Source organism: Aedes albopictus, chromosome 1 (assembly GCF_035046485.1).
Source record: "Aedes albopictus strain Foshan chromosome 1, AalbF5, whole genome shotgun sequence".
Lineage (NCBI taxonomy): Eukaryota > Metazoa > Arthropoda > Insecta > Diptera > Culicidae > Aedes > Aedes albopictus.
In genome coordinates this window covers 249558072-249619019 of record NC_085136.1, presented here as the reverse complement: position 1 = coordinate 249619019, position 60948 = coordinate 249558072, and the positions used below count along the sequence as shown (strand labels likewise).

At 42.5% G+C, this 60948-nt stretch overlaps 2 protein-coding genes and 2 long non-coding RNA genes across 4 annotated transcripts; 2 read left to right on the top strand and 2 right to left on the bottom strand.

The window, feature by feature from the left end:
* Positions 1 to 2961: 2961 nt before the first annotated feature.
* Positions 2962 to 32926, bottom strand: LOC115253495 (protein fem-1 homolog C). Its single transcript, XM_029860144.2, has 5 exons — positions 32281 to 32926; positions 14600 to 14922; positions 13652 to 14536; positions 4571 to 4965; positions 2962 to 4507 (listed from the first exon to the last, which is right to left on the bottom strand). The coding sequence occupies exons 1-5, from the start codon at positions 32415 to 32417 to the stop codon at positions 4283 to 4285; spliced, it is 1965 nt and encodes a 654-aa protein (XP_029716004.1). The 5' UTR covers positions 32418 to 32926; the 3' UTR covers positions 2962 to 4282.
* A 4336-nt stretch (positions 32927 to 37262) lies between these two features.
* On the top strand, positions 37263 to 38522 carry LOC134287226 (uncharacterized). The gene is made up of 3 exons (XR_009997132.1): positions 37263 to 37511; positions 37569 to 37637; positions 38438 to 38522. It is a non-coding gene; the product is annotated as an uncharacterized LOC134287226 (long non-coding RNA).
* A 4631-nt stretch (positions 38523 to 43153) lies between these two features.
* Positions 43154 to 43962, top strand: LOC134287225 (uncharacterized). The gene is made up of 3 exons (XR_009997131.1): positions 43154 to 43520; positions 43582 to 43790; positions 43855 to 43962. It is a non-coding gene; the product is annotated as an uncharacterized LOC134287225 (long non-coding RNA).
* Positions 43963 to 54632: 10670 nt separating this feature from the next.
* LOC134287219 (luciferin sulfotransferase-like) lies at positions 54633 to 55891 on the bottom strand. Its single transcript, XM_062848897.1, has 2 exons — positions 55488 to 55891; positions 54633 to 55424 (listed from the first exon to the last, which is right to left on the bottom strand). The coding sequence occupies exons 1-2, from the start codon at positions 55826 to 55828 to the stop codon at positions 54785 to 54787; spliced, it is 981 nt and encodes a 326-aa protein (XP_062704881.1). The 5' UTR covers positions 55829 to 55891; the 3' UTR covers positions 54633 to 54784.
* Positions 55892 to 60948: the final 5057 nt, after the last annotated feature.

The window sequence follows — 60948 nt, the reverse complement described above, 5'->3', positions numbered from 1 at the left end:
TCCGACGCTGACAGCTTCAGCTTTAGCTAAAGTAGTTGATTGAATGTTCCTCGCCGTTGATCTCCTGCGTTAGCACTGCTCAGTTTGCTGTGTCGCTAGCATCGCACGATATGGCGAAAGCTTTGCTGTAATCCAGCATCGCTAGCACTAGTACGCGACTAGATCTGCTTTCAGCATGCGTGAGGGACGCTTCTTCGGCGATTGGATTCCAACGGAACTTGGTCTTTTCTGATGTTAAATTCGTTAGTGGAGCTACTTGCCGTGAGAAACAGGCGATAAAGCGTCGGTTCTAGTTGCAAACACCGATAAATTGTGTGCGTCCTAGGCTTCCATCTACCGCTATCAGGAAATTTGTGGATCGCCTCCTCTAGGTGCCTCTGCTGTTCGGGACTGAGATGCTTCATCTCCTGGTTTTCGCTGACACCTTCCTGTTTCGCTTTGATTGCGCAATACACCGCTTGAACACCGCACTTGTCCTAGTTCCTAGGATTATGCAGTCCGGAATCGAAGACACTCTTAGTTAACGCCGTAGAAAGAACTATCGGTTGCTTCTCCACAGAATCCTCTCAGGATGCTTCACAGAATCCTCTCAGGATTCTTCACAGAATCCTCTCAGGATTCTTCACAGAATCCTCTCAGGATTCTTCACAGAATCCTCTCAGGATTCTTCACAGAATCCTCTCAGGATTCTTCACAGAATCCTCTCAGGATTCTTCACAGAATCCTCTCAGGATTCTTCACAGAATCCTCTCAGGATTCTTCACAGAATCCTCTCAGGATTCTTCACAGAATCCTCTCAGGATTCTTCACAAAATCCTCTCAGGATTCTTCACAGAATCCTCTCAGTATTCTTCACAGAATCCTCTCAGGATTCTTCACAGAATCCTCTCAGGATTCTTCACAGAATCCTCTCAGGATTCTTCACAGAATCCTCTCAGGATTCTTCACAGAATCCTCTCAGGATTCTTCACAGAATCCTCTCAGGATTCTTCACAGAATCCTCTCAGGATTCTTCACAGAATCCTCTCAGGATTCTTCACAGAATCCTCTCAGGATTCTTCACAGAATCCTCTCAGGATTCTTCACAGAATCCTCTCAGGATTCTTCACAGAATCCTCTCAGGATTCTTCACAGAATCCTCTCAGGATTCTTCACAGAATCCTCTCAGGATTCTTCACAGAATCCTCTCAGGATTCTTCACAGAATCCTCTCAGGATTCTTCACAGAATCCTCTCAGGATTCTTCACAGAATCCTCTCAGGATTCTTCACAGAATCCTCTCAGGATTCTTCACAGAATCCTCTCAGGATTCTTCACAGAATCCTCTCAGGATTCTTCACAGAATCCTCTCAGGATTCTTCACAGAATCCTCTCAGGATTCTTCACAGAATCCTCTCAGGATTCTTCACAGAATCCTCTCAGGATTCGTCACAGAATCCTCTCAGGATTCTTCACAGAATCCTCTCAGGATTCTTCACAGAATCCTCTCAGGATTCTTCACAGAATCCTCTCAGGATTCTTCACAGAATCCTCTCAGGATTCTTCACAGAATCCTCTCAGGATTCTTCACAGAATCCTCTCAGGATTCTTCACAGAATCCTCTCAGGATTCTTCACAGAATCCTCTCAGGATTCTTCACAGAATCCTCTCAGGATTCTTCACAGAATCCTCTCAGGATTCTCCACAGAATCCTCTCAGGATTCTCCACAGAATCCTCTCAGGATTCTCCACAGAATCCTCTCAGGATTCTCCACAGAATCCTCTCAGGATTCTCCACAGAATCCTCTCAGGATTCTCCACAGAATCCTCTCAGGATTCTCCACAGAATCCTCTCAGGATTCTCCACAGAATCCTCTCAGGATTCTCCACAGAATCTTCTCAGGATTCTCCACAGAATCCTCTCAGGATTATCCACAGAATCCTCTCAGGATTCTCCACAGAATCCTCTCAGGATTCTCCACAGAATCCTCTCAGGATTCTCCACAGAATCCTCTCAGGATTCTCCACAGAATCCTCTCAGGATTCTTCACAGAATCCTCTCAGGAATCTCCACAGAATCCTCTCAGGATTCTCCACAGAATCCTCTCAGGATTCTACACAGAATCCTCTCAAGATTCTACACAGAATCCTCTCAGGATTCTACACAGAATCCTCTCAGGATTCTCCACAGAATCCTCTCAGGATTCTCCACAGAATCCTCTCAGGATTCTCCACAGAATCCTCTCAGGATTCTCCACAGAATCCTCTCAGGATTCTCCACAGAATCCTCTCAGGATTCTCCACAGAATCCTCTCAGGATTCTCCACAGAATCCTCTCAGGATTCTCCACAGAATCCTCTCAGGATTCTCCACAGAATCCTCTCAGGATTCTCCACAGAATCCTCTCAGGATTCTCCACAGAATCCTCTCAGGATTCTCCACAGAATCCTCTCAGGATTCTCCACAGAATCCTCTCAGGATTCTCCACAGAATCCTCTCAGGATTCTCCAAAGAATCCTCTCAGGATTCTCCACAGAATCCTCTCAGGATTCTCCACAGAATCCTCTCAGGATTCTACACAGAATCCTCTCAGGATTCTACACAGAATCCTCTCAGGATTCTACATAGAATCCTCTCAGGATTTTCCACAGAATCCTCTCAGGAATCTCCACAGAATCCTCTCAGGATTCTCAACAGAATCCTCTCAGGATTCTCAACAGAATCCTCTCAGGATTCTCCACAGAATCCTCTCAGGATTCTCCACAGAATCCTCTCAGGATTCTCCTCAGAATCCTCTCAGAATTTTCCACAGAATCCTCTCAGGATTCTCCACAGAATCCTCTCAGGATTCTCCACAGAATCCTTTCAGGATTCTCAAAAGAATCTTCTCACGATTTTCCACAGAATACTCTCAAGATTCTCCACAGAATCCCAAGAGGATTCTCTACAGAATCCCAAGAGGATTCTCCACAGAATTTTCTCCAAAGAATCCTAAAGGGATTCTCCACAGAACTTACTTCAAAATTATCGAAAATGTAAACTGTGTCACCAAAACCCATCAAATGCGCAGTTCTGTCAGCAGCACTGTCTAACAAAGCGGTCAAATCTGCCTATTTTCAAAAGTTTTGCTACACAAACACACATCCATTCTAAGGTGGCTTATGACGACGGATATAGAATTACTCTTTAGTCTAAAAGATTGTGAGAGCGTTTAGCTAGGAACAGCTATTCAAATACTGCTGATTGATGCTTGTGTGTAAGTCTAAGTATGTATGGTACGCTGGTTGCGTATAATTGGATCCAATTGACAGAATGTTCCGAATCGATTTTTCCGCTGTTGGTTTCAATATCTTATTCATTTCCTACGATGCCTTAAATCATTGCATTCGAATCTCATTAAATTACTATAGCTATCATTAGGCTAGACGTTTTGTGAGTGTATCACACACAATTGGGTAATTTCCATGCCATATATCATTAAGCATTACATTAAGTATAATAAACTTTAAAGCCCGCTAGATGGCAAGGCGGACAAATCCGGCAAATTATTCGTAACAGCAGAAGGTGGAAAACCAATAAAGCTGAGTTTTAAATCGCCTAGGAGTACAATTTCGAGGAAGGTATTCTCATTTCTACTTGTATGAGTTCTTTTGGAAACTCTGTCCAAGAATAGTTGCGAGGCATAGAAAGAACCCAATTCTTAACAGAGCTCTCTGCTACTGTGGTGACACTGCTCAGAGTTAAATCCATATTAAACATAGCTATAGGAAGGATTGCGGTCAAAAATATATACAGAGACGAAAAGAGATGCACTATTATTGTTAGGCAGGTATGTGCGTGCTCTCGATTGTTTCTTAAAGCTAAAGCTTGGTTATGCGAAACACATAGATACGCTAAATTATAATGAACGGAGGGCTTCTGGCGAGACCATTTGTTGAGTAGTCGAAGGGAAAATAAGTAGGTAAGATAGAATCTGTAGCTACAAAAAAGGTTTTAGAGAGAAGATCTCATACCAGGAAAACTGGCAACACCAATTGACAAGGACGCAACGTTGCCAGATTTTCCTGAATGAAATCCACCCTCTTCAAAGTAGGTACATAAAAGTGGGAACGGAACATTTGGCATAAATCCGTTTGGCATAATGGCCATTTGGCATAATCAAATTGCACACTTTTCTACATGGCATACGTCCATTATGCCAAATGACCATAATGCCAACTGTCGTTTATGCCAAATGACACAGACCCCCATAAAAGCGTAACTCACAGAATTTGCTTAGGCGTAGGCGGCGATGGAGCCAATCATTACGGTTCGTGCCACCGGACGAAATCTTCCAGCGTCCGCGGGATCTGATTGCGGTACGGAATGCCAAACTTGGTGATGACCGTCGAGCAGAGACACTTGAGACTGATGTAGTTTACTAGCGGGATATCGTTGACCGGGTTCATCGCGATAAGCGACATCGGTCGATCGTCATTTCGATTCGGCTGATCCAGATGGGCACCGTACTCCAGCAGGGTGTGAACCAACTGCGAAACAATAGATTAAGAACATGAAATCTTGAGGGGATACAGCCGTTCCCCTCTACTCACCTCCCGTTCGTAATTGTACGGCATCGATGCCACCAGCAGCGGTGTCGATTTGCTCTCGTTCTTGGCGTTGACGTGGGCACCGCACTCCAGCAGCAACCGGGCCACGTTCAGATTCGGAAAGATCACCCTCAGACTGCTGTCGTCGGTAAAGTAGCCACTCTTGATCACGTTCAGTCGCGAAACGGACAGGTGCAGCAGCGTGTCGTTGGTGATGGCACTGCGGATGTTGTTACGAACCAGCTTTCGCACCGAGCCGTTCACCAGCTCCCGATCGTCTTCGCTTTTGGCCGTGGAAATCAGCAGATACATCAGGTGCGTCAGACATTTCAGAATCCGGTCGAAGTTTTCCTGCTGCTTCCGGTGCACCGGGCGGATGTTGAGCAGTTGACGGGCATCTGTGAAAAGTAAAACAATTAAAGAGCTAAAGGATAGCAGTCTTACAGGACATGATTGGCGCTCCCGGCTGTACTCTGTTGAAGATATGAGACAAGAAGAACTACCGAACGCTACCGAACTACCTTCTGCAAAGTCTTACCTCGTGAACACGGACTCCCAGAAAACTACGGTTAAAATTTGAGCGATCGATAAAGTTCAAAAGGGCGCTCAATGAGCTTGAAGTTAGTATAGGAAAGTCGTCGCAGGAATTCCAGGAGAAGTCTCGAAGCAATTGCAGGAGAAGACGCCGAAGGAATTTCTGGAGAAGTCACGAAGGAATGCAGGAGAAATCCCGAAGGAATTCCTGGAAGAATCCCTGAAGAATTTCCAGTAGGAATCCTTGTAAAAAAATCTAGTAGGAATCTCAGAAGGATTTTCAGGAGGTATCCCCGATGAATTTACAGGAGAAATTACTTGCTTGAATTCCAAGAGGAATTCAAGCAAGTAATCCTGAAGGATTCCCTGGAAGAAATGCTGTAGGAATTCTTGTTGAAACTCCATCTTTCTAGGAAATTCTGAAGATATGCCTGATTATGATCCTAAAGAAATTCTTGGAAGAACTTCTAGAGGAATCTCTCAAATAACTTGTAACGAATAATACATTGGAACATTGTAAATGCATAACGCCCCATGTTGGGCGCCAATGTAACGAAAACATCTGAACCTTACAATTGCAGCATTTTCTTTTGCGCATTGGCCCCACGTTGGGTGCCAATGTAACGAATAAAAACCCTACAAATGCGCATTTTATTTTCCATATCAGGCCCCACGTTGGGCGCCAATGTAACGAATAAAAGTTTTGTGGAACACTGCAAATGCATTGTGCTCCCGATGGATACCACAATGTAGACAACTGATAACAGAACCCTACAAATACGCATTTTATTTTCCACATCGAGCCCCACATTTTGAAACTAGTGCGATACGATCCATGGACTGCAGAAGAGTTCACTGGAATAATCACTAAAGGGCCTAGAGGAACCTTAGAAGGAATTCCTGATTTAATCCCTCCTGTGGGAATCCCTGAAGAAGCACAGATAACAGATGTTTATCCTAGAACAAAATTTTATTCAAAACCTGTGTAAAAACAGTAAAAACCAAATAGGGTAGAAGCTTCAGTTTTGGCCAGTCCGGAGTTTTGGCCATAGTGCGGTATTGAGCCTGTTGCGATCTAAATCGGCGTAAATTTAATTTTTACTAGTAGATCCTAATACAATATGATGATTGCAGCTGTGAAAACCACACATTTTGATTAAAAACTAGAAGAAAAAAATATATTTCCTTAAAAAATCTGCTCCCATATATCTATTTTGGCCAGGGTGCTTCTAATTTGGCCACTCGCATAAGAAATACACGTGATTGGCCAAAATAGAAACCAAACTTAAGAATATGGCCAAAACTGCGGCAGAGCTTCTATTTTGGCCAGTGCCACTTTTAATACAAAAATCAAGTATTGGCTTGATTTCTGCATTTTTCCTTCAAAATATAGATTGAAACCTTTCATTTGACGCATTGGTTGTTTTCATAGGATTATTGGTTATTTTAATAAAAATTATTTCCCTTAGACTGGCCAAAACCGGTGCCCGCACCCTACATTGCTCATTGCTTCCATCCATACAACAAGCTACTACAGTAACCCAACGTCTCCACTAGACTGAAATGCTGCCAGAAAGAGAAAACGTAACAGAAATGATCAACACCGCTGCTTTCCATGCAAACAACGAGAGAACATTTCTGTCATGACACATCTGTCCAGCAAAATGGCAAGACATTTCTGTCTAGTGGAGACGTCGGGTAATTGCTATCTGACAGCGATCATTTCCATTTATCATTTGTACTCAGGCTATATGGATGCGATCGTTGCGCCATCTCCAAATGATTGCCAGCTAGGTTCCCTTACTTATGGCGATTAAAAGTGTTTACACACATTTTTTTATGTCAGCATAAACGTCTGTTCTCTGTGCCTAAAGTCTCATGGAGGTATCCTTGAATCCTTTTGTAAAAAATTCTAAAGGAAACCCTGGATAAATCCCTGAAGAAACTTCTGGAGAGAACTCCGAAGGAACTTTTAGAGTAATCCCTGAAAGATTTCCAGTAGCAATCTCTGAAGAAACGTATGCATGAAGGATCTTTCCTGGAGGAACTCCTAGACTAATCTCCTGTAGAAATTCCTGATGGAACTTCTGGAGGAATTCCTGATGGATATCCTGGGGGCATCCCTGAATCCTATTGGAAAAATCTCTGGTGGAATACCTGAAGGAACTCTAGTTGGAATAGCTGAGAGAACTTATGACGGAATCTCTGATGAACCTGGTAACATCCCTGAACCCTCCTGGAACTTCTGCAGTGATCCCTGATCTGTTCTGGAACAATCCCTTAAACACTACTACACTGCATGAATCCTCGAAGGAACTCCTAGATTTATCCATTTAGGAGCTTTTGTATGAATACTTGAAGGAATTCCTAGAGAAATTCCCTGAAATGAAAGAATCTCTGAAAAATCGCCATGAGCCTTCCCAAAGGAATTCCAAGAGAAATCAGGAGGGATCCTTGAATATATTCCAGGAGAGATCCCAAAAGGAACTCCAGCAGAAATTACGCCTGGAGTAATCGCTGAAGGAATTTCAGGAGGAATCGTTATAGAAATTCCAGAAAGGATCACAGAAGGAACTTCTGTAGGAACTCCTGGAGAGATTCCTGAAGGAACTTCTAGAGAGATCCCTGAGGTAATGCCAGGAGAAATCTCTGAATGGAATTATAGAAGGATTCCTGAACTACTGAAGGAATCCAAGTCCAAGAACTCTTGGACTAATTCCTGAAGGAGCTTCTGAGAGAACTTCAAAAGCAACTCCTACACTAATATCTGAAGGACCTGCTATGGGAATCCCAAAGGATCTCCTGGATGGATCACTGATGGTTCTCCTGGAGGCATACCTGAATTCTCCTGAAAGAATCCTGAAGTTATCCCTGTCGGAATACCTTAGAGATCTTCTGAAAAAAAAAAAACATAATGAAACTACTAGGGGCATCCCTGAATCCTCATGGATGAATCTCTGAAAGAGCTGCTGGAAAAATTTCTTAAGGAACTTTCTGAATAGATCTTTAAAAAAAACTTCTGAAGAAATCGCTGATTGGAATTTCAAATGAATCTTTGGAGGATTCTGTGGGAATCTCCAAGCAAACTCCTGAACTAATCTCTGAAGAAACTCCTGTAGGAAACCCTGAAGAATTTTCTGCAGGATTCCCTGATGATCTCCTGTAGGAATCGCTAAATTCTTCTGGAAGAATCTCTGAAGAAACGGAGAGATTTGAATGATGAATGATGTCTAATGAAAAATGAAAATAAGTTCCAACAGACATACCGGAATTCCATCTGAATTTTTTCAGAAGTAGGGTATGTGTGCCATCAGTAGTCTCATGCTCCCATTTTCATCCTATTCGAAAACAAGCGATTACGGCACCGATTGACTCCGTTCTTTTTGTTTTCATGGATGCTCACTTCTAACAAAAAATACAAAAATAAGAAACAAAACAAGCAGCGCTTTAATCCTTTGTTTTTCGTGGGATGAAAATGGGAGCCACATGCTTAATAAGGGAACCAATACCCTACTTAATAAGAGTCTTCTGCATAGTTTGCCTAAAACAATGGAAAGGAAAATATAGACTGACCAAAGTTTCAATGATCAGACTTCAAATTGTAAGAACATTCTGTTTTCAATTTAAATTTCATAAGGGAATAGCTTAAGTGAATGCTTTTTTTTGATGATTTTCTCTTTATAATATAATTTTTGAAAATACGATTAGTTTTTGTTGGATAATCTCGAATATTTTTGATTAGCGTCTAGAGCTGCAAAAGTAATCGAATATGAATCATCGATTTTTTCTTTTGTTAATGATCATTTTATATTATCGTTTACAATCGTTCATTGCTACAACAAAAAGTATTGCATCAATTCACATGCAATTTTGTAGATGAAATAAACAAATCTTAAGATGTTCCCAGGCAAATTTGAATTATTTTAATGTATCCGTTGCAGAGTGACAGTCGTATTGAGGATCTTGAGTCGACACATAACATGACGAATGTTACAATATTTATTGAGAAAATACACGATTTTTTTCAACGTAAAATACTGTAGTTCTCAATAAGATGGAACGAACTCACCGACAAGTATCCATCGATTCAGTGGCTATTTTCTTTTAATCGGTGCGAACATAAAGCCATCTTGTCACTGACTTTGCCGTCAACCGTAGCAAAATGCGAATCTGAAAAAAATAAACCGAGGCACCGAAGGCAACGCGTGCGCGAATTCGGCCACCAGCTGTCGAGCCACCACTACACACACTATCAACCACCACGGAGGTGAATAGCAGCTTCAAAAGAAGACCACGTTGATATTGACAACCACGCAGCTTTCGTAGGATGTGGACACCAACGTCTGCACTGAAAGCATGGCGTGGGCTCGGGTTCAGTTTGGCTTTCTATTCCGTAGAATTATTACCTGTTCTGTGGCTTAGTTGGTTGAAGCGCCGGTCTAGCAAATACGGCGTCGTAGGTTCGAATCCCACCAGAACGCGATGTTTAAAAGAAAAAAAAAAGCCGGCAGCTGCATGGCAATACCAGAATTGCCGATTATTTGCTATCTTTTATATGATGTCTGGTACAAATTAGCGTAAACACACCATTGTTTGCTCACATAGAGCCTAACTTTGCACACTTTTCAAAAATTCGCCATAAAATATTGTTGATTTATTGGGTTTCTTGTTGATGTTTAGACTACTGTGATAATTTGAGAATCCACTGAATCATCATTTCCCAGCGACATTTCACACCAATCAAACTGATTTTGTTTACCTGTTGTGCATCCGACATCAATGTGATGAACTCAACGAAACTTGTGTATGCCAGCCCCTGCGAAGTCGTGTGTGAAATTCGACTGTGATGATAATGAATTTCGGCCGAGTCTAAATGGGTGCAAATATCGCAATATTTATGTAAACTTTTTTTCCATAGAAGACTAGCAAGTGTTTGGGATCTTATGTAAAAAATAAAAACTTAGAAAATATTGGCTTTAACGCGGAGTATTGCTCCAACGTATCTAAATAACAAGGTAAGATACTCCAACTATTATTTATATATTAGTGAGAAAAGGAAAAAAAACAAAAAATAGTTATGGAAATGGCGCAAATTTGTATGGGCACATCACTTTTTAGCCATTTTTTTTTGACAAATTAGGCTGATACAAATTTCGATTTTCTCTTATGTCACCGCCCCCCTGGAAAATTTTGGTCGAAATTCAACATTTTGAGGGGGGACACCAATAAATTATTCAAGAAATTTTAAAATTTTAAGGTGAAATTAGAGTTGCACAGAAAATTCCTTAACAAATCCGATGAGTTTATAGATTTTGCCGAATTGTTTGGGTATTTCTTCGTCAAATACATTTATTATTTATTGTCCTCCCCCTTAGCGAGCAAACGAGTATTGTGACAAAAGAAGAAAATGGGATTTGTTACGGCCTTAAGCTTTCGCATCATAGAAGCATTTATTAAAATGCATTTCACTAGATTAAAAGTGACTTCCTCCTCCTCTCCTCTTCTTGGCGTAACGTCCTCACTGGGGCAAAGCCTGCTTCTCAGCTTAGTCTTCTCTGAGCACTTCCACAGTTATTAACTGAGAGCTTCCTCTGCCAATGACCATTTTGCATGTGTATATCGTGTGGCAGGCACGAAGATACTCTATGCCCAAGGAAGTCAAGGAAATTTCCTTTACGAAAAGATCCTGGACCGACCGGGAATCGAACCCGTCACCCTCAGCATGGTCATGCTGAATACCCGTGCGTTTACCGCCTCGGCTATATGGGCCCTTTTATTTTAGTGACTTCCATTTCCATTCAATAAATCAGAAAATTATCGCCATTTGAAAATCAGTGACAAAATTTTTATGTTAGTTTAGCAACGTCCAAACTATTTAATAAAATTTAACAAATTTTGCAGAAACAATGACATTTTAGAGGAAAATTCAACAAATTTTCATAACTAACGCAGTTGTGTTGGTGGGTCTTGTTATTGACATATGCGGGAATATCTTACCTTGGTATTTAGATACGTTGAATTTTTTTTTTCTAAACCATAGGGGGATAATCTGCTCAACAGACACCTTAACAGAAGGTTAGGGTAGTGTAGGTCTGAGGCCGTCTTCTACAACAAAAGTAAAAGCCAGGACTACTCTCTCCTCGTACCCACTAAACACATTCCTATGATCGCCAAACCCTACGTCTCTCCGGAACCACCAAGAAGGTATTGCTTCAGAGAGGGGCTAGTGCATATCGCACCCTCAAGGTTAGCTGCCGTAGCCTAGCAGCAACGAACATCGATGACTCGCTCTGGAGAGTCCATCACGGTAACATGCTAGCGCTTAGCCAGTTTCCCGAGTGGTCCTCGCCACTCCCTTTGTCCTCGGAAGGCGAGCAGGGTCAACTCCGCCCGCGCCCAGCTGCTTTGCAAACATCAAGAACTGATGCCCACGTGCAACCCGATCTGACCTGCTGAAGGCAAGGGTATCACTACCCTTCAGGCCCTATCAGCTGCACCAGAAGGTTGCTGACAGCAGGGTCTCCACCTGCCCCAACCCTTGCCGGGGACCCCTTTCCAACCGCGGGCTAAGATCCAACCCAGTAGACCGACGCCACGACAGCACCGCTACCGGGACTTCCTCTCCGCGGCCACTTAATCGCTGTAAGGGTCGATCTCGACCGCAGGGCACCGGTATGACCTACGAAGCCGACTCCGAACCCTTGGACCACGTCTTGTACTGCATCTGGACTAGCTACTCTCCGAGTCCACGAGCCACCTCCTCTGTAGCTCCCAGACGATATGGGTGATAGCCGTTGAAACGGCGTTCCAGCCAAACTCATCCCTACACATCCTCTGGACCATGTGTGGCAAGCATGCGGTCACGCATTGTGCGAAAACGCGGGCACACGAACAAAACGTGTTCCGCCGTTTCCTCTAAACCATTGCACACTGGCGGGGTACGAAAAACGGATCACGCCGAAAAACAAACGCTTTGTCCTAAACGATGCATGTCGGTAACAAAGGCGCTCCGCAACAAACGCATGCCAAGCGATGAGAGCAATAAAACAAATATCGCTTGCCGTGCGTGTGCCGATATTTCGGCTTTTCTGCTGAAATTTTCGACCCACATCATCGATTTCATGAGCATTTGGACGAATTGAGACTCTTGCCATCCTCAGAGTCGAGTTTCAGTTGTAAAACAATGCGAAAATCACGATGTGAATAGAACGAGACAAATATTCCTACCGTTTTTGTTGTGAACAAATTCGGGAGCGATTTTGTCATTATCTGCTAACGAAAAAACAAAGCGTTGTTGCCGTGCCTTCTTTGTTGCCTATTTTTCGCTTGCGGAGCCATATTCTGCGTACACTGCACACTGGGCATTCGGGAGAATCCGCATGCCCGAAACGGTGTAGATACTGTCGGAAGCAACCATGACCTGTAAGGACCTGTGTCAGGTGAAATGTAACTTCCCCATGGCGCCTATTAATCCAACTATCTACCCTCGGTATCAACCTATGGGTCCACCTTCCTTTGGTGGGACTGTCCCACGCGCGCTGCCATTTAACCATAGAGGCCATCCTGGCAGTCCTGCGTATGCCTCTTTTGCCGCACTTTTCGAAGCACTCCATGTCCTCACTGATAAGAATGCTGATAGGCACCATACCAGTAATGTCGCAGAGAGCGTCGTGTGACACGGTACGGTATGCGCTCGCAACCCTCAGGCACATAAGCCTGTAAGTACTTTCCAGCTTCCGTCGGTAGCATTTAGTACTTAGCGCGGTGCCCCACGCCGGGCCGGACGTAGCAACACTAGCCAGAAGCTTGCGCTTACTGGCGTACACCGCAGAGCTATTGGACATCATCCGGGACAGTACCGCAATAGCTGTGGAGGCTCTTTTACAGGCATAATCGTTGTGGCTACCGAAGGTAAGCTTATCGTCGATCATCACGCCCAAGTGTTTGACGAAGCGCTTTGACAGGATAGTACACTCTCCTACACTGATCTCCGTCTGCTGCTCCGACTTCAGGTTGTTAACAACCGTCACCTCTGTCTTGTGGTGAGCCAGCTCCAGTGTCCTGGACCGCTTCCACGCCTCCACAACCTTGATCGAGTGGTTGGTAGTCAACTTTACCTCCTCGATCGTTTCACCGTAGACTTCGAGCGTAATGTCGTCGGCAAATCCGACAACACCACTCCCACTGGATACTCTAACCTCAACACTTCGTCGTACATGACATTCCATAACACCGGACCCAGGATGGAACCTTGCGGGACTCCTGAGGTTATGTGAAAGCACTTCCGACCCACCTCCGTGTCGTAGACTAGTACACAATTCTGAAAGTAACTTCCGAGAATCTTGTACAGGTACTCCGGTATCCCCAGACGCAAGAGCGCATCGGCAATAGCAGACCAGCTGGCGCTATTAAACGCATTCCTTACATCCAGAGTCACTACCGCGCAAAAGCGAATACGTTGATATTGCTCATCAAAATGTTCAATGTTTGGCACTGCGCAAAGTTTGGTACATACACGGTAATGTTAAATATTTGAAAATGTCCACTCACCATTGATGTTCGACGTCAGCACCTGGAACACGGCATAAACATCCTCAAACCGAGGCATGCCCTGCTCGACGAACTCGTTCGGCATCACATCGGCGTACTTATCCAACAAATCCAACATCAGTCGCACTATGGCCTGCGCCGTAAGACACGTGTCCGAGTACAGGATAGAATACTTTTGCACTCGAATCTGCAGCGCCAGCAGCCACAGATCGATACACCGCTGGAAGCGCAACGAGTCCGCATACGAAGCCCCTCGGAACATCAACCGGAACAGGGTGTCCTTGTGGTCGATGCCCAATATCCGCTCGTAGATGAGCAAGCTCTGAATTCGCATGGCGTCCACATCGGCGGCAATGTTGTCCAGTTCGGCTATCGTGGAGAACTCAACCGCATTTCCGTAAGCGTATCGCAGGGGAATCTCCGGCTTCTTTCGGATGTAGTTCGCATCCCGCAGTCGGATGTGGTGGGCCAGTCTCCAGTGCAGGATCGCTACCCGAGTCTCGTTGTGATCATCGATGAAGGTCGATCCGATCAGTTCATGTGCATCGGCTAGCCGTTCGGACGAATAGTTGATGCGATTTTTCAGATAGTCGAAAATCTGGTGAGCTCCTTTGAGGCACGCCGTTTGTAGGGCATCGTCCCCATAACGACTTTTGGCAAACGGATCGGCTCCGTGCTCCAGCAAAAGCTGAGCCGTTTCGAGCCGATGTTCCTGGATGGCGTAGTGGAGAGCGGTTTTGTCCTGTATGTCACGAGCATTGACGTCGGCTCCCTTGCTGATCAGATAGCTGCACAGTTGAACCGATTGAACCGAATTGATAAGGCATGTTCCGCCGTTGTAGTTAGGCTTCCGGATGTCAGCCCCGTTTTCCACAAGGTATTGAACTGAAACAGAAGGAAATTGAGTTACTTTTTCATCATTTCGGTGCGTATCGCATCGCTACTTACCAATATCGATGTGCGTCATGAAGCAGGCACTCCGCAGCGGTGTCGAGCCCGTATCGGAGAGAGCATTTATGTTGGCGCCCAACCGGACCAGACACTTCACCACCGGAAGTTTCCCGGAAACGCATGCACACCACAGCGGAGTGACACAGTGAACGGACCGGTCTTCTGGCACTTCGTAGAGACCCTTCTGTTCACTGTCGGCATCGCAGACCGTGATGAGATACTCGGTGATCTTGACGTTTCCGCGGCGGCTTGCAATGAACAGGGGCGAGCAGCCGTCTCGGGCCCGTTTGACCACCTCCTTGCGGATGTGACGCGGTAATCTATAGAACAGATATAATAATATTTCAATATTGTATTATAACTATACTAAGACGTAACCTCCAAGAGATTGAGGAGGAGGTTTGCCGGTTGAAAAATAACTAAGCCGCTGGAACAGATCAACTACCAAGCGAGCTTCCAAAATACAGTGGAAAAGCACTGGTGAGGGCACTACACTGCCGTCCTACGCATAATTGTCCCATGTTATATGAGAATCCCATTGGTGAACGCACTACAACGGACCAGAGGTTCGCCATCCGCCAGGTTTTGCAAAAATGTCGCGAATACAACGTGCCAACACATTACTTGTTAATTGATTTTAAATTGGCGTATGATACAATCGATCGAGACCAGCTATGACAGATTATGCACGAATACGGATTCCCGGATGAATTGATACGATCGTTTAAGGCGACGATGGATCGAGTGATGTTCTTCTTCTTTATAGCTCTACGTTCCCACGGAGACTTGGCCTACCTCGCTTCAACTTAGTGTTCTTTGAGCACTTCCACAGTTACTAATTGAAGGACTTTATTTACCTGCCATTGCATGAATTTGTACATTGTGTGACAAGTACAATGCTACTCTATGCCCAGGAAGTCGAGAATTTTTTTTTCAGGACATTTTCTATATATGTAGTTCTTTTGATCACGAAAATCTTGCCATTGACTAGATCTCTTGATATCTGAAGGCCCAAACAAAACTTAGCTTCTCCAAGATCTTTCTTTTTGAAACGGCTGTTTAGAAAAGACTTCAGCTTATCCTTTATCTTCGCATCATTCGTAAAAAATCAGAAAGTCATCAACATACATTCAACATGATCATTGCTACTATAGACTGAGAGCACCTGTGCATCCTCACAACCAGCACGGACTGGGATGTTTGTTAGACGGAAAGGATGGGAGATCTGGGAGTCACCGTTGGTTCGGTGATGCGATCCATGGATAGGGGATAATTACAGGGGATACCCAAAATAACTGAGACAGGTAAAATTTTCACTTTTCAAAATATGTTCAACTAGCTGTAACTTTTCGAAAAGGGCATCAAATATTCTCAAATTTTTACTGTGAGTTCATCGACTAGTTGTGTATTAGGGGCTGTCCATAAACCACGTGGTCATTTTTTTGGGACTTTTCAACCCCCCCGCGTGGTCATTAGTCCATACAAAACTTTTATTTGTCCATACAAAATGGTCTTTGGCCGAAACCCCCCCCCCCCTCATGACCACGTGGTTTATGGACAGCCCCTTAGTGGTACAATTTTGGAAAAGATCGGGCTTTTCTACTTGAAGTTAGAAAGATTCTAGAAAAAGGTATAATTATCCGATAGCGAACTTTAAGCTGTTATATCTCCGGAATCAATGAACCGAATGCAGTGAAATTTCGATCACTTATGAGGGTAACTCTCGCTGAGACCGTCCCACTATTTACACCATGTCTTCAAAAATGTTTAAGGTGGTGATTTTCTGGAAGTCCTCCCCAAAAAAGTAAGGAAAATGCATTTGGTTAATCAAATTGGTGGACCCCCCGTTAGTTAGAGCCACATGCATTTTGGCGGACCCCTCGATTTTTGTCAATTGTTGGTTCATTTAAACCAACATTTCACAGTGTTAACGAACATTTATTCTAAATCTGAATCCACTAATGAAAAGTTGAAAGTTTAAGCTTTTCAAAACACCAAAAAAGTTTAAAAAGCAATGCCCGCATCGTTGAGAAACAGTTAAAAATGAGAACGAACCTCCGATTTGCACTAATTTTGCTGCAGGTGCGTTTGTGCATACAAGCAGGCAGGCGCCAACTTTGATGCTGTTGCGTGTCATTGCCGGTGCGCATGGAAATGTATGGAGAAAACGTGTCATGATTTACAAAAGTGCAGATAACTTTTGATAGGAAAAAGATACATCTCTAAATTTTCGATATATTGTGTAAAAATGCCCCAGCTTTCGATTGACGCAAGAAATTTGAAAATCGGTGGTTGCCAACATGGTGAAAAAAATGTTTTGGTACATAAATTCAAGATGGCGGCCGAAATCAATATGGCTGACCAAAATTTTTATAACTGCAAAGAGTATTTCTATCTTTTCTCTTTCCAACAACCTATAGTTTTTGAGTTGTTTCTGGCGAAACTTTTGAGTTATAACGGTTCAAATGAGCCAACAATTGACCAAAATCGAGGGGTTCACCAAAATGCTTGTGGCTCTAACTAACGGGGGGTCCACCAATTTCATTAAACAAATGCATTTTCCGTACTTTTTTGGGGAGGACTTTCAGAAAATCGCCACCTTATACGTCTTTGAAGACATGGTGTAAATAGTGGGACAGTCTCAGCGAGAGTTACCCCTGTAGAGCCTTTTAACAACTGCGTCCATTCTTTAGGAATATTGTGGTATGACCCATATTTAATTTGGTGCTAGTCAAGTATCCTGTCACAATTGAGCTGTGATAGACAATGGTCGATGTAACACCTGATCCCAACTAGGCACAACTCGTTTCATAAAGTTTATTAGGGTAGGTAATCAAAATTTGAACCAAATTGCGGCTTTCTGAAGCAGTGCAAATTTTAAGTGATTTTTTCTCCCACATGGAAATAATTTACTACGGCAAAATCGTATATACATGAAAGCCACGGGTATAAGCTTTCTGTTAAATGGTAAAAAGTTTGTATTTACACCGAATTTCATTGAAATATTCGATTTTTCACCAACAATGATTTTAATCTTAATTTGAACCATCATAATCATAATTTGAACCAATTTTAATCTTAATTTGAACTACTGGCGGCAGCAGCTCGAGCAACTCACAAAACAGCCAATTCCATGCTAAACAATGAAAAATCACATGAATCTGCTAATTCTCATACCTATTTTTCATTAGGCAGTGGAATCTCAACTCAGAATGTTCGAAATTCTTTAGGAATTTGGAAATTAAATTTGGATTTTTCCATTCCCCAAGAGTAAACAAAGCAACCACTAGCGCAATCTACAGGCCAACACTAGAAGCTCACCCCCGTTTACTAGTTCAAATTTAGATTACAAATGGTTCAACTTAAGATAACATTCTCCAAGTAAGAATCACTTAAATTTGGTAATTTTATGAGAAATAATGCGGAATATTATTCGGTTGGTCGATTCTACGATAAATAAGCTTTCATTTGACGTGTTCACATATTGCGTGTGATACAATGCATGAGCTGTACGAGTGCACCGAAAATGTGCTTTCTCTTGGGGGGAATGGGTGAAATCACAGTGATTTTTCAATTGTCTGTTTTTCATGACAAAAACGCTTTTTTCAATGCTTTTAAAGTCCATCTTATCAGGTTATAATACGGAAAGCTGTTTAACATCTTTTTCGGGACAACATTTGCCTGAAAAGTACGTCGTTTTAATGAATTTTGAAATGGTTCAAATTAAGATTACAATTTGACTAGTTCAAAGTTTGATTTCTTACTCTACCCTGTTGGGATTACTTCTCCAAATTTCCAAGGGCTCTAGAAAACCTTTACCAAATATCGCCAATCTGTGATGGTACAGCACTCCGCAGTTGCAGAGTAAATGCTCGGCAGTTTCGTTTTCCGTTTGACAGAAACGACACTCGGAGGATTGGATTTTTCCAATCTTACTTAGATGATATTTACTCGGGAAGTGGCTAGTCATCAGACCAGTAATTACCCTGAGATCTTAATTGTTTAGATTCAGTATGGACCTGGCTTTTTCTGCACTGGGTTTTATGAACCTTTTTGCTTGCTTGAATGTATCCGTGGCATTCCAATTAGATTCTACCGTGGACATTTCCCAAGTTTTTAGTTTCATCCGAAGAGCACACTCAGGAACTCCACAGCAAGGTTCAGGGCCTACAAAGCTTGATGCCGCACCCATGTCTAGCTAAATTGTCGGCGTTTTCATTTCCCAGAATCCTACAATGACCGGGCACCCAGTATAAAGTTACCTCGTTCTTACTGGTCAATTGCTTAAGAGAAATAATGCATTCCCACACTAGCTTTGATTGACACGTGAAAGCTTTTAGCGCATTTAGAGCCGCCTGACTGTCCGAAAAAATACAGATCTTGGCAAACCTATAATTTCTTTTCAGACAAATGTTGGCACACTCTAGAATGGCTTGAACTTCCGCTTGAAATACAGTGGGACTGCATCCCATTGGTATAGCCTTACTGATACCGGGGCCAAAAACACCAGCTCCAGTATTTTCTCCCATCTTGGACCCATCAGTATAAAATACAATAGAACCTGGACGTAAACTTGGCCCACCAGCATCCCACACATAGCGAATTGGTTTCACCATTTTGAAGGGAACATCATAGTTGGTCTTCGTTATCATCCAATCTTCTACTGTTTTTATGTCCATGTTTAATTTGAAGTCTTTGATGATCCTCAAATGTCCAACAAGATCCCCGTCTAGGACTTTATTGTAATGTATAAACTGCAGGGCACTTTTTGCCGCTTGTAGTTTAACAAATTGATGCAATGGCAGTAAATTGAGAAGGGCATCCAAAGCAACTGATGGAGTGCTTTTCATTGCTCCTGTCATAGATATACAAGCAAGTCTTTGTAGCTTACTTAGCTTCTTTTGAGAGGTTACCTCATTTGTTTAGGCCCACCAAACAAGTGAAGCATAAGTAATTTTAGGCCGGACTATTGCAGCATAGATCCAGTGAATCATGTAAGGTCTAAGACCCCAGGTTTTTCCTAAGGCTTTGTTGCAGACCCAAAGGGCATTGGTACCCTTGGTTAAAACATTGTTTAAATGAGAATTCCAATTCAGTCTTTTGTCCAAAGTTATCCCAAGATGTTTAACTTCTTCTGAGAACTGAATTTGAACTCCATCTAAAGAAGGTTCAGTAAGATTTATTTTTAACCTTCTAGTAAAAGGTACAATTACAGTTTTTGAAGGGTTAACGTTTAAGCCCTCCTCTCGGCACCATTTGAGGGTAACTTTCAACGCAGATTGTAGCCTGCTGGATATCGTGTCGTCATATTTTCCACGTATCAGAATAGCTACATCATCTGCGTATCCAATAACCTCAAAGCCTTGATTGATAAGCTTCTTAAGGAGTTCGTCCACTACCAAAGACCATAATAAGGGCGATAGTACTCCTCCTTGAGGACAGCCCTTCACAGATCTTACTGATAGTTGCGCACCTCCAAGAACGGATGAGATCTCTCGATCTTTTAGCATTGATATTATCCGTTCGATAATGCATTTATCCAAGCCCCTTGCTTCCATTGCTGAACGCATTGAGCTGTATGATGTAGGAAAAAGGATTAGAAATGGATGGGTGAACATGGAAGGAAAATGAAGGGAGAATGGAATAAATGGAAAATGAATGGATTGACTAGATAGAATTTCGGGGAGTCGGCCATTGATCATTAGTAATTCGGCGTCCGTGCAAGACAGTTGAGCCAAGTGATTGAAGTGCCTATAGTGTCCAAAGTTCCGTGTGTGCCCCTAAAGTGAACCACAGTACGAGGCAAATAGTTCAGCAAGGACCTTTGTTTGGATTATATATTCCTTAGATTGCCCTAGCCAACTGTGCACGTTCGACCAAACCGACGATTTCGTTGGTATTGGTCTAACCGACAAGCATCACCTCTCAGGCTCCGTAACCACTGTAGTTAGAGATGTCTCGGACCGTGAAGTCCTAAGTGTTCAGGAGAACCCTTCTCGGCATGGTCAATACGGCACAAACCCATTAGTTTGTGAATACGGTCTCGTCCGTAGCCCGTCGATTGCGTCAACGCCGGGAACGCCGTAAGCCCCCAGGCTACCTCCGTAGCAATTCGCCATTGCCTTTGGCCCAATCAAGCGGCCCCGCCATTTAGGTGCGCGAGAACCAAGTTACTGAGTCGCCATCTTCCAATTCACCACCGCCAAACCAGACCTCACCTGCAGCAGCTAGCGCTCGCGAACGTCCAGCAACGCCCCGGTACAACGATCCTCACACCACAAACTAGCCCATCAGAGGCTCAGGGGGCAGCAGGGACGGATGTCCTGGGGCCTGACGCACCCCCCCGCTTGCGAGTCAGCCGCGTAGTTGCCGGCTAAGAATAGGACTACTAATCCCAATTCAAGGTGTCAAGCGACCCGTGCCGAGGAATGAGTGATCGAGGGGGCGAAAAAGATGCTCGATCTTTAACGGAGCCTGTGGGGCACCTGGGCACTAGCGTGGTTCAAAAAATCGTTTTTGCTCCACACCGCTTATTCGATTCGTAACCAGATTCTGAGCCTTCTCTTAAAAACTGAGCATATTTGGATGAAAATTGAGAGTGCACAAGCCCTTCAAAGTTTGTATGGGAATTACTATGGGAAAAGAACGTTTTTCATTCAATTGACCGCAGCATTTACCCAAGTGCCCTACATTATTTGTTGACCCTTGGTACTCCTAGGCTACTCTATCAGCTACAACTTTGCCAAAGACCGCATTCAAATCGGACGCCTCATTAATTTGTTATCGATTTTTATCCAGAATGCAAATCTTTGATCATGAAGATTACATTATTCGATGGGCATCACTGCAATTTGCCTTGAAACATAGTAGCCATGATTTATGTGTGCTATCTTTGGCGCCATGTGCAGCAATGTTGCCTGCTGGGAAGCCGAAAGATCACTGTTGAAGTTTCTGCAGTTGGATTAAAATCGATAACTAATTAATGAGGCGTCCGATTTGAATGTGGTCTTCGGCAAAGTTGTAGCTGATAGAGTAGCCTAGGAGAACCAATGGTCAACTAACACTCTAGGGCACTTGGGGAAATGCTACGGTCAATTGAATGAAAAACGTCCTTTTCCCATAGTAATTCCCATACAAACTTTGAAGGCCTTGTGCACTCTCAATTTCCAACCAAATTAGCTCATTTTTTGGGAGAAGGCTTAGAATCTGGTTACAAATGGAATAAGCGGTGTGGAGCAAAAACGATTTTTTGAACCACGCTACTGGGCACCCCCCACAGTATGCTGTCCCTTACCGCGTTAATGCAGAGCTCTGGCGTGGTGGACATTCTTTCTCGTGCGACTCGTGGGAATCAAATATGAGTAAAAATCTTAAAAATCAAAATACAGGTGGAAGTAGCGGTGCGATCAACCCCTTCGCAAGAAGCGGGTTGATGAGGTCTCCTACAAGGAGAAGCGAGGAGTCAGGTGCTGGAAGCTGCTTACGCAGCTCAAGCGTGAGAGCTCCTGTCCACTCCACGGCAAGCCAGCCGGCGGAGGTCATGGACGGAGCATGGTTGCTGAGGGCCATCAGCCAAGTTGCAGAAAAAGGACGGCCCGCATTTGAGGTAGCTGAGCAGCAGCTCGGCAAAATTATCGACTCTGCGACAACTAAGTCGAATATAAGCAAGGACCTGAAAACGGCCTTGATTCGGCTTAGGGCGTCTGTCGATAATGCCAAGCAGGAGCACGCGGTTGCGTTGCTGGCTGCAGCAGCGGCGGAACCCGCAAAGGAGAAAGCGTCTAAGTTTACACAAACGGAGGCCTTCTCCTTCGCGGGTAGTCCGAAGAGAGTGGAAGCGAATGCTCGCGACAAAAGCGACAAGCATTCGCAGAAGCGGGCGAGGCAGCCGTCAGGTGAGGAGCTGTCTGGCGGCGCCCGCAAGGCCAGGCGTATAATAACCCCGAAAGCCGGTGGTAACGCTGGAAAGTCGGACCCCAGCCAGGGTTCCCGGAAAGCTGGGAAGGGTGGGCCTGAAAAGGCCGGCCCGTCCCGGAATGATGGGAACAAGGGGTTGCGACCAATGGTGGGCCCTCAGCAGCCACAGAGCAGGGCGATCCAAGGAGAGGACCCTCCTTGGACAAAGGTAGAGCGGAAGAGGAAGAAGAAGGGGAATCCGCAGGCAGAAGTGCAGGTCGCCAAGCCAAGGCGTAGGAAGGCAGCGAGCTTAAGCGCGAGAAGGATCACAAGGGCGCCGCCTACAAGAGGCTGGCAGAAGAGGTCCTTGGAGATGGAGTGGAGGTGAGGGCTCTTACGCATGAGGCGACTCTGAAGGTCAAAGACCTAGACGAGATCACCGAAGCGGAAGAGCTCGTCACGGCACTGCGGCAACAGTGCGATGTTCAGGTGGCCGCCACAGCCGTCAGGCTGCGGAAGGGGCCAGCAGGGACACAGATAGCTCTGGTTCAGCTACCTGTGGCGGATGTTAAAAAGTCCGTTAAAGTAGGGAGTATTAAGGTGGGCTGGTGTGTTTGTCACCTGACATTCCACGAGCCACCTGAGGTTTGCTTCAGGTGTCTGGAACCAGGACACAAGTCGTGGGACTGCAAAGGCCCCGACAGGCGCAAACTGTGTAGGCGATGCGGCGCTGAAGGTCATAAGGCCCAAAGCTGCACGAGTCCGCCCATCTGCATGATCTGTACCGGGAAAACCTCGAAAAACAGACATGCGATGGGTGGTCCAGGGTGCTCGGCCTTTAAGAAAGCCGCAGTGAGCAACAAATCACAGTGCAGGTAACGCAGCTGAACCTGAACCACTGTGATGCGGCTCAGCAACTGCTTTGTCAGGCGGTTTCTGAGTGGGAGACGGATATCGCCATCATTTCGGACCCATACCGAGTACCCGCCGGCAACGGCAACTGGGCCTCGGATGGGACCAGGAAAATGGCGGCGATATGGACGACGGGTAAATACCCCGTGCAGGAGTTGGTGTCTACTACCTATGAGGGCTTCGTGGTCGCCAAAGTAAACGGGGTCTTCTTCTGTAGCTGTTATGCGCCTCCGCGGTGGCCGATCGAGCGGTTCACGCAAATGCTGGATCACTTAACGACCGTGCTAACAGGGCGAAGGCCGATGGTAATAGCGGGTGACTTTAATGCCTGGGCTGTGGAATGGGGAAGCCGTTTCACGAACCAGCGGGGTCAGATCCTGCTAGAAACACTGGCCATCTTAGATGTCGACTTGGCTAACGTCGGTACCAAGAGTACCTATAGTCGAAACGGAGCGGAGTCAATTATTGACGTGACCTTTTGTAGTCCTGGCCTAACAAGTAGTTCGAACTGGAGAGTAGATGATGGCTACACTCACAGCGACCACCTGGCGGTTCGCTACAGTATCGACTACAACAACAGCAGACAGCGGATAGAAGAAGAGGCGGCTAGGCCAAGGCCAAGCCCTCGTAGGTGGAAGACATCATACTTCGACGAAGAGGTATTTAGGGAAGCGCTCCGCCGTGAGCGAAACTTACTCGGTTTAGACGGCGACGAGCTGGTAGCGGTGCTCTCACGTGCGTGTGATGCGACCATGCCTAGGAGAGTCCACCCTAGAAATGGGAGGCCACCGGCTTACTGGTGGACCGACGCGATTGCGGACCTGCGCCGCGCCTGCCTACGGGCTAGGCGGCGGATGCAGCGAGCACGATCAGAGGAAGAGCGAAACGAACGGCGGGTGGTGTTCGCCGCTGCAAAAGCCGCGCTCAAGACCGAGATAAGAGCAAGCAAAAAGGCCTGCTTTGAGGGTCTCTGTCAGAGTGCCAATACGAACCCGTGGGGTGATGCCTACAGGATCGTTATGGCCAAGACGAGAGGTGTAATGGCTCCTACAGAGCAATCTCCAGAGATGTTGGAGGGGATCATTGGAGGACTTTTTCCGCGTCATGATCCTAGTCCTTGGCCTCCTTTCGTAGGACAGCCGGGGACTGGGGCTGGCGATGAGGAAAGGGTCACCGATGTGGAACTTGCGGGGATAGCTAAGTCCCTTAGCGTAGGTAAGGCCCCAGGTCCGGACGGAGTTCCGAACCTGGCCTTAAAAGTAGCTATTGCAGAAGCTCCCGAGATGTTCAGGTCTGCTATGCAGAAATGCCTGGACGAGGGAGTTTTCCCAGAAGCTTGGAAGAGGCAGAGCCTGGTACTATTGCCAAAGGCGGGGAAACCACCCGGAGACCCGTCGGCATATAGACCAATATGCTTGATTGACACGGCGGGGAAGGTGCTCGAAAAGATAATCCTCAATAGAATGTTGAAGTTCACTGAGGGCGTAAATGGTCTTTCGAGCAACCAGTATGGCTTCCGGAAGGGGAGGTCCACCGTAGACGCTATCTTGTCGGTTACAAAAACCGCCGAGAAAGCACTCGAGCCTAAGAGGAGGGGAATTCGCTTCTGCGGGGTAGTGACTCTGGATGTAAGGAATGCATTTAATAGCGCCAGTTGGGCTGCTATTGCCGATGCGCTCTTGCGTCTGGGGATACCGGAGTACTTGTACAAGATTCTCGGAAGCTACTTCCAGAATCGCGTACTAGTATACGACACGGAGGTGGGTCGGAAGTGCTTTCACATAACCTCAGGAGTCCCGCAAGGTTCCATCCTGGGTCCGGTGTTATGGAATGTCATGTACGACGAGGTGTTGAGGTTAGAGTACCCAGTGGGAGTGGTGATTGTCGGATTTGCCGACGATATTACGCTCGAAGTCTACGGTGAAACGATCGAGGAGGTGAAGTTGACTACCGACCACTCGATCAAGGTTGTGGAGGCGTGGATGCGGTCCAGAAAACTGGAGCTGGCTCACCACAAGACAGAGGTGACGGTTGTTAACAACATGCAGTCGGCGCAGCAGACGGAGATCAGTGTAGGAGAATGCACTATCCTGTCGAAGCGCTCTGTCAAGCACTTGGGCGTGATGATCGACGATAAGCTTACCTTCGGTAGCCACGTCGATTATGCCTGTAAAAGAGCCTCCACAGCTATTGCGGCACTGTCCCGGATGATGTCCAATAGCTCAGCGGTGTACGCCAGTAAGCGCAAGTTTCTGGCTAGTGTTGCTACGTCCATACTTATGTATGGCGGCCCGGCATGGGGTACCGCGCTAAGTACTGAATGCTACCGACGGAAGCTGGAAAGTACTTACAGGCTTATGTGCCTGAGGGTTGCGAGCGCGTACCGTACCGTACCGTGTCACACGACGCTCTCTGTGTCATTACTGGTATGGTGCCCATCAGCATTCTTATCAGTGAGGATATGGAGTGCTTCGAAATGCGCGGCACAAGAGGCATACGCAAGACTGTCAGGATGGCCTCTATGGTCAAATGGCAGCGCGCGTGGGACAGTTCCACCAAAGGAAGGTGGACCCATAGGTTGATACCGAGGGTAGATAGTTGGATTAACAGGCGCCATGGGGAAGTTTCATTCCACCTGACACAGGTCCTTACAGGTCATGGTTGCTTCCGACAGTATCTACACCGTTTCGGGCATGCGGATTCTCCCGAATGCCCAGTGTGCAATGGTTTAGAGGAAACGGCGGAACACGTTTTGTTCGTGTGCCCGCGTTTTCGCACAATGCGTGACCGCATGCTTGCCACATGCGGGGAGGACACAACTCCGGACAACTTGGTCCAGAGAATGTGTAGGGATGAGATTAGCTGGAATGCCGTTTCAACGGCTATCACCCATATCGTCTGGGAGCTACAAAGGAGGTGGCGCGTGGACTCGGAGAATGGCTAGTCCAGATGCAGTACAAGAGGTGGTCCAGGGGTTCGAAGTCGGCTTCGTAGGTCATACCGGTGCCCTACGGTCGAGATCGACCCTTACAGCGATTAAGTGGCCGCGGAGAGGAAGTCCCGGTAGCGGTGCTGGCGTGGCGTCAGTCTACTGGGTTGGATCTGAGCCCGCGGTTGGAAAGGGGTCCCCGGCAAGGGTCGGGGTAGGTGAGACCCTGCTGTCTACAACCTACGGATGCAGCTGATAAGGCCTGAAGGGTAGTGATACCCTTGCCTTCAGCAGGTCAGATCGGGTTGCATGTAGGCATCAGTTCTTGATGTCCGCTCAGCAGTAGGGCGCGGGCGGGGTTGACCCTGCCCGCCTTCCGAGGACAAAGGGAGTGGCGAGGACCACTCGGGAAACTGGCTAAGCGCCAGCATGCTATCGTGATGGACTCTCCAGAGCGAGTCATCGATGTTCGTTGCTGCTAGGCTACGGCAGCTAACCTTGAGGGTGCGATATGCACTAGCCCCTCTCTGAAGCAATACCTTCTTGGTGGTTCCGGAGAGACGTAGGGTTTGGCGACCATAGGAATGTGTTTTAGTGGGTCGAGGAGAGAGTAGTCCTGGCTTCTACCGGCATTGTAGAAGACGGCCTCATCCCCACACTACCCTAACCTTCCTGCTAGGGTGTCTGATGAGCAGATTTATCCCCCTATGGTTTAGAAGGAAAAAAAAAAAAAAAACTAGCCCATATTAGCGCAGCAATAGCCCAGTAAAGTTTAGATAGGGGTAGGCGGGGCATAATGAGCAGCTTAAGCATTTTACCACCAAATCCAGTAAATTAAGTGCAGCCAATATGTAATTTTAACGTCCAATCCTCATTTGAGCCTTAACTGACAAAAGCTAATCGTTGAAATTCCGAATAAGACACATTCCACGCACTTCTACACCACGGTTTTTATACTTTATTGAACGATATTTCCGCGCTCTTGCTGTCGATTTTGATTCTTTTTGCACCAAAATGAAGATAATCACTAATATTCTTCGAATAGTACCTGAAACTTTGAAAACTGCTCCTAGAAAGTAGCAAATTTCTTGCCGTTCGGTCAGAATTCGACATTTTTTGCGATGGTGTCCCGTTACGCTGTATTTCTTGATTTCTTTCGAAGTACAAAGGTCCAATTTCCAATTAGTAAGCATAAAATGAATCTTCTATTCAAATCTGATCGTTTGATATGCTGGTTAGCATGTATTTAACAACATAACAGTTTTTGGAAGCAAAAGCTTGATTCTCGCGTAAAACGTAACGCGTGGAATGTGTCATAAAATTATAAATATTGTAAAATTTTATGTTTTTAAAAACGTATGAAATCGCGAGTTGCGTTTTGGTGGTGGGGCATAATGAGCACCCTAGGTGGGGCAGGATGATCAATCCCAGTTTTGTACACAATCAAATGCTAATTGACTATTCTTGTCAATGATAAAGCATACCGGCAACAATCAATGAGAATTTGAAGAGATTATGGGGTTTAATTTGTAGGAAACTGTGGGGTTCCAAAGAGTCTACTCTTGAGGCATTTTTAAACGGTGATAATCGGGCTTATTCTGCGCGGCGTGTGAGGTGAGATGGACGGTTTCGTCTCACGTGACGTGAGACGACTAATGTAAATCAAATGGGGCGACTCGACTTTTGTCACCTCATTCGACTCGTCTCACCTCACACGCCGCGCAGAATAAGCTTGAATATACAGATACTGACATTTTCAAGTTAACAAATTGAAAGTTAATGGCAAAACCTTACTATATGCATCAAAACAAAGAAACCCAAAACGAAAATTCGTTGGTTGAAGATGTTTACCATTTTTATCATTTTTTCACCAGTTGCCCATTTTGCCCCACCCTACTACCAACTCTTTGAAGCGTATTTTTTCAACAAAATAATCATACAAATAGTTGAAAAGTGTTACAAATAGATTTCATTGGCCCAGGGAATATGAAGAAACTTGATAGATACCCAAAAAATTGTTATTTCAATTCCCAAAACCTTATTTTAAGTAACCTGATTCTCATAATATTTTCCCAGTACATGACCACTGCACGCATTTTGTTTATTTTTTCAAGGTACCGTCTACCCCCGTTTGTTTGAACGACACCTCATGCAAACCAACGGGGTTCATTTTTAATTTGAACTTCTGGTTACCCTGTGGGCGTCGAAAAACACACTGCTGGCAACCTGATTTGCTGTTTTATTTTGATTCTGCGTTCCGTTTCACCCCGTTCCATGAGCGAAATGACGTTTGAATCATTTTTAGTTTGAAAGATGTGCATCAAATTAGAAAATGTTCAGATTAGATGCGGTCAAACCAACGGGGGTAGACGGTAAACGGCTTTTTGGCTAATGTTTCGTCATAAATTCATTGGATTTTTGATAATTAAGCTACAATTAAGCAATTTGTTTTGTAAATTTGAAGATTTACAGTGAAAATGCAAGGTGCTCATTATGCCCGCCTACCCCTAGCCAACCTCAATACTAAATTCAATAAATCCCATAGACCTTGTAAAATACACTTTCAATCCACCAATCATTAAGAACTCCACAGTTTTCGCCACAGTTTCCATCCGTTGCTCCGCGTAGCCCCTCCGAATTACCCAGTAGCATGTCGATCCAGTAGACCCAGCTCTAGGGGTCTCATGCTACTGAGCTAGTTATCCGGGAGTCTTTTTTTAGCCACTGGGTCGATTGAGCAGTTTGTAAGTCTCAGATAGTCCAAACATTTAACTTTGAAAAATCGCCAAACTGTATAAAAACAGAATTACCTACTAATTCTAAATACGGGATGAATGATTCATAAAATGTTAAAATCCTTGTTAATGAACAAACAAACAAACTTATTCTAAATCCGCTCCAAATATAGGTTGAAAGTAAAGGTATACTATCCTTGAATCTAAGTTGTTAGGAGTAGAGAAAATATGTGTTCTTAACTAAATGTGGTCTTAGTTGAATTTGTTTTTCTATCATATATGCTTTAAATACAGAGGTCAATCGCCTCTGATTGTAAGAAATGATTGAGTTTTCGTTCTGTTCGCGATTCTTCTGAATTAAATTGCTTTTACATAATACAGAAATTTCTAGTACGAAAAAGCCTTCATTTGATTTTTAAAGCATTTTGAGCATTGAACAGTTCAAGGGTTAAAGTAAAGAGCATAACATTAAGCAGTAATGGTTTTTAAAATTATGTTAATCTTTGGATAATTTATATCGATATCGATAAGGATATCGTATCCGATTTCCATACTATTTGTTAATGAAATGTTAATGTTACAATCAATAATACTACGCCATCAATAAGGGCCATATCCTAATGCTATCGTATCAAACAAAACACGTTTTCAATCACAAGATCCAAGCGAATTTAAAATAAAATCTTATTTTAATGTTTACTTATTTATTGTAATTAATGCATAATAAAATATCAAAATGAATACTAAATTTGTTATTAATTTTAAATTATTATTACCCTATGGATTTAATAACTCCCTGAGAACTGCGTATGATATCAAGTCGTAAAATGCGGATAACAAAATGAGATATCAATTTGTTATTAATGAGAACTCATTCTTTTTTCAATTCGATATTCCAAAACATTATATTGTTATCATTTTTTGTTATGTTAACACTTAAGTCATACTGTTCCACACTGGCTGGTGGAATTGGAGAAGGGAAATCGTTGGAATGGGATAAACTTCTTAGACTTGGTGGACGACTCCCTTCTTGGCAGTGGACTGTATGATTTGGAACTTGGGATGTAAGGAAACCGTTGGGTTGGAAATACTTCTAGAACGTGTGGGACGATTTCCTTACTGGAGAGCACTTGAACACTTCACTTGGTCTTAGCACTTGGGCTTGGAATGGAAACACTACTACTTTCACTTTGTACTTTCTCTTTATTTCACTTTTTACACTTCGATACGATTATATTCGCGGTTGGTACAAAACTGACTTCGGTCTGGTTGCACTGCGCTATTTATACCCATTTGGGGTACTTCTCGAACTTTCGGGTATCTTCCAGTTAGCGTGCATCCAGAACTTTCGGGAGCTTTCGTGGTTGGTGCTTACCGTCGCCTACTATCATATCGGTGCTACCTGTTCCAGCTGTCAAACCGTCAGACTGGCGATCAGCGCTCTCACTCATTGTTTACAAAATTGACATGTGAGTGAGCGAGTAAGAAGACGCGCGCGTTCTATAAACATTCAGAATAACATACGAAAAGGACCTAAACCAAGCGTGACATACGAAAAGGTCTTAATACAAAATAGTGTTTTACAAATTCGATTTGAAAAGGATTACTGCAGCGTAATAAACTTCTTCCGGTACGGAACACATACAAAATGAAAACTCATTTTGTTATCAATATTCGTGATATCTAAATAACTCAACTTGTTTTCAATTAGTTCTCATTCCCTGCTCGGGCGTTGATGCAGGCTACGCTGGCGATTGCAGGGATAGAAAGTTGAATTCCGGTTATTTGGTCAAGTACGGTGAAGGTGTCATCGCTTGGGGCTCGAGAAAGTAGACAGGCGTAGCCTTGAGTTCAACTGAAGCTGAATTCATTTCCCTGGCAGAAGGTTGTCAAGAGCTGAGCTGGACGAAACGCCTGTTGGAAGAAATCGCTGAAGAAGATATAGGACCAATCATCGTATTTGAGGATAATCAAAGCTGCATAAAATTTGTTGAAGGTGACCGGATCGAACGCAGAAGCAAACATATTGATGTGCGGTATTTCTTTGTACGAGATTTGCAGCAGAAAGAAGTTATCAAACTGGAGTATTGTACAGGATGATCGGAATAGTACCAGATCCAATCAAGGAGGAGTGTTAATAGAAGGCGATTGGACCTGGATTTAATCATAGTAACCCTATATTACACATTGAGAAAAAAAACTGTCATTCTCTATGTTCAACTCTCGAACTAACCGGTAGTTCTTTCTACAGCGCAGTATCGAGTTCGAAAGGAATCGCTCAAGAATCTTCTTGAGTGATTCCTGGCAGAAACTTTCTTCGGTGACTGCCATTTGAACTATCATTGCTTCGCTACTGCGTACTGCGATTGAAGGAAAACCGATTTCTTGAGCGATTCAGGCAAGAAATATTCCATGCATCAAGATAGGTAACTAAGACTGTCCTATCCAACTATTTTTTGTGTAGGACATGCCCCTGTCCTATTCACTCTTCGCGCCGCTAACAGTGCAATGCAGAGAGTGTCAAAAAAAAACTATGGAACATCTTGACATTGGAACATTTGCTGATTGAATACGAAGAATTTAAGGGATTGTGCATGAACAATTTTGAAAAAAAAATGAAAAATACATATATTGAAACAATTAAACTCCAGAGAAAAAGATGTGCACACAAAATTAAATTGTACTATACTACACTATGCAATCATGAAACGGTTACACAGACTAATTGTAATTGTAATTTATTAGCAGTACGATAACCTATTAGCAAGCTTCACATTGGGACAAGAAATCTAATATAATACCTTATTAAAATATGCTGCCAATATTCGAAAAAATGAGGCGAATGACTGACTGTCCAAAACAGTTAAAATATTCTAGAAATCAAATAATACACAAGGTTTTTTTTATTACCGTGAATGTTAACTACAGCTGAATGTTAACTTTAGCTTATACAATAACGAGAAGGTGTAATGATCACCATAGTTAAATAAATCTGAAAATTGCTGGCGGACCTATACATTACAATCTGTACACATCTATGAATTTAAGTCAAACAACAACAAAAAAATGAAAAACGTTGAAAAAACTCATCCGAAAATCGATTACGACACAGCGACCTTGAAGCTTCCTAGTGCGTTGTTTTCGTATAGATTTTTAAGCTACACCCCAAATAACATCCCTTCCCCACCTAGCCACCTCAGACTTACCCTTCCAGGCGTTCCCGGAGTCCCTTCGGCAGTGGGCTCTGGTCGGTGCAAATTTTCGTCTCCTGAATCAGCTCATTGCTAATCTGCTCCAAGTTCCGGTGCTGGCTCAGGTTCGAACTGTGCGTGTACTTTCCCATCGGGAAGCAGCGAAAACCACTTTGCGTCGCTGCTTCTTCTACAGAGGAGCAGCGACGACGATCGGAATCCCCCGGGAACTCTGATTCCTCTGTTGACGAATTTTCTTCACTTCCAGCAGATCGACGACGACACCCCAAGCAAACACAGCCACCTAAGTCCACGCACGACAGAAAACACAGCTTGATGGCACCGTTTGTGGCCGACTGCTGCACTCGTTTGCGGATGCAACCAACCACCTCCCGGAAGAGGCGACCGTCAACAAAACTTTTGGAATCGAACGGGCGATTTGGATTGTGCTCACTTTTCAAGGATGTCGCCCGCACTGGGCCGAGGAAAACTCACTGTTTTAGCTTCCTGCCTCGTCTGGCCTCCGTCGGTCGTTCTCGCGGACACGGTTCACCAATTTTTATTATTGCCACCAGCACAGAAAAACAAAAATTTCAATTCAATTTTTCACACGAGATGCGAAGGCAGCCACATACGAAGATTTTTTGTTTTTGTTCGATCGCTCTCTCTGCGGACGGGGGATTGCACGGAGAAATGTCAAACTGTTTTCTCCGTTTTTTTCCCTCGCGCGGTGTTTTCTCTCTCTTCGGCACACTTGAAATGCTTCACTCAAAGTTGTGTTCGATTTGACGGTGACCTGATGAGCCTCGTACTTTTCAAAGTTACTCTTCTTATTTATTCTCTTATATGCTTACCGTTATCCTGTAAATTCACAATTATATATTCCATCACTATTAAATTAAAAAAAAAAAGAATAAAATTTGTGCAATGCAAATTCGTAAATTTCCCTGTAAATTTCATGCCTAACAATATTTTCATGGAAATTGCCTTTTCTGTTTTAGTGTGCCAGGCGTCCCGCTTATAAAAACACTGAATGAAAAATCATCCGACGTGCTTTTGAATGAGTCCAGCGTGGTTCGTGGTTCTGCCCGAGGTTCTGCCTTGGCGGTTGAACGGGTTGAACCAAGGGTTGAACGGTAGAATGTGGTTGAATCACAAACTCAGAAACTCATAAAGAAGAAAAAGACATGGTGGACCTCTGGGGAATTACCTGCAAGAATCACCGGAGGATCTGGGAATAGAAATCCGAAAGAACCCCTGATAAAGCTTCTGAGAGAATCTATATCTCTATTCCACGAGGAATCCACGAAGGAATTCTAGGAGGAGTCCCTGAAGAATTTTCAGGAGAAATTCTTGACAATATCCTGGAGAAATTCTTGTAAGGATTCCATTAGAGACCCTTTAGTAGGGAAATCCTGGAAATATGCTTGATTATAGTTCTATTGAAATTTTTGAAGGAACTTTTAGAAGAATCCCTAAAGGAACTGCTTAAGTAACTCATGTAAGAAGGAACTCTGAAGAAATCTCAGGAGGCATCTAGGAATCTGTGGTGACTTTTTGCTTCCATTTTCCTTCCTCGACTCAGTTTTCAACGAACACGCCGTGCAAAAATCTCCGAAAGAACTCCAGTAGCAATCCCTGGTAGAACTGCTTGAAGAACTTCCAAATGAACTTCTCGATGAATCCCTCAAGGAACTCCTGGAGAAATTTAAAAGGAACTCCTGGACTAATCCCTGAATGAACTTCTGTAGAAATCGTTGAAAAAACTTCTGACGGAATTCTTGAAGCACCTTCAGAAAGAATCCCTGGAGGAACTCCTAGACTTATCTCTGAAGGACCACATGTAAGAATTCCTGAGGATTTTCTGATGGATTTCAAGGAGGCATCCTTGAATCCTCAAAGAATCTCTGAGGGAATTTCTGGAGGAATGTCTGATGAACTGCCGGAATTTTCGATGGAACTCCTGGACTAATGCCTGGAGGAACTCCTTGAGAAATCTCCAAAAGAACTCCTGGAAGAATCTCTGTAAAATCTACGCGGATCATCCCGAAGTAATTCGAAGAGGAAACTCTGAAGAAATTTCTGGAGGGATGCCTGAAGAAATTCCAGGAATATCTGGACGAAATCTTGAAGGAACTCTTGCAGAAATCATAGGAAGAATTTCTGAAGAAATCTCTGAAGGTATACCTGAAAGGAATCACTCAAAGAACTCCAGGAGAGATTTCAGAAGAAAATCCTGTGTAGGAACTCTTGATGAAGTTCCTGGAAAGATCCCTCAAGGAACTCCTGGAGCGATCCTTGAAAGACCTCCTAGAAAGATCCCAGAAGGTACGCCACGAGAAATCTCTGATTGGAACTCTAGAGGGATTTCCGATAGCACTTCGGGACTAATTACTGAAGGAACTCCAGTAGGAACCAAGGGGAATGACATATCCTTTTCTAACCGAAAAATCCGCATTTATCCGTTCCTAACCGTGGCTAACCGCTGCTAACTGAGCAGCAGGTTGACGCGGTTAACGACGGTTAGCAATGGATAAATGCGGATTTTTCCAATTAGCAAAGGAAGTGTCATTCCCCCTGGTAGGACCTCCTGTAAGAACTCCTGTAGGAATTCGAGAAGGAGCTTCAGAAGGACTCTCTGAAGGAACTGCTAGTCTGATCTCTGAACCCTGAAGGATCTTTGAAGAAACTCCTGGAGTAATCCCAAATGCAACTCCTGTTGGCATCCCTGAGATATTTTCTGAAAAAATCCATGATGAAATTCCTAGAGATATCTAATCACTAATTATCGTCGGCATAGCAAACAGCGGCGTATGGCGCGCCGCTGACACCTCGTTCGGTTTCAGCGTGAGACAAAAAGTGTTGGCGATGGTGGCATATGTAGTTGAAATTTTAATTTATTTATTACAAATATGTCACATTTTCATGGAAGTTTCAGAAGGATTTCTAAGGGTTCCAGAGAGATTCCAAGGTAGGTTACAGGTGTGTATAAGAGGCGTATCAAGTCTTTTTCTAAGGGTTACGAAGGGATTTTCATTGGATTGAGCGGACGCCCCTGAAATATCCTAAAATTCCCTGGAACGTCCTTGAAACTCTTTGAGTCTCCTAGAACATTCAAGGAACGTCCCTGACACATCTCAGGAACCCCCTAAAACCACCTAAAACATCATGTAACGCCTTAAAATCTTCTGAAAGTCCCTGTAACGCCACTGCAATTCTATGAAACCCTTTGCAGTACCCCTAGAATGCCCCTGAAATCTCCGAAACATCCTCGGAAAGCTCTGGAACCCCCTGGAACACCCCTGAAACTTCTTGAAAATCCTGTAACGCTCCTGAAATCCACGGAAGAAGTCCTGAAACGCCTTTGTACACCCCTGAAACATTTGAAATCCCTTGGAATCTCCTGGAATGCACCCGAAATTCCATTAATAAAGCCATTCATACCACAGACTGCACCAAGGGCTACACCAGGGGGAATGACACTTCCTTTGCTAACCGGAAAAATCCGCATTTATCAGTTGCTAACCGTCGTTAACCGCATCAAACTGCTGCTCAGTTAGCAGCAGTTAGCGACGGTTAGGAACGGATGAATGCGGATTTTTCAGTTAGAAAAGGATATGTTATTCCCCTTGGGCTGCACAGACTGAACCATACTAACACGAGACAACAGACAACACGCATAAAACCCAGTGGCCCAGTGAAAAATTTTCTGTTAGACGAAAAGTTAAATCGGGACTGAAGCAGGAATCGAGTCCGCACGCACTCCGAGGCTTACGAAACGTCTAGAACACTGATACCACCAACCGTACAGTCGCGATGCTCAAAAACATCTGGGACCTCATGGAACACTACTGAAACGCCACTGAAACATCCTGAAACGCTCCTGAACCCCTGGAACGCTTTACAAACTCCTTGAAATCCCCTAGAACGAATCTGAAAACCTCTTGGAATCCCAGGAACACCCTCGGATGCCTCTGAACTCTTCTGCGACCTCCAGAAGCTCCCTGAAACACCCCTAAGCCCCATTATAACTACCCAGGACTCGTTTAAAAAATCCCTTGGAACACTCCTGAAACCCTTGTGTAGGGAAGTGATCCGATTACTCGTCGTTCGTCCCGATAACAGCCATCGTATGCCAGTCACCAACCATCGCATGTCCTATGACTCGCAGTTGCAAAAACACATTCCCCCTCCTGTCAGTTCGGATAAGGTTGGTTAGCTCGTGACAGGTATGCTTGTATCGAACGTCAAGGTTTTTTTTATATTAAAGGTACAATGTTTGTTCAGTGTAGGTCCCTACACCTTGGAAACCCCTGAAACGCCATGGGATACCCTTGAAAGCCCTTGCAAATCCCTGGAGGAATACTCCTGAAGCCCCCGGAACGCTCCAGAAATGTTTTGGAACACCCCTGAAACCCATTGAACACCTCTGAAATGCTTTTAAAATCCGTTCCGTGTGCATGCCGCACACGCTGCTACGAGACAACACAACAAACTAGAAGGAGACGAGTACGCGCAATCGGTTGTGTGTTGCTCGCTTACTTTGCCGCGCGCTGGAGCTCTCCTGTCTCTCACGCTCTGTCGTATGCACTCTCTCGGTGCTTGTCTCCGTGCTTTGCACTTGGCTTGATACTACGCATGATTGGACAAATTTCGAATCAAACGACCCATCACTTGTCAACCCTTGACAAGCTTAACAACTTTACCGAAAACACAAACTCTTCAATTAATTTATTAAGTGATTTTTTCTGTTTGGTGACAAGCACAGTCCCAAGCACCGAGCATTACTCCCTGCACCGTAGAGCTAGTGCTGCGATTGTCTCTCGCACAATTACGAAAGCTCTCACTCATACGTCTCTTGTCTCTGGGCAAAACGGGATGAGACAAGCACTTGAGATTGTGTGAAGCACATGCTTTTTTCGCACCGCACGGTGCATGCCGCCAATCCCTGCTTGGAACCCGTTGGCCCAGAGAGATTCCAAGGTTGGTTTCAGGTGTGTTGCCGCTGGGCACACTGCTCAAAGCCATCCGTTAACTGTGTGACAACTACTAAGCGAGATTATTTTTGTCAAGTGAAGAGATAGATGTGTCATGCGAAAATGGACAGAAATAATTGTGAGAAGAAGAAATCAATGGCCTTAAAATGTGCTTTAATTAGATAAATCTATAGAGTGTTGAATTGGCTATCCTACATGAGTTCCATATTAAAAGTACTTTCCCTATGTGCGAATTGTAAATGCTAAATGGTAAACGGTTAAAATTAGATTTAATTTATCATAAATTATCATAAGTTCTATTTGCAGTTTGGTTATATGAATTCGTCTACTTTGTTGCGCAGAAGGCAAATCTTTATGAAATAGAACACCGATAGTGTAAGAACATTTTATAATACCCAGGTAACCACTAAGCATTTGAATAAGCCGTGTATCAGCCCGTATTACGCATTTAAACTGCTTGCTGCCCTACATAAGCAGTTCGAATGCATAGCTGCCTTGAGTTAGCATAAGCTGTGCTGCTCGAAAGCTTTTGGCTGTTAATTAGCATTTCAACTTCTTGAAGCGGTTTCACTTGGGAGCATACAGAATGCTATTCAACTGCTCTTTAAATGCTAGGAGCAAAAAGGTTGGGAGATATGTTACGCATTTGACAACACATATTGTCTCTCTCTTACAGAGCCGATGCTTCTGTTTACAAATTTGTACATCTTATTTGTTTTCCCCTACTCATCCAAAAGCACCAAAGAAATCATTACTGCAGCTGGATTGGATTGGGAACTTGTCCATCAAAAAATCACCAATTATTTATCATTTCGTCGGAAAATATGTGCCGAATAGGTGGATGCTTTGGTGGATCATAGGATGGTTTGAAAGAGGGAAGAAAGAATCATATTCCACACATATTTAAAAGAAGGGATCGTAATGCTCTACCACAATGAAATATCTCAATGAAAACAAGTTTTGGATGTTGAATCTGAAGCTGTTATCGAATAATTCTTTATATTGGCGATTAAATCAACGCACGCCACCGGAACAGCTTTAGCATCGTGGATCAGGAGCAACAGAATCAGAAGCAGATATGATTATTCAATATCCGGATCGTAAGTTCAAACCTACATCACTACAAAAATCATTATAATGTATATTTAAAGGTAATAAATGAATCTATTTTGCAGTTAAAAGCTGCATCCAACGCATTCATTGTGTAAGTGCTGCTATGAACCCGGTGGCCACTATTTCCCCTCTCTGCCACCGCAACAAGGTGTGTATAAGAGGCGTACCAAGGTTTTCTATAAGGGTTACGAAGGGATTTCCATTGGGTTGAGCGGACGCCCCTGAAATACCCTTAAATTCCCTGGATCGTCCTTAAAACTCTTTAAGTCTCTAGAACATTCATGGAACGTCTCTGACACATCTCAGGAACCCCCTAAAACCACCTGAAACATCATGTAACGCCTTTAAATCTTCTGGAAGTCCCTGTAACGCAACTGCAATTCTATGAAACCCTTTGCAGTACCCCTAGAATGACTCGATGGGAAGTTCAAGTTGCCTCACAATGGACCCTGATATCTCCTAAATTTCCAAAACACTCGCTGGGAAGTTGTCACTTGCCTTAAAATGCACCCCAATATATTCTAAAATTTCCAAACACTCGTAAGGAGGTCTCAAATTTACCCATAATGTACCCCAACATTGCCACTTGTTTAAAGGTCCTAACTTACTCATAAAGCAAACCAATATCATCGAAAATTCCCAAATCCTCATTATGAGGTCCCAATTTCCATCACAGTGCACCCCAACATTTCCTAGATACCCAAACACACGTTGCGATTTCTCAACTTTCTATAATATGCACGACAACAGTTCAAAAATTTTCAAACACCTGTTTGGAGACCTCAACTTTACGTAAAATGTACCCCAATATCCCCGCAAATACTCAACAACTCGTTGTGAGGTCCCAATTTCCCTCAGAAGCCATCCCAATATCTCATAAAATTCTCAAACACTAATTGGAAGGTCACAAAATCCCTCAAAATGCACCCAATATAGTCTAAAATACAAAAACACTTGTCGGAAGGTCCAATGAACCCAAATATCTCCTGAAATACCCAAACACTCGTAAAGAGGTATAATATCCCTCAGGATGCACCTCGATATCTCCTAACAAACCCAAACACTTTTATGCAGGTCTCAACTTGCCTCACAATGTACCCCAAAATCTCCAAACACTAGACATTCGGCTGCATTATGAGGCAAGTTGGGACCTCCTAACAAGTGGTTTGGAATTGCACATATATTGGGGTACATTTTTAAGCAAGCTGGGATCCCAATACCAGTTTTTAGGAATTTTATAAATATTGAGATGCATTTCTGGGCAATTTGGGACCTCCTAACGAGTGTTTGAGTATTTTAGGAGATTTAAGGGTGTAATCTGAGGAAAGTTGGGTCCTTCCTTTCTATGAGTGTTAGGGTATTTTAGGAGATATTGGGGTACATTTTGAAAAAGGTTGAGACCTCATAATGAGCGTTTGGGTATTCTAGGTTGTATTGGGTTACACTTTGAAGGAATCTGGGACTATATAACGAGTGTTTGGGCTTGTAAGGAGATATTTGGGTGCATCCTGATGGATATTGGTACTTCCTTACGAGTGTTTCTGTATTTTAGAAGTCATTGAGGTGCATTTTGAGGAAAATTGAGACCTTTAAACGAGTTTTTGAGAATTCTAGGAGATATTGGGGTGGGTTCTGAGGAAAGTTGCAACCTCTCAAAGAGTTTGTTGATATTGGGGTGCATTCTGAGGGAAGTTTGGGACCTCTCAACGAGTGGTTGGGTATTTTAAAAGATATTGGGGTACATATATTTTTAGGAAGGTTGGACCTCTCAGCGAGTGTTTCCCAACTAACAATTGCAAGTCACAAACAAGCAAGCTTGCTGAATTGTTGCTTAATAATGGTAATGATAGCTGAACTAAAATTATGCTCTACACATTACTGTTTAAATGATTTTTCAATTGAGAAAATAGTCAATGTTCGACTTTCCTCATCGGTATCAACAAGCATTGATTCCTTAACAAAATAATTTAACAAAGCATTTATCTGCATCTTATTAAGCTAATCCGGATTTAGGTAATTTTATATGTAATTCTCATTTCATAATAGGTGTTCTCAACACGAGAGCAAATAATTACTCTCGTGAGAGTTCAACATTTTTGCATTTTATTTATTTTCAGTCATTTTTGCCAAAGTTTAATAACAACTTTCTTGTACATTTGTAAAACGTTTTGAACAACATAAAATTAAGTTGGTGCACAACATGATGCTTTATAACTTTTCCAAATTTGTGTGAACAAAACCCGAACATAGGTTGTACGTGAAAATAATTCAAATATTATTCAACATTATGCTGAATTAATTCGTCATAATGGTGCCTGTTAAATGAGTTATTGTTAGTTGGGTTGGGTATTTTCGGGATTTATTGGTGTATTTTGAGGAAAATTGTAACTTTTAAACGAGTATTTGGGAATTTCAGGCTAACTTGGGAAGCGTTCTGAGTGTAGTTAGGACCTCCTTACGAGTGTTCAGGAATTTCAGTAGATATTGGGTTACATTTTGAGACAATTCAGGACCTCCAATTGAGTGTTTGGGTATTTTAGGAGATATGGGGTCACTAGCGTGCACAGCTTTTACTTTCTTCTTGTTCATTCTTTTCGATAAACACAAGAAAGAGCGATATAAAAGGGGTGACAAGTGCCCCCTCTTTTATCTTTCTCTTTCTCGTGTTTGTTTACGAGAGTGAGTAAGAAAAAAAAGCTGCGCATGCTAGAGTATGGGGTTGCATTTTGAGCAAGTTGGGACCACTTTTACAGTGTTTGGTAATTCCAGAAGATATTGGGGTGTATTTTGAGGAAAGTTCGTGCCTCTCAACGAGTGTTTTGGGATCTCAGTGTTATGAGTATTTAAGCAGATATTAGGATGTATGCTGGGGGAAGTTGGAACCTTTCAACCAGCGGTGGAAAGCATCATATCAAACGATCAGATTTGAATAGATGTTTCTCAAACTGCGAGTCGCGACCCCCCAAGAGGGTCGCCGGCCTTCATCCAAGGGGTCGCGAGAGACAGTCGAATATTTTACTGTAACAGACAACAAATGAGAAAATTTCTATGGTGGGTCGCGAAAAGTACGTCTGCTGGCCAAAGAAGGTCCCACACCAGAAAATTTGAGAACCTATGGATAGAAGAAATCATGCTTTGCTTTCTAATTGTGAATTGGATCTTTTTACTTCGAAAGAAATCAAAAAATACAGCGTAATAGAACACCATCACAAAAAATGACAAATTTTAACTGAACGCCACGAAATTTGCTACTGTCTCGAAACAGTTTTCAACGTTTCGAATACTATTAGAACAATAGAAGTACACCCCCGCATAATCGCAAACTGTAAATGCAACGTTTCTCATACAGTAGATGACCATTAGTAAATTTCATTTAACCATTTCTCAGACTCTCGTGGGTTACAGTAAGTTTACCATTCCCTGTACATATTTGTTAGTTTGTCAAATGGTAAGCCGCCAATTTATAGTATGTGGAATAGACGGTTAAGATTGGTTACCATATAAAATCGCTCGTTTTCTCGAACAAAATTTTCGCAATACAGTAAAGGATATGGTCAATATATTATCCAGATTAAAAAAAAATGCACTGCATAGCAAATGGTTAGAAAACAGTTTAACCATAAATTTGGAAGAAAAACGAGTAACGTATGTCTAACTAGTGATTTATTGTTCTCCATAGTGTCTATAAACAGTATATTGTACTGTTATTTTCTTTTATTATCGTAAGATAAAAAGAGGAATAAGCAACAAATTTGATTAGAATTCATGAAACAAATACTTTTATTCAAAACACCGTGACAGACTCCATCATCTCCTAGGCATAAATTGAGTCTGAAGTTATGCTTCGTTGCTGGAGCATCCGGATGTTGCGCAAATCTCGGCGCAAATGAAGCAGATGAAGGAGGTCTCCGGTATGTATGTATGAGCGCTAGTATGGGACACGCTTGTTTGGAAAATATAAATCCTCGCTCCAGTCGACTTTTTAGATCCCATTTAGGTCCCATATGAACTGTACAGAATTTCAGCGCAATCGGTGGAACCTGAGACGAGACTCGCGAAGAGGAAAAAAAGCAACGTCAAGTGCAGCCCAACCAGCTGTCAGTTGTAGCCCGTTTGATTACGTTACCTAAAACGAGGAAAGTATTGCTATCCGAGATAAATTCTGAAGCCAAAATTTACTCCGAGCAGCATTTTCTTCTCCTGTACTGTCAAAAATAAATTGAAAACAAAATATTCCAATGATTACTTTACTTGGCGATTGTTGGCGATGCAAAATTTCACCTCAACATGATTTTGTGCGTGAATGGGATTCAGTCACACTGCATGTGAGGTGATGCGGTCACGTATGTGTTTGAACCACCAGCCCAAAACATAATGTCAACACAGATAGGAAGAAGAAAAAATAACAAAGTGGAGAAAAAGAAGACCGTCTTCGCGAGTCTCGTCTCAGGGTGGAACTATAATTTAGCGCAAGCGGTTCAAAGTTTGCATAGGATTTACTATGGGAAAAGTTACACTTTCAAACAAAAAATCCCAGAGGTTGCCCTTTGTCTCCTTAATTTAAATCGATAAACGCTTCTTGTAGTAAAATCATTTATGAAACTTTTCTTCGAAGACCGCAAAACGATTGGATGCTTGTGAAAAAATTTATTGATTTATTACCGATTAGTGATCAAACGAACGGCTTTTTGTTTTGTTTTATCAGCAGCACTGCTGCTGCTGCTGTTGCATGGGGTGGCGGGAGGCATCACCACCCCCAGAAACAGCAGCAGTCAACACTGAGAAAAAAATTATAGTAACATTAATAATTCAACCATGTTTAATTTTACCATGCCCAAAAATAGTTATGACAAACATAATATCAGTGATGACTACTATGTTTTCCTTGCAATTACTATGCCTTTAAGATCATGCGCATGGTAATCAGTACCATCAAACGTGGTTATCTTAATAACGATGTTCGTGATTCTCAGAACCATGTTCATGTTCCCTACTAATATTCTCATGTTTAGTGTTACTATCTCCGAAAGTTGTTTTCATTATAAGCGATTTCCGCAGACATTTTTTCTCAATAAGTTGTTTGCGACGTAGTTTGTTTCAGTACATTATTTTGTAATAGAGACGTAGTTTTTTGGTAAATTACTGGTGAGTATACTTAACGATTAATGTTTTTTGAACGCTAGCAAAGTCAATCTAATTCTATCAGGAACAACAGTAACTCGACCAACGATGTTTCCACCTACAGGAGGTTACCGGATTCTAAGCCTTCAGGACTTCCGGCAGAAAATCCAAAAGCTTCGTCGCCACTGCTGTTTTTCCGAAACAGACTTCATAGAGTCTAGGAGTAGGCCAACAAAAAGCTGGTCCCAAGGAGAAGAATGATATGGAACTATAAAAACGGGAAAGAGGCAAAAAGTTGGTCACGATGTTGTTCTGGAAATTCCGCCACATCCTCTAATACATTTTCAATCATTCATAGGCTTCATAAAACCGCTCGTTTCCGAAGGAACCACATCCGGAATCCCTTTTGTATGCATGATAAAGAACCGTAATGGATTGAACCGGATAAATAAGATGTTTCGTTCGAGGTTACACCATCAATATGTAGTAACAAATGCACCGCGGATGGACTTCGGTGTGATTTTTCCTTCGGTTGGAGTTTCTCGCCGCAGGACATCAGTCAACCAATCGCGCCACCTGAAACCCTGAAACCAAACGACATGAAGCTGACCACTTCTTCCTTTACTGCGCATCACCCAATTCAGCAGCTAGAATTCCCGAACGACATCGTTAAACCCCAGATGGATATTCCACAGTATCTTCAGCATAACCTCCATTTTCCCCAAGGTTATTTCAGGCGCTCCCGGAGCATATTCATTTAACCAGGAAGCAATTTTGTGTATTTATCTTAATGGAAAGCAATAAACTTAATTTATTCATCCTTTTTTGCACTTTTCTTAAATGTAAACAACAAAGACGACACTACTATTCCACCACGCACATGGTAACAAGTACCATAATGCCATAGTCAAACGTACTATGCTGTTTCTCACGCACATAGTAAAATAAACTACGTAGAGAGGTTCAATGCTACCATGAAATGTAAATAAAAAGCAACATGATAAATAGAACCCTGCGCATGGTAGTTTCAAGAATGAATCATGGTCTACCAAAATCAAGTGGTAAAAGTGTTTTAATTTCACCCTCGATTTTGTCAGCGTTACTATGCCTGTTTTTTCAGTGAAGGCAGCAGCTACAGTGCTGCTAATAAAACAAAACAAAAAGCCGTTCGTTTGATCACTAATCGGTTATAAATCAATAACTTTTTCCACAAGCATCCAATCGTTTTGCGGTCTTCGAAGAAAAGTTTCATAAATGATTTTTCTATAAGAAGTGTTGGTCGATTTAAATTAAGGAAACAAAGGGCGACCTCTGGGATTTTTTATCTGAAAGTGTAACTTTTCCCATAGTAAATCCTATGAAAACTTTGAATCGCTTGCGCTAAATTATAGTTTCACCGATTGCGCTGAAATTTTGCACAGTTCATATGGGACCTAAATGGAATCTAAAAAGTCGACTGGAGCGAGAATTTGATATCTGTCCCATACTAATGAGCGCCTCCGGGTGAAAATCAGTTTGGGCTACGAGAAAAGATTTACTGTAAGTTTTGGTTGAATGGACACTATTTTCCGTAAGATAAAATACTTACCGCTAACAGCACGTTAGCTGCTACTTCTGGTACAACGTTCTGATTAACTACGGCAGATATTTGTCCAAATCTGGGTTCGGAACAAATTTGCCATCTGGGTTTGATGCTTCCAATTTTTTTTGCTTTTTTTTTAATATTGTCTTTACAGCCATTGACCGTTTTCATTGATTCACGAATACCGATGCGAGCAACTGTTTGTCATATTGTTCAATATCAGTAACATATGGTGAAACGCATGTGTGTAGGTGTGTTTCATAGAATATCCACAAACAGTTTCACATATGGTGATTGAATATTTCCACCATTGCTTGCGAACTTCCATCTCTATATCATTCATCAATATCTGCACAGTATCATATGATGTTACCACTTGGTATGGAATGTATATACCGTGGTTTATAGTTGAATGCGTTGAATCTCATATTCTTCGACATAAAAGCATCTGTTTGTTATTCATTAACAATAACAGATAAACGAGGTGTACAGTTTGGAGATTAAGACAAACTGTAAATCACTATGCGGGCTGGAACCTCTTTTTATGAACATGGCTGGGGGTGCATAAATTCAAAATCAAAAAGGCATAAAAAGGACGAAACTTATGCATAAATTAAGTTTGGGCTTTAATGAGGGTATCTAGTTCGCGAGAACAAATGCTCCTGGGCATCTGAGGTGGGACTTGTTGACAAGCTTGTTGAACTAGCAGTGATCGCCCCGAAGAAAAGCGGATTAATTGGCTGCACTGCCATAAACCAGTCAAAGCACATCGAGTATATTGCTGTTATGTTTTTTTTATTTATATGCTCCTACTTTAGTATTAAGCTATCCGTTTCTGATGAAACATCGAAAAAATGTTCCGTAGTCTGTAGCACTATTCTGTGTTTCTTTTTTGCGATTGTGCAATTTCCCTATATCAGTGGACTGCTTACAGGGCTATAAGAGGGTTTCCAAAAAGTTCCCAGAGAGCCCAAAAAAGGAGATCCGAGGGGATTCAGGGGCATTTCAGGGGGTTGCTTCAGAGCCCTTTTAAGCGTGTTCTGTCAGGATTTGTTGGCGTTTTAATGGGGTTACGGGGAATTCAGGAGTATTTCAATAGTATTAAGGGGGTTTCAGGGACATTTCAAGGGACTTAAAGTGCAATTCAGGGGACCTCAAAAGCCTTTGAAGGGCGTTGCAAGTGGTTTGAGGGGCGTTTCAAGGTATTTCAGAGTATTTCTGTGTGTTTCAGGAACATTTTAAGGGCGTTTCTAGAGGTTTTACGGGGCTTACGGAGCCTGTAAAAGTTGTCCAAAGCGGTTTCTGAGGTATTTCAAATTGATTATGATGATTTAAATGGGTTTACGGGGGTTTCAGGGGTGTTTCAAGGCATTTCAGGCCAGGGTCGTATCAAATCCCCCTAAAACCCCATCGGACGCATGTAACGCATCTGGGACCCTACGAAACCCCAAAAACGCCTGCATACGGCCTCTGAATTCTGCCGAAAATGCACTGGAACTTCCTGAAATGCATCCAAAATTCCCTCAAACCCCCTCGGACCCCATGTAACGGACCTGAGTTGCTCTGCAATCTCCTAAAACTTCTCCGTAACGCCTCTGTATCCCGCAAAAAAGCTCTGAAACTTCCTGAAATGCCTCCAAAATCTCCCTAAAACTCCCTCGGACCCCATGTAACGTGTCTAAGGCCTTCCGAAACCCCAAAAAACGCCAGTGTAACGCTTCTAACTATGGACACTATAGATTCCGAAGACTCACGGAGACATGGTTGAGCAATATAATTTTAGTGTGTTTTACCGTTAATTCAGAGTGTACCGAGCGAATATGACGTCACGCAATCCATTGTCGATATTAAAATCGTGACGTCATGCTCGTTTGGGTACACGAACTGACAGTTCGTTTAGTAACAGTTGTCTTCGTCTCCGCGAGTCTATGGAATCTATAGAGTCTATAATGTAGCGCACCAGAGACGCTCCGGAACCCCTGAAAACTTTTCCGTAACGCTTCCGTAACGCCTCCCGCCCAAAATGCTCTGAGACTTCCTGAAATGACTCCGAAACTCCCTTAATGTAAACTCGAACCCCATGTAACGCACGTGAGACTCTCGGAAACCCCCCAAAAACGTCCCAAGTAACCACGGTGTTGAAGCCTTACTACATGATGATAAAGGGTGTATTTAGAGCAATCATTACTTTACATGCAAACTTAAGGTTGATCACAGAGAACAGACATCCAAGTCCAGTTCTGAAACTGTGTAAGGAATTTAACGGCCATTTGAAATCGGCAACACAGGTGGCAATAGCGTGGCGCTGCAATCGGTTAATTTCCCATACTAATTGAATTCACCACTTGAAATGTTTCAATTCACCACTGGCTGTGGCAATATGGTGTTTGGTGGCGCTAGTGTTGTCATCGTGTATTGGTTTGCAACCTTACTCAAGTAAAGATTCAAATCCTTACACAACTTTCCGAATGAAATTTGTTCTAGCCTGGATGTCTGTTCTCTGTGGGTTGATTTAAAGTGGAATTGGGCAATTATAGAATCAAATTACGATTATACTGGTATAATCTTAAATCAGTCGCATGATTGCCAATTCCACTTTTATTCAACCTTAAGTGTTCATGCAAAGTAATGATTGCTCTAAATACACCCTATATCAGCATGCAATAAGGCTTCAACACCGTGGTTACTTGGGGTATCTGTAGCATGCACCAGCGGATACGGAGAAGAAACTATACTCACGAAAAGTTTCATCGCCCGGAGTGGGAATCGAACTATCACCCAACAGCATGGTGCGATTAGAAGCTTGGTGACCCTAACCGCACGGCTACGAGGCTCCACGTAAAATACAGTGATACATAAAAAGAGTTTTTAGTGTAATTATCTTCATTTTGGTGCAAAATCAATCAAAATCTACAGAAGTAGCCCGAAAACGCGGTATAGTGGAAAGTGTCGTTTGGGTATTGTGGTATACTTCGATGTTTTTTTCCAAATTCTAAATTCGATTTCAAAAGAAACTTTGAAACACGCGTCCATTTCACGAAAGTAAAAATTAACTTTGTAATGCGCGTCCGTTCGTCAGAAACATCGCCAACAGAATGAGGTAAGAATCATACGCGTATCTTCCAAACCCAATTCACAATCTATCGCTGTTTTGCTCATACACACTGTCCTCATGCTAACCGACACCTCTACAATATATCACACTCTTTCTCTCCGTTCAATACACGCACACTTTCCACCATCATTTAGCTTGCACGACCCAACATCCAATCTGTCACTTTTCCTCTTTCTCCTCAACTGTCTCCTTTCCTTTCATTCATCTGCCTTGGCATGAATCGCGTAATCATCAAGCAAAGCAAGCGCACGCATACAACTCAGCACCATCATCATAATGATCAATGCATACCACAGCCATTCTAGTACTGTCTGCAAGCACGCTCAAAAGATTTCAATCAAGGATACCATATTCACTACATCCTTTCCCTCCTCTACTCTTTCGTGATGTATTTTATTTATATATATGTCAAATTTTACAAAGTAACAAATGTTTAATAGTAGAAGTCTTTACTTATCAACTCCTAGTATAATTTACAATAACTCAAATAAATAATTTTAGAACTTACATGCGTTTCAAACCAATATAGATTGTATGAACATTTTGTCAAATGTCACCTATTTTTTTTTTTATTTTCAATACAAAATATTACTGTGTTTTACCAGTTTTTTTTAGTGTAATCAGCGGCGGCAATCTGAAACCTATAACCATTCTAATTGCAAGTAAATCCGATGCTCAAATTAAGTCTCCTTACAAACCCGAATATTTGCAGAATGCTTGACAGAATGTAACTGCTGAATAGAAATCAAATCCGAACCCTTTATAAATCAAAACCGATATACATTCAACAATTTGGAATATTTCGGTCATATCAACAACAATGTATAAGTTAGTTTCCAACTTCCGTTTCAATCTTATAAAATTTTATTCTAAGCCAAATCCAATTCAAATCCAATCCAAAAGAAATCTAAATTAAATTCAAATCCAAACTAAATTCCATCCAAATCAGATTTAACTCCAACTCAAACCAAATTCAGTCCAAAAAAAATCTAAATCCATTCCAAATTCAAGCTAAATCCAATGCCAATCCCATCCAAATCCAATTCAGATCCCATCCAAATTCAGTCCAAATCCTAATCCAATCCAATCAAAATGCTATTCAAATCCAATCGTAATCCTATTCAAATTTATTCCAAAACAAATCTGGATTCAATCCAAATTCCATTCAAAATTCAATTAAAATATATTCTAAATTCAATCCAAATCGAAGCCAACTCCAATCAAAATCTAATCCAGATCCAAATCCAATCAAAACCAAATCTAGATTCAATCTAAATACATTCCAATTCATTCCAAATCGAATTCAATCAATTTCAATTCAAATCAAATCATAATCCATTCCAAATTAAATCCAAATCCAGTCTTGATTCATTCCAAATCTAATTCAGATCCAATCCAAACCTAATCCAAATCCAATTCAGGTTTAATCAGAATCCACACCAAATTCAATCCAAACGTTATCTAAATTACACCTAAGTACATACTAAATTCCATCCAAATCGAATTTAACTGTAATTCAAACCAAATCTAGTTCAAACCAATCAAAATCCATTCCAAATTCAAGCCAAATCCAATGCCAATCCCATCCAAATCCAATCCAAACCTAGTTCATCATCCTAATCCAATCCAATCCAAATGTAATTTAAAACTATTCTAATCCTATTCAAATCCAATCCAAAATTAATCTAGGTACAATCCAAATCCATATAAAACTCAATTCAAATATATTCTAAATTCAATCCAAATCTAATCCAGATCCAAATTCAATCCAAACCAAATCCAGAACCAAATTCAATCCAAACGATATCTAAATTAAATCCAAATCCAATCTAAATTCAATAATCCATTCGAATCCAACTCCAATTCAAACCAAATCCAGTCCAGATCTAATCAAAGTCCATTCCAAATCCAAGCCTAATCAAATGCCAATCCAATCCAAATCCAATCCAAATCCAATCCAAATCCAATCCAAATCCAAACCAAATCCAATCCAAATCCAATCCAAATCCAATCCAAATCCAATCCAAATCCAATCCAAATCCAATCCAAATCCAATCCAAATCCAATTCAAATCCAATCCAAATCCAATCCAAATCCAATCCAAATCCAATCCAAATCCAATCCAAATCCAATCCAAATCCAATCCAAATCCAATCCAAATCCAATCCAAATCCAATCCAAATCCAATCCAAATCCAATCCAAATCCAATCCAAATCCAATCCAAATCCAATCCAAATCCAATCCAAATCCAATCCAAATCCAATCCAAATCCAATCCAAATCCAATCCAAATCCAATCCAAATCCAATCCAAATCCAATCCAAATCCAATCCAAATCCAATCCAAATCCAATCCAAATCCAATCCAAATCCAATCCAAATCCAATCCAAATCCAATCCAAATCCAATCCAAATCCAATCCAAATCCAATCCAAATCCAATCCAAATCCAATCCAAATCCAATCCAATCCAAATCCAATCCAATCCAAATCCAATCCAAATCCAATCCAAATCCAATCCAAATCCAATCCAAATCCAATCCAAATCCAATCCAAATCCAATCCAAATCCAATCCAAATCCAATCCAAATCCAATCCAAATCCAATCCAAATCCAATCCAAATCCAATTCAAATCCAATCCAAATCCAATCCAAATCCAATTCAAATCCATTCCAAACCCAATCCAAATCCAATTCAAATCCAATTCAAATCCAATCCAAATCCAATCCAAATCCAAATCCAAATTCAATCCAAATCCAATCCAAATCCAGTCAAAATCCAATCCAAATCCATTCCAAACCCAATCCAAATCCAATTCAAATCCAATCCAAATCCAATCCAAATCCAATCCAAATCCAATCCAAATCCAATCCAAATCCAATCCAAATCCAATCCAAATCCAATCCAAATCCAATCCAAATCCAATCCAAATCCAATCCAAATCCAATCCAAATCCAATCTAAATCCAATCCAAATCCAATCCAAATCCAATCTAAATTCAGACCAAATTCAATCCAAATCCAAATGCAATCCAAATCCAAATGCAATTCAAATCCAATCCTATTCAAAACCAGTCCGAATCTAATCCAATTTCAAATTCAATCCAATTTTAACCAAATCTAGATTCAATAAATATTCAATTCATACCTTTAATTCGGTAAATCCAAATCCTTTCCAAATCAAATTTTAATCCAATCCAAACTCAAATATAATTTAAATGCAATTCAAGTTGAATCTAGAATAAATCCAAATCTCTACCAAAATTAATTCAAATCAAAACAACTCCAGCTGGAACCAAATCCAGTCCAATTCTAATCAAAATCCATTCTAAATCCAAGCCAAATCCAATCCAAATACTATCCAAATACAATCTGGATTCAATCCAAATCCAATTAAATCCAATCCAATCCAAATCCATTCCAGATCTCATCAATTCAAATCTCACCCAAATACAATCCAAATTTATTCCAAATCTTATCCAGATCCCATCTAGATTCAATTAAAGTCTAATTCAAATCGAATGTGATCCAAATCTACTCTTTGGTCAATCCAAATTCATTCCAAACAATCTAGATTCAATCGAAATCCTATCTGAATCGAAATACAATCCAAATCTAATCCAAAAACAATCTCAGTTTAATCCAAACCCAATCCAAATGAATTCTTTATCCATCCCAAGTCCAATCCAAACCCAATGTAGATTAAATCCAACTTCCATCCCAATTCAATCCAAATCTAGTTTGAATCTTATTCAAACCAGGATTCAAACCCATTCCGAATTCAATCTAAATATAATCTAGTTTTATTCCAAATCTTTTCTAAATCTTATCGAAATCTCATCAGATTCAATCCAATGAAAACCCGATCTAGATTCAATTCAACTTCAAACCAAATCAACTGCAAAATCAATCCAATCCAAATTTAATCTTGATCTAATCTACGTTCAATCCAAATCAATTCCAAGAATAATCTAGATTGAATCGAAATCATATTCAAAACCAATAGTAATTCAATCCAAATTCATTCCAATCCATATACATTCAAAATCTAATCCAAAACCCATATAAATCCATTCTTACTCCAATCGAAATCTAAGTAAAATATAATCCAAATCTAGTCTAGGTTCAATCCAGATCCATTCCAAATGAAATCTAGATTCAATTGATCGCCTATCCAAATTCAATTCAAATCTATTCCAAGTCCAACCCAAACCAGGATCAAAACACATTTCAACTCCAGTCACAATCAACTGAAAAAAAAATCAATACAATCCAAATCTAATCTAGGTTAAATCCAAATCAGTTCAAAGTATAATCTAGATCGAATGGAAATCCTATTCAAATCCAATCGAAATCCATTCCGATCCAATTCCAAATCCCATCCAAATTCAATCCAAATCCAATCTCGATTCAATCCAAATCTTAATCAAAATCAATTCAAATCCATTCCCAATCCAATTGGGATTCAAATCCTCTTTAACTCCGATCCAAATCAAGTTTAGAATCAATCAAAATTCATTTAAAATTCCATCAAAATCCAATCCAAAATGAATCCAAATAGTATCCGAATTTATGCTTGTTATGCACTTTACTGTGTATAACTGCAATTCATTTTCTTTAACTGCCAACGTAGTTTTCTATTCAGAGCTATGCAATGGTTTACTAATTCCGTAAATTCCGTTCGAAAGTTTTATTTACAATTAACAATTGTCCACATTTGTCCCACACAATAATGGATGTGATCAGCGTCCAAAAATTTGTGTGTTAGTTTGCATCAGCAAAATTACCAAATTTATACCCATTTCCATATTTATTTTATTCCATAGCTTTCTTCGCACCTGTTTAATGAATCTTTGTATTTGATGCGTCCATTGGTATTATGAAAAAAAAATACTACAAACCTTCAGATTTCACTGTTTCTGTTTTTTTATGGCTAGGTACCCACACGTCCTGCCTTGTTTTATTTTTATAGCGACAGATACCCACTCGTTCTGCGCCTTCAGGCGAAGTACCCACTCGTCTTGCCTTTCTGTTTGATTTAATTTTTCATAACTGCAGATACCCACTCGTTCTGCATTTTTATGGCTAGGTACTCACACGTCCTGCCTTGTTTTTATTTATATGTATGTTTTGAGCGACAGATACCCACTCGTTCTGCGCTTGTAGGCGAGGTACCCACTCGTCCTGCCTTTTATTTAATTTTCAATCATTTACCGGCGGCGGATACCCACACGTTCCACCCCACCATATTTGCTTCTTCAAAATCGTCCATTCGAATTATCGATTCTACGTCACTTATCACCACCTTTTTATTAACACTGTCCGCGTTAACCAAAAGTTAAATTAAATCACTACCGAGCCGCGCCATGTGGTATACTTCGATGTTTTTTTCCAAATTCTAAATTCGATTTCAAAAGAAACTTTGAAACACGCGTCCATTTCACGAAAGTAAAAATTAACTTTGTAATGCGCGTCCGTTCGTCAGAAACATCGCCAACAGAATGAGGTAAGAATCATACGCGTATCTTCCAAACCCAATTCACAATCTATCGCTGTTTTGCTCATACACACTGTCCTCATGCTAACCGACACCTCTACAATATATCACACTCTTTCTCTCCGTTCAATACACGCACACTTTCCACCATCATTTAGCTTGCACGACCCAACATCCAATCTGTCACTTTTCCTCTTTCTCCTCAACTGTCTCCTTTCCTTTCATTCATCTGCCTTGGCATGAATCGCGTAATCATCAAGCAAAGCAAGCGCACGCATACAACTCAGCACCATCATCATAATGATCAATGCATACCACAGCCATTCTAGTACTGTCTGCAAGCACGCTCAAAAGATTTCAATCAAGGATACCATATTCACTACAGGTATGTCAGGCTATATCGCGTTGCAATCTGAAGGATCTTGGGACCTTTTCAACAAAATATACAAACAGGTATGATATGAATCAAAAGCAGCCTTTAACACGACTGGTGTATCATTCATTTTGTTTCTTCAAATTTCTTGTTGTTCGTGAGGTTCCATGACTTCAATATAGTCTCAAATGTAGTTATTCATATTTTTACTAATGGAGGAGTAGATTTAACTTCGTAACATGAGTAGAAATAATTTTACCATAGGCAGAGCTCAATTTTATCATGTGGAAGATTTTATACAAACATCCCAGAATGGAAAAAAAACTGGAGTAGGGCTTACCACCATGCAAGCCATTTTTCCTGCCAATCACGGAATCACTACCCATTCATAAAAGTCTGCACGCATGAATAAAAACACATTTAACCGAAGCACTAAGCTACCAATCATAACGGCCCTCGGCGATTCACCGTCATAATCGACTGCTTTTTTATGAGGAAGGTCTGTTGCACCGCTTGCTTTCGCACTATACTGGAAGTGCATGTTATGGACTGTCTATTGAATAATACTCACTAGAGTGCATAAAACTACAAACAGTTTGTTGCATCTGGTCTGATATTTTGCATCCTTATTAACTACCCCAATGCACCCACGCCTTACAAAACTAATGAACAAACGATAATAGAATGAAATCTAATTAACACTACCGAACACAAAATAATCCGTTACTCATAGTCAAACTCCAGTCCCGTCCCGTCAAAGTGTTCACTGATCCAGGCATCGAATCGTCGTGAAAGTTCCTCACTCATGTGGTTCTTCCAATCACCGATAGCGCCTTTTCGGATGAACTTGACACTGGCCTTATCGTCGATCTGTGCCGAGTTCTTCATCAGGGGTTCCATGTTGACGGCCGGGTTCTTTTGCATCCTGTCAAACTGCAGGTGATCGCACAGCTGCTGGACGTCCTCATCCGTAAGGTTGCGACCGACGTTCATGAATTCGGCAGTCTGGCGGATTACGGTAGGGAGATTACGCTTCATGTCCTCGTACTTCAGGAACAGGATGTTCGGTTGATTGCGACGCTTCCAAAACGACAGCATATGGGCCCACATCGGCCCGATGGGGGCGTTGTCGGCCAGGAAGATTTCACAGAAGTCCTCGAAGCTTCCGTCGGTCTGGTGAATCAACTGACAGTAGTAATAGTAAGAGACGCACAGGTCCTTCGGGTTCCTGGCTATGTAGATCATCTTGGGTCGCACCTGGTCCATCTCATTCGGAAGAAGTTGCCAGGGTAGATGACACTTGACAAACCGTGGACTGGGCATGTTGTGGACGCACGTTACGGAGTTGACCTTCTTGTGTTCCCTGTTGAATAGAAAAGGCGTGTCTCATTATGGGAGCACTTCTTCAAAATCACGCCCAACTCACGTTACAAAGTCCTCAACGCTTCGATCCTCGGAGAATATGGCAGACAACTCCAACAGGGGCGTCCGCACCTGTTGGATGTTCTTGGCTCCCTCGTAGTCCAGGTCATTCCCCAGTAGCCAAATCATTTCCTGTGCCCAGGTCGAACCCGTCCTCGGATAAGAGTGCAACCACACGTCATCTGATCGAATTTCGAAGTTCTTGATGTCTTCACCGATTTCCTGGAACTTGCTGGGCATCAACACTCGCCCCGGATGGACTTCAACCAGGGAATTATTGGTACGAAAAAATCCATCCAACCGCTCTTGAAGATCTCGGTCTAGCTTACGGTACTCTATGTTCATGATTTGTCTCACTAACAACCGAGGAAATGATAGGGATTGGGATTGGGAGCCACTTTCACTCGCCTCCGTCACTCGAAAACAACTGAAGCTGGTGCGCACAATTTTCCAACTTGCGCCGGAAAATTAGACTGACGACTTCGACGATCAATGGCGGTGGGACCCCTGCGCATGCTACCCGACTCGATTCATTGGGCTTTGCGGGCTTGATGGGTAGGAAATGTGCACAACCGGTAAAGCCAGTCATAAATACTGATCGCGTCGTCCAACTAGTAGGAGAGTGGATTAAGTTTCGGCCAATAAATAAACAGAGGAAGTGCATTAGGATTAGGTGGTTGCAGCTCATGTAGTTTTTTGTCTAGATTCATAGAGAAAGGGAATGTTGTGTATGTCCAGTCCATGTGCCTAAGACTTGGTGATGATATCTCATTCAAATGCAGTCCATGATTGCTCGTTTTATATCAATCCTGGCTTTGAATTCTAGTTTACCTATCAAAATTCCGGGTCGTTTATGTTATTTATATGAGTTTTGAGAATAAGCAGATAAAATATGGTGGTGGGGTTTTTAAACTAACTTCAACTGTGTTCCAAGCAAGGCGTGTAAAAAGGGCTTAGAAACTCAGGGATGCTCTTACTTCCTACGAGTAGGAAGCACTATAGATAGTAGAGTATACCAGTAAACTAAATTATCTATAGGCTACACTTGAGAAGGCCAAATTAACAATTGCATTCGCTAGCATGGTCAGAAGACTCTAATTATCCGGATATCCCAGAATCGGCTCCGGTATGTAGTGAGGAGGACATTTCTGAACTACCATATGCTGTTTTCGTAGTCGCGTAATTGCCAGCTAAGAATAGGACTACTAACCCCAATTCAAGGTGCCATGCGACCCGTCATGCGAGGAATGAGTGATCGATGAAGTGAAAAAGATGCTCGGCTATTAACGGAGCCTTTAGGGTACCTGGGCTGGGCACCCCCCACAGTATTTCGTCCCTTACAGCGTTAATGCATGGCTCTGGCGTGGTGGACCACTTTTCAAGAGCAACTTGTGGGATTAAGCATGACAGGATCAAATAAAAATCAAAATCAAGAAGGAGGTAGTGGTAGTGGGCTGCAAAACGGTGAGTCGAAAAGGAGAGCGTCTAACATAGCTCTGGTCGTCACAAGTTCATACCTCATGCTTCCACCTGTCAACCGATGACAAAGACCGCCAGCTAAGAGTTGTTTGCTTAGCTGGTAGTGCAGCCTGGGCACTGTTGTCCTTCTGACTTCAGCTAGATTGAGGAGGAACGTCTCGAATGTCTGTTCATCAAGGAGGTACGGCTCAAACAGCGTATCGGTATCAGAAGGCCGGTTCCAGAGGCACGTTATCCTCCATTTGGGACATTTGTGCCATCGCCATACATATAAGCCTATTTCATCAATTACCTGAGGGAGAATGGGACAAGGGATGGGAATTAGGAAAGGAAAGGTGATGAAATAGGAAGGGGTACCCTAGAAGAGGGAATGAACGCATAAGCGCAACGAGAGCTCATAGCCCATACCACAACGGGTTTAATCAGTGCCTTGAAAAGGACAATGTAAAACGCATAAGCGCAAAAAGAGCCTATAGCTCATTGGAGGTAGCTTATGACGACATACGACTATCAAAATGACATTGAAAGGCACGTCATCGAAAGCATCCTCAATATTCAAGAAATCACCTAAGCAAAAACAACGTTTGAGTGAGTACTTTCTTGAAAACGCTTACAACTTTGTGTAAAAGAGTCAGTGTGGACATCCCAAATTGGGAGGCATGTGAGTTCACATGAATAGGCATGTTAGTCAGACGAACATCACAGATGTGATAATCGACAATACGTTTCAAGTATTTCAGAAAGAACAAGCTAATCAGATAAATCTGGAACTCATTCCTTGTTTATAAAACGCACGCACTCTTTAAAACTATGGAGTAACTTCACGCCATGAAAATACCCTATAGAAACCTACAAGAGTTCAAAACATGTTTGAAATACTCAAATCCCTCTGGAGATAAATAGGACGAAACCCCATTTGCTCCTAGAGATTTGAGGTAAGCAGAGCTTTTTATGGCACACTAAGTCGAATATAGCTATAATTCTCGGGCGGAAGATAGAGATTCGTAACAATACAAAAGAATGGAGATATCGGAGATATTTTGAACTATAGTTTTGCAAGGCCAATTCGAACTTCTATTTGCATACAAAGGTTGATTCTTTGCTACTGCTGGTGGAAACAGTCCGCCAGGAAGCCCGCCGGATGGAACAGAATCTGGAATCTAAACTGTCGAATTGTTTCGATATGATTTTTAATCTCGCTAAGGCGAATTACTCTTCTGCAAATGAACAGCTGCTCGCCAAATCATACAGCGAGGTCAATACCACACCACATGTACAACAAACGGTTTCGATGACAGCTTCAGACTCCAATCAGGACAACAACGAAATTACTGCACTAGATTTATCTACGAATGTAATGTTTTCGGACGAGCTTGAAGAACCATCCTTCGATGCTGCATCTGGAAAACGCAAATTAATTGAAGACGCCTCCGCCAGCAACAAACGAACCAAAATAACAGACAGTGAGACGGATACGTGCATTTCTTCCCAAGCGGTGGTCCTTAACCCTGGGCGAGACGAAGATACCGGGTTCCCAGGTAATATTACTTATGGTATATGTCCTACCGAAGCAGGACAGGATACTGCGCCGTCGATTGATGTCTCTTCCACTTTGTCAGCTACCACCAATACAACAATGGCTCCATATGTTGCTACTACTATGCCGAGTCACCAAGCCATCGTTTCATCATATCCTGTGGCCGCCACCCTGCTTTCTGTCACAGGTAATGATAAAAATGATATATGTCCTGCCGTGGCAGGACTTGATTCTGCACCTCTAATCGATTTATCACCATCATCCAATATCGTTGAGCAAACCGTCCCTTGTGGTTCAACGGCTGTGGATAATTCTATACAAGCGGCGCTGCCCTCCACCATAGAGTCGTCACATCATCCTGCAACCAATGCTACTTTTGTCAGACCACCTACTGCGACTGCTACTCGGGGCATCATCCCAATTGGTACCGACTGTCATACATCGCAACCCAACATGCAAAACCCAGTTTTCTTGCGACAGACTAATCGACAGATGCAACCTGTGCCCGCTGATTCCATCGTTGTCACAGGTAATGCTTACAATAGTATATGTCCTTCCGAAGCAAGAATGAATACTGCACCTCTAATAAACACCTCCTCGAGATCCAGATACGCAAAACCTCAAACCGTCACCCTTCCTGCCAACGGAACCAACCATATACAAGGCCAACCGGTACAAGGCGTCTACTCCGCTCCTCGAATGGCAAAGCTGCCCGGCGTCTTCCGTCAGGCGTATGCGCACCCAGCAATCCGACCTCCTGCGCAAGCTTCTAATGGATACATCGCCCCGTATTGGTATATACCACAAGAATCACTCGGAGTCACCTCATTCGGCGCCTCTCAAGCAGTTACTCGTGTCAATACAATTTCGTCAAATGGTACAACATCGACGCGAACCGCTGCTCCCGTGCTGCTACCTCCACAGGCACCGGCCCTAAAACAGTTTTACGTGAAACCATTTGACCCTACCACCACCGTCGATGACATCACAAGCTATATTCACTACAAAACAGGATGGAATCTAACTGATTTTTCTTGTCATCGTTTAGCTTCGGATTCAAAATCAAGTAGTCGACGCAGAACCTTTGTCTCATTCAGGGTAGCGACTATCGACAACCCTAGCTTTACCAATGTTATTAGTAATCAGTCCTTCTGGCCAGATTTTGTTAGCATTGTACCATTCACGCTAAGACGTAAGTAGCAACTAGCGGCGGCTGGCTCGAATAGTTCTAGTCCAGTTTGTCCTAATGCCCAACCGAGCGCTGCATCATCTAGTAGTTCTAGTAGTTTTGACCAACTTCAATTTAATGCGCACTCAATTGATGGATCGACTCCCGCAAAGATGATCAGCAATACCAATTCTCCACATGCGCTAGTATATTATCAGAATTTAGGTGGGATGAATAGCTCTCTAGCTGACTACAAGTTGGCTTGCAGCGACGCTTGCTATGATGTATATGCTTTCACCGAAACTTGGCTTAAGGCTCAAGCATTCGTCATTATTTTTCGGAAAATAAAAAGCAGTTTTCTCGCTGCAAATCAAAACAAGGATCATGAAAATATATTCACTGCATTGTATTCCTCATGTGGAGTACAGTGAATATATTTTCATAGCAAAAACTTTTGTTTTGAACGAAAAAACTGCTTTCGAATATTTGATGATGACGATGATTTCAATGACGAAAAGTTCAACGTTAACGATAATACCACGTCCAATCAATTGTTCGACACCACCTTCACCGTTTACCGGCAGGATCGCTCATCTTCAAATAGCAAGAAAAGTTCTGGGGGCGGTGTTCTTCTAGCTGTACGGTCGTGTTATAAATCACGTTTGCTTTGTCCTCCAGAGAATCAGTCAGTTGAGCAACTTTGGGTGGCAATTGATACGCGCGATACCACCATCTATCTCTGTGTAGTTTACTTCCCTCCAGATCTTGTCAATGACAGCTCTGTAATCGAAAAGCATGTTCTGTCACTTGAATGGGTTACAGCTCAAATGGGTGCTAACGATAATATTGTAATCGTGGGTGATTTTAACCTTCGCGAAATTACGTGGATTCACGATTCCAACGGGACTTACTTTCCTGACAACTCACACTCTGCGATATCCTCGGTGTCACTGTCTCTTTTGGACGCATATTGCACTGCCGGGCTAAGGCAGCTCAACGCAGTTCAAAACGACAACAATCGCATACTTGATCTTTGCTTTGTCAGTGAAGATTTGTGCTGGAGCTGTTCCACTCATCGTGCCCCATCACCGTTAGTGAAAGACTGTAGGCATCATCCACCCTTGCTTACAACCTTGAATATTGCGCCTCTTCCACAATTCATCGAGACACCTGATACAATTTCATACAACTTCGGTAGAGCTAACTATGAGTGCATGAACGACTTCCTACATAACGTAGACTGGACCGATGCTCTTCGCGACAAGGATGCAAATGATGCCG

Bases quoted from the DNA above. Each gene is read 5' to 3' on its own strand.
- LOC115253495 (XM_029860144.2), bottom strand. From the start codon at position 32,417: ATGGGAAAGTACACGCACAGTTCGAACCTGAGCCAGCACCGGAACTTG. The intron at 14,923-32,280 runs GTAAGTCTGAGG...TCTGTTCTATAG, and splicing joins CTCCGGGAACGCCTGGAAGG to ATTACCGCGTCACATCCGCA. The intron at 14,537-14,599 runs GTAAGTAGCGAT...CTTCTGTTTCAG, and splicing joins CATGACGCACATCGATATTG to TTCAATACCTTGTGGAAAAC.
- LOC134287219 (XM_062848897.1), bottom strand. From the start codon at position 55,828: ATGAACATAGAGTACCGTAAGCTAGACCGAGATCTTCAAGAGCGGTTG. The intron at 55,425-55,487 runs GTGAGTTGGGCG...TCTATTCAACAG, and splicing joins AGCGTTGAGGACTTTGTAAC to GGAACACAAGAAGGTCAACT.